At 34.1% G+C, this 71449-nt stretch overlaps 6 protein-coding genes, 1 long non-coding RNA gene, 1 other non-coding gene and 1 pseudogene across 14 annotated transcripts in view; 3 read left to right on the forward strand and 6 right to left on the reverse strand.

Annotated features, from left to right (window-relative positions):
* The first annotated feature begins 7618 nt into the window (after positions 1 to 7618).
* Positions 7619 to 8332, forward strand: LOC132642126 (dirigent protein 25-like). The gene has a single exon (XM_060359394.1). It carries the CDS (start codon positions 7619 to 7621, stop codon positions 8330 to 8332), a length of 714 nt encoding a protein of 237 aa, XP_060215377.1.
* A 2186-nt stretch (positions 8333 to 10518) lies between these two features.
* LOC132642199 (dirigent protein 24-like) lies at positions 10519 to 12077 on the forward strand (annotated as a pseudogene).
* An 803-nt stretch (positions 12078 to 12880) lies between these two features.
* LOC132640163 (uncharacterized) lies at positions 12881 to 18524 on the reverse strand. Of its 2 annotated transcripts, none has more exons than XM_060356634.1 (3): positions 17876 to 18524; positions 13858 to 14983; positions 12881 to 13775 (listed from the first exon to the last, which is right to left on the reverse strand). In XM_060356634.1, exons 2-3 carry the CDS (start codon positions 14981 to 14983, stop codon positions 13141 to 13143), a joined length of 1761 nt encoding a protein of 586 aa, XP_060212617.1. In that variant the 5' UTR covers positions 17876 to 18524; the 3' UTR covers positions 12881 to 13140. The 2 variants fall into 2 exon arrangements, with proteins under 2 accessions (XP_060212617.1, XP_060212616.1); XM_060356633.1 differs by having other exon boundaries at positions 13858 to 15019; positions 17876 to 18521.
* Positions 18525 to 24621: 6097 nt separating this feature from the next.
* On the forward strand, positions 24622 to 29004 carry LOC132640164 (glutathione S-transferase DHAR2-like). Its single transcript, XM_060356635.1, has 6 exons — positions 24622 to 24778; positions 26410 to 26500; positions 26604 to 26747; positions 27687 to 27804; positions 27911 to 28051; positions 28709 to 29004. The coding sequence occupies exons 1-6, from the start codon at positions 24646 to 24648 to the stop codon at positions 28793 to 28795; spliced, it is 714 nt and encodes a 237-aa protein (XP_060212618.1). The 5' UTR covers positions 24622 to 24645; the 3' UTR covers positions 28796 to 29004.
* A 1067-nt stretch (positions 29005 to 30071) lies between these two features.
* LOC132642200 (uncharacterized) lies at positions 30072 to 32385 on the reverse strand. Of its 2 annotated transcripts, none has more exons than XM_060359457.1 (3): positions 32169 to 32385; positions 31444 to 31543; positions 30072 to 30834 (listed from the first exon to the last, which is right to left on the reverse strand). In XM_060359457.1, the coding sequence occupies exons 1-3, from the start codon at positions 32199 to 32201 to the stop codon at positions 30683 to 30685; spliced, it is 285 nt and encodes a 94-aa protein (XP_060215440.1). In that variant the 5' UTR covers positions 32202 to 32385; the 3' UTR covers positions 30072 to 30682. The 2 variants fall into 2 exon arrangements, with proteins under 2 accessions (XP_060215440.1, XP_060215439.1); XM_060359456.1 differs by having other exon boundaries at positions 31444 to 31549; positions 32169 to 32360.
* Positions 32386 to 36782: 4397 nt separating this feature from the next.
* On the reverse strand, positions 36783 to 39286 carry LOC132640165 (uncharacterized). Its single transcript, XR_009582171.1, has 3 exons — positions 38824 to 39286; positions 37940 to 38006; positions 36783 to 37027 (listed from the first exon to the last, which is right to left on the reverse strand). It is a non-coding gene; the product is annotated as an uncharacterized LOC132640165 (long non-coding RNA).
* Positions 39287 to 40761: 1475 nt separating this feature from the next.
* LOC132642946 (U12 minor spliceosomal RNA) lies at positions 40762 to 40920 on the reverse strand. Its single transcript, XR_009583418.1, has one exon. It is a non-coding gene; the product is annotated as a U12 minor spliceosomal RNA (small nuclear RNA).
* Positions 40921 to 41485: 565 nt separating this feature from the next.
* On the reverse strand, positions 41486 to 51859 carry LOC132640166 (probable sulfate transporter 4.2). Of its 2 annotated transcripts, none has more exons than XM_060356636.1 (17): positions 51314 to 51859; positions 49239 to 49287; positions 48625 to 48826; positions 47979 to 48147; positions 47288 to 47353; positions 47088 to 47195; positions 46402 to 46509; positions 46232 to 46297; positions 45765 to 45825; positions 45526 to 45653; positions 44910 to 44951; positions 44040 to 44156; positions 43313 to 43364; positions 42754 to 42892; positions 42507 to 42595; positions 42185 to 42261; positions 41486 to 42069 (listed from the first exon to the last, which is right to left on the reverse strand). In XM_060356636.1, the coding sequence occupies exons 1-17, from the start codon at positions 51665 to 51667 to the stop codon at positions 41752 to 41754; spliced, it is 2145 nt and encodes a 714-aa protein (XP_060212619.1). In that variant the 5' UTR covers positions 51668 to 51859; the 3' UTR covers positions 41486 to 41751. The 2 variants fall into 2 exon arrangements, with proteins under 2 accessions (XP_060212619.1, XP_060212620.1); XM_060356637.1 differs by lacking the exon at positions 51314 to 51859 and adding an exon at positions 50614 to 51177.
* Positions 51860 to 66749: 14890 nt separating this feature from the next.
* LOC132640168 (metal tolerance protein 11) overlaps positions 66750 to 71449 on the reverse strand; it is a 5990-nt gene continuing 1290 nt past the window's right edge. The window contains exons 1-6 of one of the 4 annotated variants that reach the window (XM_060356642.1): positions 71079 to 71097; positions 70556 to 70665; positions 70137 to 70382; positions 67963 to 68043; positions 67601 to 67834; positions 66750 to 67308 (exon numbers count right to left, since the gene is read on the reverse strand). In XM_060356642.1, the coding sequence (XP_060212625.1) occupies positions 66961 to 67308; positions 67601 to 67834; positions 67963 to 68043; positions 70137 to 70382; positions 70556 to 70621 (975 nt within the window). In that variant the 5' untranslated portion in view covers positions 70622 to 70665; positions 71079 to 71097 and the 3' untranslated portion in view covers positions 66750 to 66960. The other 3 variants (XM_060356640.1, XM_060356639.1, XM_060356641.1) reach the window with 3 other exon arrangements.

The following is a 71449-nucleotide window of genomic DNA, read 5'->3' on the forward strand; positions in this document are numbered from 1 at the left end:
CCACTGCCATCTTTAGAGCTATGAGGATTTTTGATACTGATTATCAGTGTCTTCTTCCATTTTTGAAGTTGCACAACAAATGTTGCTAACTTCTTGGAAAGAAGAAAACTTAGTTTAAAAAAAACTTTCTTGAACGAAAAATTACTTTGAACGTAGAATCACAATATGAGAGCTTGTGGTGATTATAAAGGTTTCAAATTTGCGGGCTTTGGTACCTTTTTACCTTTTCCTTATAACTTCTCCTCAAGTGATACCTACTGCTTTCTCTAGCACTCTTTCTAATAATTGTCAGGTCCCAATATGTTTTTTATACATTTAAATTATTTGCTATAAAATATTAATTAAATATTAGTCTTTCCCATTATTTTCCTTTTAATATAATATATCTTTGGATTCAATATCTTCTCATCTAAAAGTTAAATTGCACTTATCTACCTATATGTTCACGATGAACTAAACTTTGAAATTTTTTAATTTTTAATTTTCCCTTTCTTTAAATTAAATAAAATTAATACTCCACTAAATTGAGGTTAATCCTTGCTACATCGCCTGTTATTAAAACTCTTCAATGATTGTCATGTGATTTTTATTTGCGTTGGTGAAATGTTTCTCCGTTTATCCAATTGAAAAGCATATTTGTTCGTTGTTCCAAAATGCGTGCATATAGTATTTATTTGTATTGTGTCCACATGGAAGATATGAGTATAAAGTGAAGTGTATAGTATTGCATGAGTCAGTTCATGAGATCTTTCTTGGAAGTAATCACAGTACACTCGAATATGCAGTTATAATATTTGTATCGAACTTTGGTTAAAATTCTGTACTTGTGTTGCGAAATTTACTTATTATATATATAATTTATCAAAAAATTAGTAAGTTTCCCTTTTAAATCGTAGAACCCATAAAGTCAAAATTTTAAATTTGCCTCGCCCTCTACCTCTATTAGTTGTGTTAACATTTCCATGTGAAATATATATGGAAGTCACACATAACTTATGAAGTCAAACAAATCTCTGCAACAAATGCATGCAGTCAAACAAATCTCTACTCTATAAAGCACCTTACATCACATGTATGAATTATTTTTATGGTAAAAACTTATTCTTATCGGATATTTACTTTAAATCAATAGATGAGGTCATGTGTTTGTATATACATTTGGTACTTAATCATGGTTAACTAACACTCCCTCTGTTCCTATTTACGTTATAGTTTGAATTTCGAAAGTCAAACTTCTTAATTTTGACCTTAAATTCGGACATATTAGAATCTTTAAGCCTTTTTAAATAAAATACACATATTTAAAAACTACGTAAAAGGTATTACAACTCACATTAATTAATGACAATTCAAAATATTTAAAAGGCATGTGAAAAAATATGATAAAAACTCATTTGACACTTGAAATTCAACCATCGCCACATAAATTATATTGGGACGGATTGAAGACAAATTATCACCTCATTAAAATAAAATGAGTACTCCACTAAATTGAGATTAATCCTTGTTACATTGCCTAGCTAGTAATATTTTACAATGATTGTCATGTGATTTTTATTTGTGTCGGTAGAGTGTTTTCTTATTTTTATCCAATGGAAAAGCATATTTTTGTTGGTCCAAAATGCATGCTATTGTTTGTATCACTCGGAAGATATGAGTTTAAAGTTTATCGTATTGCATGAGTCTGTTCATGGATATCTTACTTGGGAATATTAACAGTACGTTTAAATATGCAGTTATATTGTATCTGCAAATGTGCTTAGAATGATCTAGCAGTCAAAACATTTATGTTAGCTTGTCTTTAGTTAGATGAGTTCAACCCAAGTTAAACAATAAAAGTGGCCGGGGTCCGGAGGCTAGGATGTATGTAGATCTTACCCCTATCTATGTGGGGTTGAGAGGTTGTTTCCCATAGATCCTCGGTTCAAAAGAAACGTAATAGATGCAAGATTACAAGGAAAATAAGACAACAAAATATCAAGATACAAAACAGATGAAACAATAGATAGTAATACACACTGAAGAGTTGTTACAGGTTATATCCCATATTTATTGCTCTTCATTGTCCTGGTATCACATATCCAAAATAGGAAACAATTTAAAAGAAGGTTAGGTGGTGCGGGTTTAAGCGGGATGGTGCGAGCTGAAAAGAACAAATTGCATATGCCGGGCTGGGCTGGGCGGGTTGAATTCTTAGCAGGTTTGCCCTGCAACTGCACCGCTTGCCATCCTGATCAGTCAACACTAGTCTTGATAAATCAAGATGGGATTCTAGTGTCTCAGACACTTGTCAGTAACTTGTTATTGCCCGTTGAACTTTAAAGTTAGTCATTACTATTGTACGGGTGGGTTCTTATTACTGATGTCCAGTATTTTAAAATTAGTCACTCCCAATTTCACCACTATCATCATCAGTCATTTCCAACGCCATTCCCAGAAGAGTAAACCACTATCGAGACTGTTCATCTGTTCCTCACGTAGCTCAACCAGTGGTCGAGCCACGACTTTTCTCCAAGAGGTGTTAAAATATAAAAAAGGAAACACACGATGATGTTAGAACAAGGATAATATACTACTAGAAACAAGGACAAAATTCCGTAGCTAAACAATAAAAATTCAATTCTAATTCTATTTAGCTAGATTAGCGATGAATTATAAGAAAATTCAATTAACTAAGAGCTATTTAGCCACAATATTTGAAGGCTATTTTGGTCAACCAACATTTATATTCATGCTTTTATAATAATATAGATAGATAAGTACTTTTAATTTGACGAAGTTTTTTACTATTTCACCCTTAACATTTTTAAATTCTCAAAATACATTTTCATCAAACCCCTAACTTCCTCTTCAGTCCATACCCGTTGTTCCTCCTCATTATTACAAAAATACTTTAAATTTATATTTTTTGTAAAAACTTAAAGGGTGTTTTAGTATGATTAACTAAGCAACAACTTATCAACACTTTTTCACCAAATCAACAATTATTTTATATCAGTTTTAATACTTCTATCCAAACATGTTACTTCTTATTTATAATATCAGTTTCAATCCAAACATGTTACTTCTTATTTATAATATCAGTTTCAACAAATTACGTTTCTCGTCTATTTACGATCAACTAAGCCAAACAGGCTTTAAGTTTGGCTTCATCAGTGAGTAGTTGAAAATTTCACCTTATTTGTAACTAACACCTTTATTGATGATGTGACTATAATATCAACTTGATTTATAAGATAAATGTGCCTCATAAAAATCTTTATTCACATATTTTTCTCCAAACTTGCTCAAATTAGTAAGATTGGGCACTTCAAATTTGAGAATATTCTAATTTTGTAAAAAATGAGTTAATAACCAATCGCTAATTAGAGCCCGTTTGGCTTAGCTTATAAGTTGATGAAAATAGTTTTTTTGAGTATTTGGCTGGTCATTTTTTAACTTATAAGCTGTTTTTTTTAAGTCCATCCAAACAGGCTCTTAATCATAATTACTGAGCAACATTCTGACTACCTTTATCAACCTCATACCATGCGAAACATAACAGAATCCGGAGCCTAAAGGGTATAAAAATACATGATATAAATTAAAAGGGGATAGCCTAAAATTTATATACCAAAACGGGTATAACGTGGGTTGATCCACGATACACCCCAAATTTTTATTTCACTCAGACAACAACAAAAAAAAAATTATTTAAGATATAACGTGGACTCATCCACGTTATACAAATATATTGTGCATGACTGACCCCACCAAAAATTCTAATGCCTTCTCCCAGATTAGTTGGACTAATAATTGCTTTGCAAAGCAACAACTTCAATGACATACAGAGGGCCTAGCTATTCATAGAATTTACAGAAATTGACAGATGAGAAATGAATGGACAATGCTGAGAAAATTATTAAAAACAAACCACAATAATAACTAAACCTCTATCTCAAATAAGTTTTGAGGATCATTTAAATTCATCTTGGTAAAATATTTAAAAAATAAAAAATACGAATTCTTTAATTTCTATATTTCTTATATATTAGCATAAGAAAGGGGAGCCTTGGCGTAACTGGTAAAGTTGCTGCCATGTGACCAGAAGATCACGGGTTCGAGCCGTGGAAACAGCCTCTTGCAGAAATGCAAGGTAAGGCTGCATACAATAGACCCTTGTGGTCCGGCGCTTTCCCGGACCCCGCATATAATAGGAGCTTAGTGCATCGGACTGCCCTTTATTAGCATAAGGATCTCTAATAGGGCTAAGAGACTCTTGGAAAACATACTGCCTAAAATAAACATATTAACATGCTAAAATAAAGTCTCAGCTAATAAATTGATATTATTAATATAAATCTTATACCCTATCTTTCACTAAGTTCACATTGATTTCAAGAGATGGAAGATCTTTAGAGACAATTTCTCTCCGTGTGATCATTTTAAATTTTATTTAGTCTCCTTTTGAAGACTCTTTACTCCTTGTTTCCAAACCTGCATACCTATATATGCACGTAAAAACGATGTTTGCACAGAACATGACTAGATCATCTTAAGGCTCAAGTAACCTTATCTCATTTTATTCTTAAAGTTTGTGAAAACGTGTATATTAAACGGGTAGTATATGTCGTGAACGGCACTGGGAAGGAGAGTCCGGAACCAAAATGACTCAATAAAAAATCAAGTGAATCAAAATACCCCAACAAAAAAAAAAGTTACAAAACTACCTTTAGCACAGTAAAATACTGCGCTAAAGTAGTTCACGGAGACGGAGCCGTTAACTGCTTTAGCGCAGTATTTTACTGCGCTAAAGTTTTTTTTTTTTTTTTTGCATAGCGCAGTAAAATACTGCGCTATAGCGAGCACTAAAAAAAATTGATAATGTAGGCTCAATACATCAAAGATACGTAGACGTTCAAATAAAACTTACTTCGGGCACCTTTTCAACCCCTAAAATGACGATCCGAACGTCTACATATCCTTGATGTATTGAGCCTACATTATTGTAGGCAGCAAAAAAAAAAAACATCAGGTTCTATATAAAATATTGACGTTTCGGAGTCTTGACACACGACTAATCATTGGTCAAAGTATGAAAAAACACACTAAGTGTTGCAAAAAAAAAAAAAAGTTTACCATACCAAAATTTTTTTTAGTGCTCGCTATAGTATTGATTATATAGGTTGACGTTTAAAAATAAATTGTCAAAAATTAATCGAACCGTGCCTATAAGAAAGAGAAACCAAGATAATTGATACGATTTTGAAAAGTTCAATTTTGATAGTATTCATATATTAATCAAAAAAATGGTATGGTATAAGTTTTAAAATAAAACCGACCGAACCATACCATTGTGTTGCTTTATCCTAATTGTGTAGTTCCACCTCTGTCGTGCTTGTGTGAATAAGTAGGCGTTTGGCCATAGAAATCATATATTTTTTTTCACTTTATTTGAAAATTTTGACTCCTTTGCAGTTGAAGATGGAGTTACTTAATTTTGGTTTTAAGCTCAGATTAGGAGATTATAGGCTCGAATCATGAAAACAGCCTCTTGCAGAAATGCAGGTTAAGATTGCGTACGATAGACCTTGTGGTCCGACCCTTTCCCGACCCCGCGCAAAGTGGAATATTAGTGCACCGAACTATTCTTTTTTTTTCTTTCTAGTTTCATATATCAGAATCAATATTAATTAAGTGTATTTAGTATATTTAGCACTAAAATAAGGTAGAAATATGAATAAAATATTGCGGAAAGACATAGAAATCCACCTAACATCAGTACTAAACACTATATTGCTATATGCTAAACGTTTAATATTTTTCCAAATTAAATTTAGAGATTAATGAATAAGTTATGCATTATCTCTACAAAAAACAATCTTGGTAGCCGTGCGCCGTATTGATAATGCATGGATGGATCTGGTTTTCATGGGCTGGGTTAAAATTTTTTGTGGAACAATAAATAAAGATTACGTGTAATAGTTAAAATTTAATTACATATTACTTATATAATTGTAAGGATTTTGTGTTGTTACTAGAGAGACAATTTTAAGCCTGAAAATTAAACTTGATCCAATATGTTGAAAGAGGGATTTTGAACCTGAAAATAACAATATGTTGAAAATTAATAATTACTATATATGTTATTTGACTTTTCACTGTATCACACTAAAACTTTAATCACGATATAGTTTTTCTAATTACATATGATAGTAAACTGGTACTAACTAGATTGGATTGTTTTATTTTTGGTCAAGAGTATTGTTGGAAACATGAAATCTTAATCCAATTCAAAACCAAATATACGTTTTAGACCATCTATAGTATATCTGTGATGAGAACTGAACATGTAATAATAAGTACTACAATAATCGGAAATTATCTGAAGGTTATTTTCTCTTATACCTTAAAGGGTTAAACCACATGTGCGCTTGATGAACTATTACTATTTTTCCTGAATGTATTAATCTCATTGCTAAATCGATCTCCTACGGTTCTCTTGTGAATTATCCAAAAAATTTATCCACCTTATTAAATGGAAAGTCAATGCAATGTGCATAATACAAGAGCTACATGAGATTCACTTTTATTCGTTTTCTTAATACTGATTTTTCTGTTCCTACGTGAGGTAAGTTCTTAAAGTTGTTGGTACAGAAATTAATAAAAACCGGGAGGTGAAAAATAATTTTATTGCCTAACAGTGTTAATTTAAAACGGGTTTTGTGTTGGGTCGAGTTATGGATGGGTGTGATCAAAATTTTATGTGGATCAATAAAATAAGTGTTTAATTAAAATTTAGAAAAATGCCATATAACTGTGTTGTTAATGTAGGGGCAATTTTATGCCTGAAAATAACATTAAGGGCGAATTTGATCTATAGGTGGAAGGAGCGCATAATTTTTTTGAGTCATATCTAGTCATTCTTAATACGTTAGGTGCATTTTTTTATCCTTTTCCATTTCTAAAATAACAAGTATTTTAGACCAATTATTTTAGTAACCATGACAAATAAAATGAACCGGAGGGAGTATAAACTTGTACTAATTTTTCTGTGATAAATTATATCCCCAACAACCCAAACCAAACGACCCCTTTGTGTTCTAGACCAAAAATCCTAAATTCAAAGAGATCAAATAGTTATCTAATTTATATTTCATTTCTTCATACTTTCTTGATAGGAGATGATGGTCCGTAGGACCTTAGGCGTCAAGTAAGATAACTACCTCATCCGTCCAAAAATAAGTGTCATTTTGAGGATTCAAGACAAAAATTGGCGCGTGTTTTCAACCATGTCCTTATCATTAAAGAAATAATTCTTTTAAATATTGCTCAATTCTCAAAAAATATCTAATAAATAAGGATAATTTAGTATATTTCACATTGTATTTATTAATTTCTTAATGAGCGTAATTTTTGCTAAAGCGACACTTATTATTCTGAGACGAAGTGAGTACCACTACGTCCAGAAAGGATGAAACCCCATAAAAAGTTAACTACTCCATTAATATATTAACTACTCCACCTTAAAAAAAAAAAAAAAGCTAATATGGGATGCTTCCCCTTTTAACTTAGTTCTCAAAGAACCTACTGAAAAGAGAGGAAAAAAAAAAAAAAAACTCTTCTACAAACAATCAAGATGCTAAAGTACCCTTCTAAACTAGCCATTTCTTGGTTCCTGTTCTCCTTCTTGACAGTAACCAATCAATCATTTTCAGCCAGAACCCTGCATAATAATCCTGCCCTGGCGAACCATCATCATCGTCTCGCACGCCATGAAGCGTCCTTTTACATGCTAGATGTTCTTAGCCAAAAACACCCTTCATCGAAACCTGCATCAACAAGAGTAAATAGTCATCAACTTCCCTTCTCGAAACCATTAGGCTTTTTCCCTCCCGTGGGAGGAATTCCCTTGACCGATACAAATCCAAACGGATTGCATACTCACACGCTTGATTTGCAAGGAATCAGCATGACGTTCCCAGCTATAGCCACACTTCAAGAATTAGAGCTAGGGACAGTGACAACAATCGATGAGGACATATACGAAGGTTCAATTTACGGTTCATATTTGATGGGAAAATCTCAAGGAATGTATGTGGCTAGTTCAGAAAACGGTAGTAGTCATATGATGGCGATGACTACTAGTTTTCTTGGTAACAAGTACGAGGATAGTTTAAGATTTTTTGGGGTGCATAAGGGCGATGTTTTTGAATCACATATAGCAGTCATTGGAGGTACCGGAAAGTATCGTGATGCAAATGGCTATGCTATAGTCAAGATTGTCAATGAAACCTCTAATAAAAGTGGAGGATCATACAAGATTCTTTCATTCAATGTTTATCTTGGTTAAAGTTAGTGACTTGCTAGAGTAATCATTGAGCTGCAATTTGCAATTTCTTTCTCTATTGTAATTCTTGATTGTTCAAGATTTATTTATATAAGGATGAAGATTTCTCCTATCATTAATCTTGCATATTTTTCGCGGAACTTTTGATTTCTGTCAATAGAAAGAGAGATATTACCTAAACTGCTAGTAGTGCACCATGACGTTTTTAAAGTGTATGCTATCAGAAAGTTACACAGATCTTCAATAGTTTCAAAATTGTATGAAATTCAGAGAACTTTTTAACCATAACATTTTACTTGACAAGCAAATCAAACAAAGTTAGAATCATGCACAATTTACTTCTAATGAAGTCATTCAAGGCAAAACACTCACAAAGAAAGTGCTTTCTCTGCTCAGATTCAAAGGAAATAGTGTTAAGGGGAGGCATAGTATTGTTAAATCGGACAAGGGCCTAAAATACCTTGAACTATTAGAATTGGTGCAAAAATACCCCTGTCATCCACCTTTGAGCCCCCAAATACCCCTGTCATCCACCTTTGAGCCCCCAAATACCCCTGTCATCAACCTATGGGGTCTAATATACCCTTATTTTCTAACAGCCCCACGTTGACACCCAATTTTGTCCATCCTTTCGTCCAATTTACATTGTTAAGCTTCTATTTTATTAGATAATTAATTATATTTTTTTATCACAACTTGTAGTCAAATTTCTTGATGATCTCTATTACTACTATTACTTTTATTATTACTATTATTATTATTATTAATAATAATAATAATAATAATAATAATAATCTTGAAATAATAATCTTGAACTTGGACGGATTTTTCGAATAGATTCGGGTCCAAACTTCTGTCATTTTGTTCTTGGCATATCAGATGAAAAGAGGAAAGTTTCGATTTCGCAATTAAGGAGGATATTAAGATATGATTTTTATGATTACTAGTAAGAAATTAAGGTGAATGAATTAAGGAAAGAAAGTGGAATTGAAAAGAGAAGAGAAGAGAAAATCAAACTAGAATAAATGAAAGAATATAAAAGGCACAAAGAAAGGGATTTTGTAGCTGGGGAATTTCGACGAGAATCGGGGAATGTTTGATTTTAAGGAAATTTAGAGATGACGGGGTCTTAGGAATTTTGAGTAAATAACAATGAGTTATGGATATTTGGTTTTGGGGGTAACCTGATGCCTTTGGGGATTTTTAGTTGGAAAGGGATTATGGGCTGGGTAGAAACTTTAGGAAATGGGTGAAAAAAATTATTTGGTTTATTTGGGGAATATAGTAATTTCAAATAGATTTTCTCAATTTTCATAATGATAATAAAAGTAGAGGGAAGTAATAGTAATAATAATAATAATAATAATAATAATAATAATATTAGTAATAGAGATCATCAAGAAATTTAACTATAGGTTGTGATAAAAAAAATATAATTAATATTAAAATAGAAGCTTAACGATGTAAATTGGACAAAAGGATGGACAAAATTGGGCATCAACATGAGACTGTTAGAAATAAGGGTATATTAGACCCCATAGGTGGATGGATGTCAGGGGTATTTGGGAGCTCAAAGGTGAATGACAGGAGTATTTGGGGGCTCAAAGGTGGATGGAGGATATTTTTGCACTAATTCTAATAGTTGGAGGGTATTTTAGGCCCTTTTCCGTTGTTAAATTGACAGATAATGCCGGGTGATGAATGCATAATAACGATTTGAGGATTCTTGAAGAAGTGCTATTCGAGGTAATGAAGAAATTGAAAGATAGAACAACTAGTACTATGCTTCAGCCCCAAGCTAGTCAGAATCGATTATATGAATCCTCATCCATTTTGTTCCATTTGCCCCGATTCTCCAATCGAATGATACAAAATTTACTTAACCTGAAAATATTGGAAGAGCTAAGTCCTGGAGAAAATGTGAGGCTGACACACAGCAACACAAGTTTTACTTATAAAAAAGCTATTTTTGATAGCAGCATGGTCTTTTTATCCCTCTGCTGCATTCAACAGGATTTAACGCTAAATTTCATTCTTTAAAACTACTGCAGAAGGAAACTTAAATTTCATTCTGTTGCTTGCAATTATATCTCTTTTTTTTTTCTTTTCTAAAGCAAGGAAAATACAGGAAAAACAAGACGAGGCAACTCTGCCTGCAGATGTCTAAAATGGATCAAATAAGCCTCGGTAAAGTCCCAAAGTACATGGAACATCAAGTAATCTATCCTTGATATGTTATTAGATCTTTTCGTTTGATATAAAGTACTTTCATTAGTTTAAGATGTTAATGTACTATAACTCTCTCGAAAAGCAGCAAAAAGCTTTCAGAGTTGGTTCAACCAAACCTGAAGTACATTTTGGATTTGGTGTTCTGCAACCAAAAAGAAAAAAAAAATTATTACCTATAAAGATATCTATCACTCCTTACCAAATCCACCCTATCAGCTCCACTGTTTATTAGGATGTAATAGAACTAACTATATATACCCGTAGAGTGTCCGGTCTTTCCTCATCAATCAAGCATCTACACAACAGTCAACTCTATTTGTTTCTTCTAATCTCTCATCCCAACATCAGTCACAAGAAAAAATGGCAAAACTTTCCCAACTCACCTCGAAAACACTCCGAGTCACGTCCTGCATTTTGCTGCTAGCCCTCACCTTAGGCTGTGCCAGCTCAGCAAGAATCCTTGATGAAGTGAGCCAAGTGGACGATGAGCCTGTTGTGGCTCCTGTGGTTGCCCCAGTTGCCACATTACCAAGTAACCAATTACCAGCTACTGTCACCGCACCTGATTCTGACGTGGCACCAGTAGCTGATCCTTCGATCCCTGCTGACACAGTGACTCCTCCAGCAGATTTACCAGCTGAACCTGAACCAGATTCAGCCCCTGTCGTCGCCCCTGCTGCTTCAGTGGCTCCTCCTGCTGACTTAACGGGTACTGGAGCAGCCCCCGTCACCGATGAAGCATGAGGTGGGGCTGCTGCAGCCCCAGGTGGGGCCGGAGCAGCAGCTACTTCAGGTGCCACAGGCGAAATTCCTGTCCTTGAGCACCCGACATTCTCCTTTTTCATGCATGACATCCTTGGTGGTTCACATCCTTCAGGAAGAGTGGTCACTGGAATTGTAGCCACTTCCAATGCCAACAATCATGCCTTTCTCCAAGCCCAACAATCAAATCTTCCCAATCAATGGAGGAGTTCCTTTGGACACCATTAACAACGTGGTCAACAACAACAATTATCCATTCCTTGCAGGCCTCAACGGTCAGCAGCAAGCTAACACTGTCCTGCAAAACACCGGAAATTTCAACATAGTCAATGGTGATAACAACTAACCTTTCGTAACAGCCGGGCAACTTCCTGCTGGCTTATCGCTTCAGCAGCTCAAGTTTGGCTCTATAACTGTCGTTAACAATGAAATAACCGAGGGGCACGAACTGGGATCAGCTGTTCTCGGCAAGGCACAAGGATTTTATCTGACAAGCTCTTCTGATGGCACCAGCCACACTTTAGCCTTGACAGCACTTTTCCATGGAGAACATGAACATGAAGTGGATGATTCTATTAGTTTCTCTGGAATTCACAGGACAGCTACACCAATTTCTCACATTGCCATCATTGAAGGGACTGGCAAGTATGAGAATGCTAAAGGATTTTCCACCATTGAAACTCTTCCTCCTGTGGACCAACATACAACTGATGGAGTCGAGACAATTACCCACTTTACCGTCTACATCACCCCTTAAACATCATGTCTTCTAGATAAGGGGTTATTTCGATATGTTTTCTGTATATCTGAATCTTTGTATTTCGTTGAATGGTTATATCATATATATATAATGGTGATATTATGATCTATATCAGAGCTCTTCAACTCAGTCCAAAAAGGTGTATCCAATTTGGAGTTTCATTTTGCCATGACACATTATGAAACACTCCGTATTATCAAAGCTGAAAAGCGCAAAAAAGCTCTAAGGTCTATTGGGATCTTAAGCGCAAAGCGAAAAAAATAAAATGTGGGCTTTAATGAAGAAAGGCGCAAACAGAGAAAAAATACAAATATGTATGTGTACTCCAAGACTAATAATTATAATAAGAAAACAAAGTGAATTATCAGTTATTGAATGTCGCCTTTCAGGATTACACTCATTGGCAAGGAAAAGTTATGCCTTATAGCCTTGATGACGACACTGAAGCGCCCATAAGGCATGGCGAAGCGCTCAACATATTTGTGCCTCGCTTCAGGGCTTAAGCGTGCTTTAAGCGCGCCTTTGATAACACTGGAAACACTAATTGCATGTATGAAGAGATATTAATTAAAGGAAAGAACTTCCAAAATCTTATACCTGGAAACTTTTACACTAATACAGCAGCAAAAGGAAAAGTGGTCCACAAGGCAAAATAGCTTGTAGCATTCCTTCTGGATGTTACATGTCCAAAAATAGTAGTAGTATTTAAAAACAACAAATGCACTAATAGTAAACTTGAAGCAAGAATTAATAGCATAAACTCTGCTCACTGATAACTTCTTTTCAACTTCTGGCTCTCGTCCTTCAAAATATACCAATAGTATTAATATTTAGTCGTTTACACCAAATCCTTCTACAGAAAAAAATAATCCTACAAGATTGCACACTGTGTTTGAACAAATATAAGAATAAATAGTGCCACATCTTACAGATTTTCTACATAACATTCTATACTTTCAGATCAAAACTGCTGTTGAAAAAAAATAAATCTATTCCCAGTAACTTGAGGAGGGAAGTAGTAGGAAAACTTATGGGGCCAAAAATCCCATTTTATACTTTCTCAATGCAAAGCTAATTCTGCAGCTAGCTCATCGAACAAATATTCCTCAATTTCTCTGCATATGCTACCAATTTCCTCATCGGCCTGCAACCATTTGGTTTCATTTCCAATTGCCTTTCCAGACAAGTCTTTGTGCACTTCATTTTCCTGACTAACGAGCATCCTCCACAACTCTTCTTCAACATCAATTCTCCTCATTGTAGAACAGCACCTTCTCTTTAAGGATTTCTCCGTTACGTAGATATCCAGAAATGAATGTGAAATCTCACTTAGCACTGCATTTATGTGGTCAAACAGAAGTTTCCTCTCTGATTTTAGCCAAAATGTCTGCTTCCCGTATTTCTTCTCTAACAAGTCGAATACCAAGGGACTCAAAGGATATTCCGAAGAATTCCATGTCTCGAAATACACTCCGAGGTTCATGCCATGCAAACCGGCCTCATCTAAAACATCAACCAGGTAGGAGAAATCCCTGCCTTCTGCAGTTTTGAAGTCTTTCAATATGTTTTCACTATCTTCAAGGACATCGTGGGACCCTCTCTCGGAGTCTCCATCACTTGAGACACCCATTTCAGATCCTTCTGAATATGTTTCCTCAGAGTTGGTCTCGAGAAAATGAAGTTGCACTGCTACACCTTACAAGTTCAGAAGAGCAAATATGAGATTGAATGAAAGCTGTTGAAAAAAATACTTAAACAGATGTTTGTGTTTACTTACTACATAAGTCGCGCAATTCAGAGGTACATGATTTCTCTTCCTGGAAACGTGGCTCCAGAACTGAATTTGGACTATGCTGATCGGTTTCCTTCGAATTCAAGTCTCTATATTCCATATTATCTTTCAGCTTTTGGTTCATAGACTTGGAATGTTTCTCAGTAACAGCTAGTTTTTGCCTCAGATACCAGCCAGTTAGAGAAGCTTTATGGCCGATCGCACCTTCAGGACTTCCAGAGGCTATCCTAGAACCAGCAGAATGGTTTGGAATTGGCGAATTGCACGAGCCTGAGATCTCAGTGTTCACACTGAATGAACTGCAAAAACTATGTTTGTCACGCTCGGAGTCCAAAAATTGAGGCCTTGTTTCTAAGTCATCCGTAGCAAGCATTTCTCCAATACTTTGGCTTCTACGAGCTATTTCAACTTCTTGAAGATCATTCATCAGTTTCGATCTCTCAATGATTTGCTTCTTGGATTCTTTGGAAAAAGATGACCTCTTTGAAAACGACTGATTTCTCGTGTTATGATACTTTCCAGAACTAGGTTTGACCACAATAGTTCTTGTAGACGGATGAGGCATGTAAGCGCATGGATCAAACTGAAAGTTTATTTTCTTCAAGAGATGAGTTGAACATTGTCCAACGTCATCTTTAGTTGTACCAATCTCAAGTGTCTGAAGAGATCTCGAAGTATTTTCTTCAGCGGTAATCCTAGCAGATATCTTGCCTATTGGCTTAGCGACGGCTGAGTGAACCGAGTGGCAATAGGGTTTAGAAGTCTGTAGATCACGGAACTGCTTGGTACCATCGGAGCCCTTAAAATAAGAATGCTTCTCCTTTATTGAAGTAAAACTTGAATCAGTATATTTCTGCATCTTCGACTTGGCTGCATTTTGGCTCATCTTTTCATGGCTATAATTATCTAGCATCTCAACTCCAGGTACATCTTTAACTACTAGATGCTTCTGAAATGAACTCTTTTCTCGCAAACCTATAGAAGCCGTTTTCTGGAGATAGTTCTCTGAGAGTACTTTCCTTTTCTTAACTGAGAGGGGCAGCTGAGGTGGAAGCTCGTCAAGGCCCATTAGTCTTGCTATAACACTTGGTGTTTGCTGCTTTCCTTCCATCTGTTTCAACAACTCTTTATTTGATTAAACCAGGCACTGTGCAGATATGATGAATATTGTGTTAGTTTTCCAGATTAACCCTTTCTACAAGAGCAAAACCGATACTAATCATGATATTATAAGAAACCAATAGTAAAAGAAGAGTTATATCCATGACTTGATGACAATAGAATACAGAAAAAGTTTTCCAACTTTCTCACGCTTGGTCGGTCAAACTTTTGGAAAACATTTCCTCTAGGAAAACAAGTTCCTTAAAAATGAGGAAAATGACTTCCCCAATGGAAATAGGAAAAAACAAGTTTCATTAATGTCATTCCATATTGATTTTCTTTTTACGACCCTCCAATACATCTCACACCTACCCCCACCCTCCCATAGTATTTGCGTAGATTATATACAAATGTTCTACTTACATACCAAACACAATAAAATGAGTAAGAAAACCACTTATTTTCCAGGAAAACATTTTCCATGGAAAATATCTCCCTTACATGCCACACACACGATAAGTCTAATAACAATCTAAAGGGATGACTAAATACTAAAATCAAGCACCAACTCTGAAGACATTGCAAGTTTGCAACAAACTAACATTTCATTCTAACACATCAGAACAGATAAATGGAAAAAACATGAATGACATGCCACTATACCAGAGATGGAATATGTTTGCTGCAATTAAAGAAATATAGAATCGTAATTCCAAACATCCGAGAGCACATGGAATGCCGTCCAGAACCTATCACTTTTCTCTGTTCTAAAATCTAAACTGCAGAAAAATAATGCCTACAATCACTAGCGGGCAATATCCCTTGACAGCATTTAAAACTTAAGCTAGAAAAGCGGAAATTGCAAATTATCATGCACAACAAGCTAAACAGAATCACTAGGTTAAATTAGGGAAAAAAGGAATAATAACAAAAACTTCAAACTTTAAGTACATACCACTGACTCTATCAACTAAAAGACAAAAAACAGCTAAATTCATATCAGTAAAATAGCTCCCAAGAGAAGAATTTTGAAATTGCATTTTTGGTTTAAAGAATTTTGCATCTTTCTGGAAGCCTTGTGAAGTGTACATAGACTTTTTTCTTTTCCTGTTCTTCTGTTGCCAGTGCAATCTTTTGGACTGATGAATACAATGTTACCATTACAAAAAAGGAAGGGGTTCTTAATTCAATCTAAATGACACAGATGAAAAGGCTTTATATGTGGATCTTGATTTACAGAAAATGAGAAATATTTGATGATGTGGAAATACATGTTCTTTACTGCTTTAGCCAAAGAAATGAACATAGTATACCTTCAAGTGTAAATGAAGTATTGACATATAGTCAAATATGTTCTCCAGAGCTAAAAAGCAGCAGACCATAGTTATTAAACATTCATCATTATCTCAATAAAGTATAAATCCCAACACGGAGAAAGTCCAGCCCAGAGCCATAATAAAAGACAGCAAATTACTATCATTAGCCACAACACAAAGTCAACTCAAATCCCAACAGAATCATTAATTCCACATCATCACTCTCACCAAATAGGCCAGAATTGAAAACTAGTTGATATCGGTTATATTAATTTTCTGTATATAAAAAAGACTCAACTACGCTTCAATCTTGTGTACATATATTCAAAGGATTTGTCCAATCGCAACCAGAGGTCGAGCTAGGATGTTGAGTTTATGGGTTCTGAATTCTAGAAAACGCAACTTACTGGGTTCTTGATAAATTATATACATATTAAGTGATTTTTTATACACAAATTTACCGGGTTTGAGCGAAAGCTATTGGGTTATACTGGACTAGTATCCAAAGTTGTAGCTCCGCCCGTGATTGCAACTATCTTCCTTTTTTAAAACAAAAAAAAAATGTTGGGGGTAGGGGAGGTGGGGAATCGAACCCTCATCAAGAAAGTTCAGGTAACCAACAAACTAACTGAGCTACTAAGATTCTCCGCAACTATCTTCCTTTAATTAAACTTAAGACTGATTATGTTTTGCAATTTTCATATTATTATAACTAGTAAAAAACTAAGCTAATTCATTTCACATAATTACTTACTACTACTTACAGACACACAACAGAAAACACAGTCACAAAGCCTAAAACTCCAAGAATATCAAAAACCCAGAAACTAAAGATGCAACCTTTATTTGAACTTAGGATTAATTATGTTTTGAAAAGCTCACATAGCTGGAATTCTCACAATTACTATACAGCACAACAACTATTCCTCAATCCCAAACAAGTTCGTGTCAGCTATATGAATCCCGACTTTTTCATTGAAGCTCATTTCATATCATCATCAATTCTCAAAATTACTATAACTAGCAAAAACCCAAGATAATTCATTTCACACAATTTCTTACTACTACTACTTACAGACCCACAACACAAAACATAGTAACAAAACCCAAAAATCCAAGAATATCAAAAAACTAAAGATGCTACCTTTATTTGAACTTAACACTAACTATGTCTCACACAGCTCACATAACTGGAATTCTCACAATTACTATACAACAACTACAATAACTATGCCTCAGCTACAAACAAGCTGGGGTCAGCTATATGAATCCCGACTTTTACATTTAAGCTCATTTCATATCATCATCAATTCTCACAATTACTATATAACAACAACAACTATGTATCAGTCTCAAACAAGTTGGGGCCAGCTATATGAATACCGACTTTTTCATTGAAGCTCATTTCATATCATCATCAATTCTCACAATTACTATAACTAGCAAAAATCTAATCTAATTCATTTCACACAATTACTTACTACTACTTAAAGACCCACAACAGAAAACATACTGACAAAAAACAAAAAATTCAAGAATCAGCATAACAAAACAAGAATATCAAAAACCAAGAATAAAGATTCTACCTTTATTGAAGATAATCTTCTCCTCCTTGTAATTAATTATGTATACTCAACAAAATTAATATAATAATCAATATAACAGCCATCAAATACTTTTATTCCAAAATGATAACTAAAATCATTATTACTTGAAATTCAAGCAAGAACAAAACAACCCCACTTCCAATAAAACTGGAAAAAAATAAGTGGATCAAATTCCAAGAAAATTGAATGTAAAAAATAAGCTTGTGGGAATTTGTGTGTGAAAATATTACTTAAAAAATAATTGAATGAAAATTACTTATGCACTAAATAAGAAACTGCTATAATTATAGCTACTAATAAATTGATAACTAAAATCGATTTTAAATTGAAATTCAATCAAGAACAGAACAACCCCACTTCCAAAAAAACTGGAAAAAAAAAATATAAGGAGCAAATTTCAAGAAAATTGAATTTAAAAAATGAGCTTGTGGGAATTTGTGTATGAGTATATTAGTTTAAAAAAAAAAAAAACTGGGCTGAAAAATTGAGAGAATAATGGAGTGATGAAGAAGAACAGCTGGAAATTAATTAGGGAAGTGCTATATTTATTATTAATAGCTATTATAAATAATACTATATATATTATGACTTTGGTTAGAGTTTTGATTGCTAAATTGGGTGTCAACGCGCCGCCATTAAGGTTAAAAAGTTTGCGCCAAATTTTGGTCGGTGAAATGTCCAATCATTAGAGATATCTTTTTGTTTTTACTATATAGAGATATTATAGAGTATTAGGAAAGTGGAATTTAACTGGAGCAAAAACTACGTATACGCTCTGCCCCAACAAGATTGTCTACTTTCTGTATTAGTTTATCTCAAAAAGATTGTTATATTTTTATATTTAGAAATAATTTAACTTTATAAAATGATTTACAGCCACACAAATATTTAAGGTTTGTTTTAGACCACACATTTCAAAAGTCTTCCTTTATTTCTTAAATTTTATGTCAAGTCAAACTAAGACAATCTTTTTTGGACGGAGGGAGTATATAGTACTTTCGTAAATTAATAATAGATATCGTGGTAAAAAACACACTTGAATTATGCTCTTTTGTAGGTTTTCTACTTGAACTATTACTAAATATTTATTCAAACACACCTCAACTAGTATATCATGGTGAGTGGTGTACGCTCTCTTAAAAAAATGGTGTCAATTGACACTCCACGCGGATGATTAAAGAAATTAATTGAATTTTTTAAAAAAAAAATTAAGAGATGATGGTCAAAAACACATCTGAAATATCACTTTTTGCTAGTTTCCTACCTACACTATCAGGTGTCTGTGTTTTCTACATGAACTATCATCAACTGTTTATCAAAACACAACTCGAAATTAATGAGTCAACTGGCATGTAGACGAAATTTTTTGGGCAAATTAAGCTTTCACACGCCTTTTGACGATTGTATTCAAATACTTGGTCTAGTCAGCTTCGAGGTGTTTTTTTTATAAATAGTTGGTGATAGTTCAGATAAGAAACCCAAACACCTAATAGTTCAGGTAAAAACTGACAAAAAAATAATATTTCAAGTGCGTTTTCGACCATTATTTCTTAATAATAATAAAAACAAAATTTGATACTAGTATTTTAATGAAATTTTTATTACCATTGTATAAAAGAGGAGTTGATTTTATATCATGGGAGTTAAAAATGTCATGCCTGAATTGACCTATATTCTAAAATAAATTTTGAAGAACCCCAGTCAACTATTCAACATTTCATATATAATAAAAACATATTTTTTTACTTTATTTGTATAGTACAATTTTTAAGAAATTCATTTAAACTCCCTTTCTTCAAGCTAATGTCGCGACTGCTATTATAGATTGAAGATAGCGTTGAGATGGTTGGAAATGGTGTGAAATTAAAGTTAAGATAGTAGTAATGAAAATGACTTATATGTCTAAGTGAGACGAGTTATTTTTCTCTTTTTGATGATTTATAAGCATATATCATGACATGATTTATTTATTAGAAAGTCTTTTTAAAAATAATTTATGTCATGTCGAGATTTAAAGTTTTACCTCACTGGAAACAAAGTACGATACTATTATTAATTTTTTGATAGTTTTGACTGACTTCATATTGAAATATTCGTTTTATATAAGTTTATTACTATTATATAATTTGAGTAAAAAAAATTATGAATGCATTTCAATTACCATTCACTATAGATTTAATGACGTTTGAATGTGAAATTAACAAGTGACGGTAAAATAAGAATCCAAATACTCTAGGTAACAAGAAATCACAGTCTAAATGGTAGAATCACGAATAACAAATTTTGAACACCACTGTTTTCGAAATCAAGCGAATGAATGAAATCTGAACAACATATTGACGAGAAAAATGCTAAAAAGTACAAACGTAATTCAAAATGAGACTCTTGATTGAAAGCTCAAATAACCGACCCATCAGCTGTTGAATTAGTCTCAATGCAGGTATGGACGATAGAGACAACTCAATTCCTAGCAAATAGTAGCAAACGCGGTTGACAACATCTTCTTTTCTATGGGACACAAATCCTCTAGACCACATCATGTGAACCACTTTAGAATTATCAATTTGAAAGGCAACTAGATGTCATCCTTTGTTCAAGGAAATTTCCAAGCCACCTTCTATTAAAATCGAGAAAGATGTTGCCGGTAATCTCCATCAAAATACTCCTTAGAAGAGCCCCATTCATAGTTAAAACCACCCATTTAATATTAGGGGGTGACCTACCTAAGGAGACTATCTGCTTCTTGTTAGGAACTTGTCCAATATTTTTCAAACGAAAGTCAAGAATTAATATAAGCTATGAGTTATGACTATGTTGTAACTTATAACAAGAGTTGTTACTTTTTTACGGGGGCGGATCATAGGGCAATTTATGGTGTCACTCCTCTGAATTAAATATTTTAAGTACATATTTTTTTTTAATTTGTCTAATATTAATTGCTGACCTATTCTCCAAAAAGGCTTAATGGTGCACTTGATTGAACCTTCTAAGTTATTTAGCTAAAGGAGAAGAGATCAATTCCCACTTGATACTTCTTTTTTTCTCGGGATGCACTTAGTCGTGGAGTCAGAATTTTCACTAAGAGGGTTCAAAATATGAAGAAGTGAACACACGAAGAAGTTAAAAGGGGTTCAATATCTACTATATATACATAAAAAGTAATTTTAACCTTGTATAAACAATGTAATTTTTCGCTGAAGGATCGAACCCCCTCGGCATCACTTGATTCCGATCCTGAGTGCACTCATGTTATAGAAATCCTAGATCCGCCTCCGCTTTTTTTAATTATCAACCGAAAATGGCTGAGTTGTTATAGTTAAGCTTTTTCTTCTTCTTTATTTACTTGACATGTGAATATATGGAAAACCTAATGAATATATATGTTTGGATTTATCTATGAATAAAATATTTTTGGAGAACATTTTTGTTATTTTCTTTGTAAATCTATCTTTGGATTGTATTTGATTGCCGAAAAACTTTTGGTTTGATTTTTAGACAAGGAATCTGTCCTTTTATCTAAATTCCATTGCTTTTTGTCTTTTCATTCTTTCAGAAAAAGATTTTGAATAACTTTTCTCACTCGAATGGGTCTTCAGTGCTAGAAGCGTCTAACTACTTCCAGAGTTAGGTATTTGATTCTTCCTATCTCAAAATTGCCTCAAAAATAATGTTTATAGTTATTTAATTAAATATAGAGAGAGAAAGCTCTCCAATATTCCCACTATGGAAAAAAAAATATAACAGAAGATGTAATGGATATTGTCATAGGAAAAAGAAATTCCCACTATGAAAACAATTATAAAACAAAAGTATAAATAGTCGAATCGCTTAAATTAAAAATAGTCGACGAGTACATAATATATGTATAATCTATGTATACCGATTAAGAAAAATAATAATGAATTCATTTGATTATCTGTGTAAATATCCCAAAAGGAAAAGGAAAAAAAAAAAAAACGGAGTAATCATTTTGAGACCTTTTGCTTTACTTTTGCATCAACAAAATATAAGGGAATTTTTCATTCATTTTGAAAAAGGCGAGACTAAATTTCAGATAGTCAGTGTGATCCTTGTGATAGTGGCACTTTTATGTTACGTCAAATCATACTTTAAAAGTAATACCAATAATATCAATTTCATGATAAAGTTGTACCTATGTCCAAGATCAACTTTTTTTTTTTTTTAATCTAAAATAACCTCAGCCACAAATGTGAAAGATTTTGTTTTCATTCTTAAATCTCTGAATGTCTAGAAAATGACTAGTCAATAACAAAAAAAATTGATGGCACTGGTGAAACCGGAAAAAAACGTGATTTTTTTTTACTGAAATTGGTTAGTTGAAGGAAAAATCTATTTGATAACTACTTATTAAAAACTTAAAATAACTGCTCTATAACAAGTTAATAGTTTTTGCTAAGTTACTGAAATCAACTTAGGCCCCGTTTGGACATGATTTCAAATTATGATATAAAATCAGTGATTTGAAATCAGGTTGATTTAAAGTTGAAATTTGGACATGCAATTTAGATTTCTTAAGTTGTATTTTTCCTCATAAACCTGAAAATCCCAAAAGTTGTGTAAACTATCAAAACTTCCTCAACGCTTAAATAATCTTACCAAATGAGCAAATCATTATTCATAACAAGCTTAATATGCTACCAAAAGGTTTTTCTAAAAAATACAATATTTATTGATTGAACTTTAGTTCAATACAAAGGAAAATTGAACAAGATTTGTAGTGTAACTACTCTTTAATATAATTCTCTCACATGATACGAACAATCTCTCACGTCGAGCATGCATTTCCAGCCAGATGATTGAGAAGACGAACCAACATTGTTACTTTGAGTCAAATTTTACATTTAAAAAACATATCTACCAACTTATGAATCTTCTTCTACAAAATATAAACTTATGGGTCAAGTTTTACATTTAAAAATTTCTGAAATCATGATTTGGAATCTCAAATCCTACTTTTTGGAGAATTTGGATTTGAAATCATGATATGAAGCTGAAGTTGAAATTTGTGTAAATTTCATTAACAAACGCTAATTTAAAATCAAACTATGAAATCATGATTCCAAATCGCATGGCTAAACGCCCACCTACTTTGAGAAGTACTTTGAGAGAGTAACAATTTGTGTTTGGTTAAATCGCTTGAGAAGTGCTTTTATTAATAGTTTTTATTTGGTTAATATTTTCAAAAATTGTGGTGGGCCTACTTTATATTATATGGGGCAGAGTATTAGCCAATCAAGAACGCACATATTCAAAAGATGAAGGCGCCGAAGATGAAGATGCTCAGATAAATGTGGGTATACTAGATGGGATAGGATTAGAAATGAGGTTATACATGATACGGTAGAAGTGACCTCTCTGGCGGACAAGATGAGAGAAAACGAGGCTGAGATAGTTCGGGCATATGAAAAGGAGGGGCGCGGATGCACCAGTGGGGTAGTGTGAGGTTGACTATAGCAGGTTTTAGGAGAGGTAGAGGTAGTCAAAGAAGAATCAACAGAGGTGATTAGACAGGAAATGATCCATCTTCAGCTTATTGAGGACATGACCCTATATAGGAAGATATTGAGGTCGATGATTAGGGTAGAAGGGCAGTATGTAGTCGAGTGTTGTCGTATTCTTATATGGAAGAAACAGAGGGCTAGTCTCCTATACCCATCTCATCCTTATATTATAGTATTACTTAATATTCTCGTAGTATCGTATTCGTCATTTCTTACTATCACCGTTGCTTCATTTGCTTGTTTATCTTGCACTTTGTTGTTGTCATTTTTCTTTCAACGCTACTTTGCTTACTTCTTTTAAGCCGAGGGTCTATCGGAAACAGTCTTTCTACCCCATAAAAAAAAAGAGTAAGGTTTGTGTACATTTTACCTTCCCAAGACCCCACTTGTGAAATTACACCTGACATGCTATTGGTGTTGTTTAAAAAAATGCTTTTCAGTGTCAAATTACGACAAAAGTAAGTTATTACTAATTTTAATTTGCGAGATCTGAACTTTTGAAATAAATCTTGTCCTAAAATAATCAACAACATTACTTTTTCCAGTTTTTGCTAAAAACCAAAAACATAACTTCCGCTACTCATCAAAAAATATTATTTCTTCAACAAAAATTTAGTCAAACACCTTCATTTTTAAAATTAAGTATCCTTTTCTTTTTATATAAATAAGCACTTTTGATGTTTCAAAAGCTCGGCCAATTTCACTATAAATTACATTAATATGTAAAATCCATTACACTATACATACGTAAAATTACATCCTAAAAAAGATTACCGATTAATAATTGTACAACTAATTTTTTGTAATTGCCTTTTAATTGATTAGATGGTGCCCCTTTTTGGGAAATTTACGCTCTATGTCTACATGGAGAAAATATTTACACCACGGAGCTCATATATTGAGTTCTTTAACCCGGTTTAGCTCATATTTGTGTATAAACACTTTTTATACATTATTATACCCTTTTTTACAAGATTGATACACTATTTATAATGTTTTCCCTCGAAGTACAGTGTTAAATAATATTGTATAAACTGAAAATATTGACGTAATATTTTATGTTAGGATTGTTTAATAACTTAGTCTTTTGTTTAAAAAAAATCATTTTCGTCCGTGGACACAAATTTGTAACGTAGCGTCAAGCGTGGACTTGGAGAATTAGACACGTGGAAATTGCCTTAAATAGACGCAATTGTTACACACTAGATTTATAGAGAGTGTTATTTTATGAGTTGTTATTATTTTCTTCAGATCACTCTAGTACTTGTTACTATACTAGTACAAAGTTACAACTGTTCATCTATGGCTGTTGAAGTTTGTGTTAAGGCTGCTGTTGGTGCACCTAATGTCCTTGGAGACTGTAATTTCTCTTTCCCTTTTCAAGATTTATCTATACCTTTTTTTTTTTGTGTTGTATTTTGGGTAAATTTTCATGTCTTGGTTTGATTTTTTTAAGGTACATTTGGCCAAAGGGTACTTGCTCTCTAAGATTTATACCATTGTTTACTTTTTTTTTTTTTTTTTGGGACAAATTTTCATGTGTTGGTTTGAATTTTTTAATGTACATTTGGCCAAAGGGTACTTGCTCTCTAAGATTTATACCATTGTTTACTTTTTTTTTTTGGGACAAATTTTCATGTGTTGGTTTGAATTTTTTTTTGATTTATATGAAGTTGTGATGGTTTCTTGATTTTAAGGTCCATTTAGCTAAAGGGTACTTCTAAAGACTGTAATATCTTGCTTTATAAAGATTTATAACCTTGTTTCAGTGTGTTTATGTGTAATTTTTGATGAGTTTGGTTTGAATTTTTCTGAATTTGTGATGGTTTCTTGATTCTAAGGTACATTTAGCTAAAGGGTACTTCTAAAGACTGTAACTTTTTGCTCTTTTGAGATATATATGCATACCCTTTTGTGTGTTTTGTGCAAATTTTGAGCCCGTTTGGATTGGCTTATAAGTTGGCTTATAAGCTGTTTTTAGCTTTTTTGAGTGTTTGGCTGACCAGCTTAAAGTCATTTTGTATTTAAAATAAGCTCAAAAAAATAATTGAGTCAATTTGACTTAACTTATCTAAAACAGCTTATAAGCTGAAAACAACTTATAAGCCAAAAAAAATAAGTTGGGTTACCCCAACTTATTTTTTTTGACTTATAAGCTGTTTTCAGCTTAAAGCCATAAGCCCATCCAAACAGGCTCTTTCATGGGTTTGGTTTGAATTTTTCTTAATTAGAGATGGGTTTGTGATTCTAAGGTACATTTAACGAAAGGGTACTTCTAAAGACTCTAAACTTTTTTATCTTTTGTGATATATTTATAACCTTTTTTTTGTGTGTTTTTGTGTTTTGTCCAAATTTTGATGGGTTTGGTTTTAATTTTTCTGAATTTGTGATTCTAAAGTTCATTTAGCTATAGGGTACTTCTAAAGACTGTAATCATTTGCTCTATAGAATTTAGATATACCATTGTTTTAGTTTTTGTGTATGTGAGAGTTGTTGTTTTGGGGAAAAATTTCATAGGTTTGGTTTGGATTTTTCTGAATTTGTGATTCTAAGGTTCATTTAGCCAAAGGGTATATCTGAGACTATAATATGTTGTTCTCTAAGATTTATACCCTTGATTTAGTGTGTGTGTTCCCTTTTTAGCAAGTTTTTATGGGTTTGTGGTTTTAGTATGTGATGGTTTCTTGATTCTAAGGTCCATTTAGCTAAAGGGTACTTTTAAAGACTGTAACTTTTTGCTCTTTAAGATTTATACCCTTGTTTTAGTGTGTGTGTTTTGTTTTTGGAGCAAATTTTCATTTTGTTTTTAATTTTTCTGAATTTTTGATGGGTTTGTGATTCTAAGGTCTATTTAGCTACAGGGTACTTCTAAAGATTGTACTTTTGCTCTTTATGATCTATATCCTTGTTTTAGTGTGTGTTTCTTTTCTGGCAAATTTTCATGGGTTGGTTTGAATTTTTCTGAATTTGTGATGGTTTTGTGATATTAAGGTCCATTTAGCCAAAGGGTACTTCTGACATTGGAGGAAAAGAAAGTCCCTTACAAGATACACTTGATCAATGTCAGTGACAAGCCCAAATGGTAAATTTGAAGCAAATTTATGTTTTTTGTTTCAAAGTTTACATTTTTTTTTTTTTTTAAACTTTCTGAGACTGAAAATTTTGTTATGGGATTGTGGGTTTAGGTTCTTGGAAGTGAACCCAGAAGGGAAAGTTCCAGTGATCAATTTTGGTGACAAATGGATTCCAGATTCTGATGTTATTGTTGGACTTATTGAAGAGAAATACCCAACTCCCTCTCTCGTTGCTCCCTCTGAATTTGCCTCTGTGTATGTTCTCTTCTTGTTTTTTCCATGTGTTTATATTAGTTTCTAACTGACCATATTTCTCTGCTTGTTTTATTGGATGCATCTCTGAATTTGCTTTGATTTTAGTGTTTTAGGTCTTACTTATAAATTGAAACTTCATGTTATATGTAGCACGGGTTATTTAAATAAAAGAAGACAACAATTTTCTAACGTTTTCTCGAACTCCATGTTGAAATAAAAGGTGGAAACTTTTTTACAGAGTTGCTGTTTCCAATTACTTAACATGACATTTTTCCTTCAGAATTCTGCAGAAAGTTTTCTGCTCTTCACTTACCCACCCTTTTATTCTTTTTGGGGTGAAGTAAGTTGTGATTTGTGAATTCGTCTTAGGTTTCTGCACTTATGTAAGCTACATTTATATGAGCTTTATGATGGTTCTGTTCAATTTTGTGGCTTGTGTTTCTTTAGATCATGCAAAACCCTGTATTTCCTGTGTTCCAAATTGAACCACATGTTTTGTTTTAGTCCATCTCAAATGTCTTAGGTGGAATTTGGCTTAGAATTTTTAGGAGTTTTGCAACCAAAAAGAATATTTTTTTTCTTTCTGGCCATTTGTCGAAAACAGTTGTTACAACAATCTAAAAGTAGTTCTGCAGAAACTCTTCTTCAATCTTTTGAACCGAACTCCACGTGTATTTTAATATCTCGTTACTGAATACATACGACATTTCTCCTGTTTGCAGAAGCAAAAAGGTTACCATTTTGCTTCATATGTTTCACCTTTAGATTAACATTTTAATATGCCAAGTGAAAACGGACATTCAATATGGAACGAAGGAGTAATTATTTTGTTTATCTGCTGAGTGTTTCCTTTTACATGATTGTCTTTCTCTAGACTGATTTTATTTCATTGATGTCGACGGGTGGAATATCATTTTTCTAACTTGTTTGGGATTGCAGGGGCTCGAAAATATTTCCTACCTTTGTCTCATTTCTGAAGAGCAAGGATGCTAGTGATGGTACCGAGCAGGCTTTGCTTGATGAATTAAAAGCTTTGGAAGAGCATCTCAAGGCTCATGTATGTTTTTTTTTTTTTTTAATTGAACTATCTGATTTGTTAACTTAAGTATGCGTCTCTTATATTTACCATGATGTTAACTTCTATTGGTTGTGAATTTCATCAGGGACCATATGTCAATGGGCAGAATATTTGTTCAGTTGATATGAGCTTGGCTCCAAAACTGTACCATCTTGAGGTGGCTCTTGGCCACTTCAAGAAGTGGAGTGTCCCTGAAAGCTTGAGTCACGTGCGTAACTACATTAAGGTATACTCTCTTTTCTCTGTGTGTGTGCGCACTCGGTATCTGCTTTTATGTGGGTATTGAGAACATTTCTTGTGCCGAAGTAGAGATGATTTTGATATTATTAAGCATATTGTTACTGTTACGACAGAAGTAGAGAATTATAATGAGTATGACTGTTTGACTGATACCTGACATTTCTTTGTATGTCTCTGTCCAACAGATGGTATTCGTTTTCCTACAGTAGAGTAGAGTCGCTCTTACTTTTTTATGGTGGTCTTAAAACTCTACTCGCTTGAGAATTTACTTTCAACAACATTCCTAATTCAAAGTAAAGCTTAAATTTTAAGTATGGTACGAAACTTGGCAATTGTTGAATTTCTTGTTTCCTCCTATGTTGAGTGTCTTGATAGTGTGTAATTCTTTTACGAAAACAACAAAAATTTTCATGTTTAGCTGCTGGTAATCTATGTTGCCCGGACTCTTCAACATTAATGTCAGCGCATACATGTCAGATCCTCCAAAGGTAGTGCATTTTTTGAGGATCTGACACAGGTGCGACAGCAATTTTGGAGGGTCCAAGAAACATAGCTGATATTATGATTGCGTATTCTCTATGTCAAAATGCCTTTGCTATAAAGTGGTGCAAGAGTTGACATTTTTTTTGTTCTCCTTCTGCAGTTGCTCTTCGAGCGAGAGTCTTTCAAGAAAACCAAGGCTGAAGAAAAGTATGTCATCGCAGGGTGGGCTCCAAAGGTTAATGCATGAACTGACTCGAAACTATAATGGTGTTTTGCCTCCGGGTATTAAGCAGTTTGAGGGTGCAGCATTATGAATGTAATCTATACTAAGATCTTAGAAATCGTTCAATGTGGTCTGTGGATCGATCATCCTTGTACTACTCCTTTATGTCTACTAATAAATGAGCCATGTTCTAAAATTATGTATTAGTTAATGAAGTATGTTGGTTGTTGATCCCTTTTTTCCCCCTAGTAACTGACACTATGCTAAAGCTTTTTCACTCATAATTTAGTTTAGTTAAAAAGAGGTAATAAGATCATGGAGAAAAGAATAAAGGTCCCATAATATGCATGCTTAATGTAGAGTATCGAAAAGTTTCGAATTAGAGAAGTCTTCCACATGTTCTCAATTTATTGTTCATTTCTGGGAACTTGAAGACCTCGGCCCTGGAGTCGTCAATGTTGCTTAATGTTATAGCTTTTCTTATAAGGTGGTGTATAGTTAGTTTGCGTTCACCTCAAGTAGTCCGTAGAGTCACCCTCCTTATTGATCGGTAGGCCACACTTCATCGATACAACAACATAACCATGAAATCACACAGGTGAGGTCTGGAGAGGGTAATATGTACGCAGATCTTACCTGATATGAGTGAAAAAAGATCCCTACTGCCCATCCTCATTCCCCCACCCCAAACCTCATCCAAAACCCGGATTTGATCCCTCCCCGCTTTAACCTTAGCTGCACAAGCCCTATCCCATGACTAGTCTCATCTAACCATGAGGTAGAAAGAGGTAAAGAATCATCGGTTTTATTAGAAGTTACAAGTACAATTATGCCTCAAACCAATTAAATTAGTTGGAGTGGACAATATGAATCATCACTAATCATATCACTCCATTTAACTTTGTCTGGGTGAGAGCGGTAATAACCTGGAGTTCGGTAGGTTTAGCTTGTCAAGGTGAATGCGTATAATGATATAACTAGTTGTCGAAGTGTAGGATTGAGGTGAGGGCTGTTCTAAGCCTGAAATGGAGGGTATTAGTAGATTGATTGACAACCGGTGTAAAACTTGATCAATGCAGGATAGACTTTTTACCATACAGAGTTGCATCTATTATAAGTTCATACTCCATAAGGCGCACGATTGTAACATGAAAATGAACATGTAGGCCCCACCATGTTACATTTCATTAATTGCTAAATAACAAGAAAATCACATGTCACATGAACAATTTTGTACAACACTACAAGACAGCTAAAGGCCCAAATTCACTAGGCAACACTTCACAGATGAAACAAAAAATTTCCAAAACAGAGCCATGACACATCCTTAAGATTTTGGCTTATTAACACCAACTTGCTAGTTGCTAGTACTATTTTCATAAAATATATATACTCAACTTAGGATTTGGGAGCTGATTCAATAAGCATATAGTATAGTGAACATTTGAATAAGGGACCACAGAGTACTACAACCTACTTGTGTTGCTCGGATTCTCCAAAAATGTTATCCCATGTCTAATCCTCCAAAAATGTACTACTTTTGGAGGGTTCGACATGCACCCAAAGGCATTTTTGAAGAGTTCCTAACACCATAGCTACCTGCATAGTTTTCCCTATGCAGAGACATATTAGTACTTCAATTACCAATTGCCTTTGAGTTTGCCAGCATGTGACGACTATAATGAATACAATAGGATTTATGGCTCATAAGACATCTTTTAGGTCCGGACTTCACCTCGATGCTTAGGCTACCATGCCTTAAAGGTCTATACGTGACAGATAGGCTCCTCAAACCATGACATATTTGCTTGCTTGAATGTAATTTCTTTAATATTGCCAACACCGGCAACAATGCACGCGCCCCAACAGAGAACTCAAAGGGTATATAAACGTCGTTTGTACGATTATATGTTATTCGTTCTTTGAATCTTTAGTATGATATTGATCCAACATCAATTTCTGAATCATTGTACTTGCCTCTGCCTCTGTCGCGTGATCTTTGTTATGTGATTGAGAGTATGCTTCGAAGAACTCCCTGTTCTCTTTCTCTAACTCATTCCACACTGCAAAATAATCAGTATCAAATGACCTATAGCAACCTCATTATGAGCAGTTAATAAGTTAATATTCTTCTACTAAGTTGAAGGGGTTAAGTATTTGAAGCTTAATCATCAAAACTTTTGTAATAGAAGGCTTCAAAAGCTTTCTGCAGAACTTCAGTTAAACACTACTCTTAAAAAGCTTTCCATTCTTATAACTGTAAAAACTACTCTTAGCTTATGGTTTCAAAGTCCCTCATAGTGATAATTTGTGCATGCCTGAATAGGAATAGCAGTAGAACCGGCATGAGCTCACATCAAATGGAAAAAAGGGTTCACTTTAACACACTATATTAGGTTATCTAAAAGGAAACTATAGGTAACTGTCCATCTATGTTGCTCGGTTCCTCCAAAAATACCGCCGCACGTGTGGGATCCTTCAAAAATGCATAGCTTTTGGAGGATCTAATGCACACCTGGCGGTATTTTTGAAGAGCCCGAGCAACATAGCAATACATAATGAGTGGGATTAATTACCTGAAAATTAGGGCAGGTTACCTATTACAACAAGTTAAAATACACTGATAGTTTAATAATATTTAGTTAAATCCAATAAAAAATCACAGCGCTAACCAGTAACAGTGATGATAGGTTTGATATTTGCATGCTTGGAAAGCGCCTCCATGCACTCCTCTTTTGTCATGTGGAAAGTTAGGCACTTCTCTATCAGGTGCTGCACCTAACATCAAGGATAATGAGGTTAGTACACAATAGGAACAAAAACAGCAAAATAATCCCCCCCCCAAAAAAAAAAAGGGTTCCCAAATTTCAAATACAGAATCAAGAAAAAGGACAGCTCACTGCACGAAGTATTCTACGTTCACATAGGATCCGGGAAAGAGCTGCACCCTAGGGGTGTGATGCAGGCAGCCTACCCGGATTCAGCCATTAGTGCCTGATTCTACGGCTCCCATGACATATAGGTTACATAGATGCAACCATCAGTGGCTGATTCTACGCCTCGAACCCGTGACCTATATGTCACACAGACGCAACCATCAAAGAATGATTCTACGGCTCGAACCGACCGACTGATCACACGGAGACAACTTTACTGTTGCTCCAAGGTGGCTCTCCTTGAAATATAGAATAAAGAAGTGAAAAAAAAGACCCTTGTAAGTTCTTTGAGGTATCATGATGAGAAGTTGATGATTACTGGTGAGTGATCAAAAATTTAAAAAAAAATAAAAAGCACGAAGATCAATGCATCTCAATCTAAAATTGCCTTGTACATGAAACCCAAAAAGATAGAAAGACTGCCCGCTCTAAGAAAATTTATGCTATCCTTGTTTAGTTACCATGTATATGTAAGAAGCAGGGGAATCTCCCATGATAGTTTAGTATCTGATCTTCACAAAAGCAAGTTCAAGAAAATATTATGTTAGATTAATTGTAGTTTATGATAAAAGATCATGAGCTGAGTTAATGTAGTGGAATAAAATTATGTAGTGTACAAAAATCGAAGTGTAGTGTAGTTGTAGGGCCAAGAATGAAGAGTCCCACGTGAGAGATGAATGATAATTGGTGGAGAGAGGATTAGAGTAGATTTGTGAATGACCATTTCTTTGTCTTTTAGGATTGTCATAGGCAGCAGCCCCCACTTGATGATTTTGTCAGCTATTGAGAAATAACCTGAAGGTGGACAACAGTTTAAAAATTCAGGAACTGTCCACAAAAAGTGACATTAATAACTGGAAAAAATAAGACTGGCAACCTGCTATAATAGGTTAACATACAGTAATAATGTAAAAATTCTTTACTATCAGTGTATATAAGTTATTCAGTGCTACAATAGGTTAACATACAGTAATAATGTAAAAATTCTTTACTATCAGTGTATATAAGTTATTCAGTGGACGAATCGAGGACACTAGAAAGCATGCCGCTATAGTAGCAAATTATCTACTCAGCTATTGTCGGCTGTAAACATGTGGCTGATTGATCAGTTATGTTACAGGTACATTCATAACTCACTAGTTTTTTGTTTTCTGATGTTGTGTTTAGTTTACAGGTTTAGCATGATGTATCTTCATCGAGCCGACTAGCACTTTGTTATCATTTTCAAAAAAGAATAGGATTAGTTCAATAAGTTATCACGGAAAAAGAACATATAAATTGCAGTACGGTGCACGAAGCATCCCGAGTTCATGCAGGGTTCAGGGAAAAGTCACACCCCAAAGGGATGTAATGTAGACAACCTACCATGATGCCAGCATCAGTGACTGATTCCACAGTTCGAACTCATAACCTATAGGTAACAACTTTAGCGATACTTTAGCATTTCGAGCGCAAATTACTCTATGACCCACATAATTTGTAAGCTTGTGTAAGTCTTCAAGGCTCACCCTATTGTCTTGTCATGCTTTACAAGTTGCTTTCAGTCTCCCCAGCCCCACCCACCCTTTTCACTATAGAAAGGTGATGCAATGGGGAGGTTAGTGTTGCAATTTCTAGCTTTTCCTATTTTGGCTGACTCCTCTCTTTTTCATTCAAGTGAGCCTTCTTAAAGACCTTTGAATGGTAAATTGCTTGCTTGAGAGACCTAAGCATATGGATCAAAGAATGCACTGCCCCTTTATTATCAGCTTCTACTTGAAATGAAAGCCTAAGCACTGCATATCAAGAGCGAGTTGTGTAGGTTCAACATTTCAACTAAATATACTGTTTTATGTCCAAACTATGTATGCATATGCAAGAAATTGTTTAAAATGCACATATAATAAGATCACACTCATTCTGAACACAAATACTCTAGATCTCGAGTATGCCTCCGCCATAGTCCAACCTTGAAATCATAGCTAACGGCAATCACATAAAAATACAGCTTATGAAATGGGCATAGATAGAGGCGAATCCAGGATTTGATGTTTATGGATTCCTTACGGCAAGGTTGAGTTAATATACAATAATAACTGGATTCACAATCAAATATTTATAGATATTTAGTGGATTTGGGCAAAAGCTACTAGATTTCCGTGAATCCATGGGTTACACTTTGGATCTGCCACAGGACATAGAACATGGTTTGATCCCAACTGGAAAGATACAAACTAAGAAACTGATGTGGACTATTTCTATCATTTTTCACATCATTTTGACACAATTGTTCATTTTCCTTCTTGCTGAACCGTCATCCAATGTCTGCTTGACATAATTGAGGCAAATAGTTCACAATAACACATTGTACTAACTAGCAAAGCAACTTCACATTCTATGAAGAAAATATTAATTCTTTACTCTAAGATATTTCATCAAACGTTTTTTTCTATTCATATAGTTAAGATCTGAGTAAACTTACCCTAGGATTGAGGGTTCCCCTTTTCATCATGTAACAAGCACAAGAAGACAAGCCAGTAAGAAGATAGAGGGACTAAGTTGTATTTGGCTCTTGCATGATATGTATGTTTCATCAAATTCAACATTGCAGAATAAGCCTCAAGTCTATACACGGTACATAGTCAAGAAAGGAATAGGCTACCACACAGTCAAGATTTTCACTAAGAGGATCCAAAATGAAAGAAAAAAAAAAAAAAAAAAAAACAGGCCAAGAAGCCAAAGAAATTCAACATCTACCATATATACATAAAACATAATTCAGACATAAACGCCTTGCGTCCCTGGCTCTGCCCTTGCTAGTATACCTCAAGACTGAGGTGCAACAAGTTTGCTGTTTAATATAGTACCAACATGCATTTACTAAGTGGTGAACAATCTCCCAAACTACCTGTTTATTCTAAATTTAGTGTCACGTGCAATAAAGATCTAACAGTAGTTGAGTTGTCAATTGACAACTTCATTGGAAGAGTCCCGCATTTCTAGGAAAACACGTGAGAAATGGTACCTCCGTCCTACTAAAGAAGTAACCAAGCAAGGGACATACTGAACACCTACCTTTCAGACGGGACAGGTGCTCTATTGTCTGCAAGCAGTAGTCAACATGGCCCTAAGGCAGGAAGGGGTGGATCCAGAGGTTAACTTACGGGCTCATAGGAACACAGCAACTTTTGCTCATATCCTGTCTGTGTATTAGAAAAGTCACTAAATTATTAATTGTGAACCTAGTTAATATTCTAAATTAATTTAAGATTACTGTAGGAACTTATAAAATTCAGATCCCATATCCGCCTCTAATGACAACACGATGGGTAATCTCACCTGTGTCCTAGAAAAGTGGGGAGAAGCAGGCACGTAGTTACCTTTAGTGAAAGGGGTTCGAAAATTTAATTTCATTGTGTAAAAAGAGTAAAAATATTTTTTATATATATTGTAAAAACTAGTGAATCCCCTTGATATAGGTGTGATAGTTTTACATTTTTTTGGATCCCCTTACTCAAATTCCTGACTTGGAACTGCGAAGAAGGACCTCTCCAAGATCAAGAACTCTTGCAACTTCTGGTACATAATGTAGAACGTAAGATTTAATTACTTAAACATTTGTAGGCTACTTTACATGATAAACCAGTCAATTATCCCAGATAAACAAACATGGCCAGTTATATCTGGACAAATATAGGCATTAAGGCACCTGCGACACTCATTTTGAGCAATTGCTGAAGTCTTTTAAGTCTTTAACATAGGGCCACCAGATAAATGAGGAAATAGGGGCCTCTCACTGAACATCAAGTGAGACACAAGATAAATGGGGAAACAGAGTCCTCTCATTAAACATCAATTGAAGGCCAGAGCTGGAGCCGGATCCAACATGTAAACTTCTCATTTTATTTCTAATGGGTTGATTTTATGGTCACACAAATGTGGTGACATGTTTAAAACCACAAATTTTATAGTCTCATAAATGTGATATAACATATTTAAAATCACAAGTTTTAAAAGAAGTCGTTTATTTGTTTCTTCTATTGGCTTTGGGATAGCGTTTTAGCTTTGTCCGTGGTCACTAGTCCAACAAAAGCAAAGAGTTGATTTCTGTATGGCCACTCAACTAACAGTTATTATATCATAAAGTGGTTGAAGGAAATTAGAATAAAAAATAAAAGTTATTTTCTGAGATAATAACTTCTAGTCGCTCCGAACAACCTTAGATTTGCTTTTAGCTCACAACAGTTCTCGAATCAAGTAGCAATTTGTTCTCGAATCAAGTACTCCCTCTGTCCCACTTCATGTGATATACTTTTCTTTTTAGTTTGTAAAAAAAAAATGATACATTTATATATTTAAAAATAATTTAACTTAAAACTTTCCTTTTTACCCTTTAATGAAATGATTTACAACCACACAATACTTATCACTTGTTTTAAACCATAAGTTTCAAAAATCTTACTCCTTCCGTATCAATTTAAGTGTCTTAGTTTTGACTAGACACGGACTTTAAGAAATAAATACTTTTGAATCTTGTGATCCTGAATTAAAGATGTGTATAATGTACTAAAATGTCATTTGAATCTTGTGATTATAAACTTGTGATGTAGGACAAAGAAAAGACAATCTTGGACAATCAAAAAAGAAAAGTAAGACACTTAACAACCAAAAAAAAAATAAGACACTTAATTGGAACGCAAGAGCACTTTCTTTGTTAAACCCTGTGCTAAGGAGTACTTTCTTTGTTAAACCCCGTGCTATAAAATTGGTGTCACGACCCAACCCCGTAGGCCGTGACTAGTGCCCGATCTAGGCACCCGAACCCATCTATCAAATATTATCTCAAATTCTATCAACTCATTCTAGTATATGGCGGAAGCCGACAAGGCTTTATTTCAAATTTAGGTAATTTCCAGAAAAATTTCGGCAGAGTTTCCTTTGTTTTACGGACTATCCAATATACCCTGCACGCAGAAAATACCAACAAAAGCCACACAGGGCTAACCAAGCAATATATAAACATATGCGGACCGGCCGCCTCGGCGTATAGGATCGCCCGAACAACATATGCGGACCGGCCGCCTCGGCGTATGGGATCGCCCAAACGACATGTACATACATCCATACAGAAAGACCCTAACCCACAAACATGTCCACAGACCTCTAAACAGACCGACAGAATCGTATGACGGGACAGGGCCCCGCCGTACCCATGAACGAATATATACAAATGCACTAATAAATATATATACCAAAAGTATAAGCTCCGGAAAGAGAGGAGCACTCCGAATAGCAGAAAGGGTGTCCTAAACAGGTGGATCACCAGGCTGTGCGTCTGTACCTGCGGGCATGAAACGCAGCCCCCGGAGAAGGGGGTCAATACGAAATATGTACTGAGTATGCAAAGCAGATGGTACAGAAATAAATCTGAATAATAATCGAATCAGATATATAGAAAATAATACATATCAAAATGTTTATTTCCAAAGTATAAATTTATGCATAGGGCACTGGAAAATGTGGTCGCCCGCCTGTCGATGGCGCCACAACACAGCATAACACCAGAAAGTTTCAAATCTCCGAATCCCCGTCACACATCACAACACAGCATAACGCCAAACATAAGTGGAACCCGGCCCTCGAGCGAGGAGCACGGTGAACCATAATCACAGCATAACACCGGAATGTATCACAAAGCGCACGACAACAGAACCGGCCCGGGAACCGGTGAACGATATCACAGTAGGCACGAGCGGAGTAGTGAGGAATCATATGCATAAAATAATTATTATAAATCTGAAGGATAAGTAAAATAGTCATATTCGAAATCAGAATAAAAATTATCACTTTTTGTTTCAAAGTTGTCGAATTTCAAAAAGGGCGTCGCGGGACCCACGGACGAGTATAGACCCGAACTGAGCCCGCCTATGAAAAACATACTCATTTTATATCATACAAACTCCTACGAAAATTTCAAAGCAATCCGAGCTTTTCTGAGGAAATTATGGGCGTTTGAAGTCTTGGAATCGCTAAAGAATGAACTTTAAAACAAAAATCAGCTTTCATGTAATCTTTACAAATTATGGATTCCAAGAACATAAGGATCAACGTTTTGCCATGACAAGGCAAGGATGCCAAAGAACAAATGCGATTCATAAACATGCTCGGATTGTGAGAATAGAGTTTCCTCGAGGCTTATATCATAGCCTATTTTAACTAAGGCATGCCGAAGAAGGAAGATTACTTTACATACCTCAAACGCTCTCCAATACGATCCAAACTCAAGCTAAATCCAACCTATGATTCGGGCTGCCCAAGGTCTACAAACAAGCCATAAAATGCTAAACATTAGCTAAAGACTTTTTGGGCATTAAATTCCAAATTCGCCCTTAATTCTACAGAAATTTGGGCAGCATTTCCCCTGTAAATAGGCTACCCTGAGAATTTGATTCGGCCATATCAACCAACAACAACAACAACAACCAACCTAACAACATCAACAACCAATCCGAAAGACAAAACAACAATAATAGCTTTCTTTTCCATTATTCAACAACTTACATAAATTCAATTCAACTACTTACGTTCAAGCCAAAATCGACGCTTATATATTCACATACTAACCCGAACCCATACTAACAATGTCCAAGGACATTCCAAACAAGTTACACAATATTTCCAGCAAATTTCAGGGAAATACAACAGCAGCCACACGACACCACATCATCCATTCATATGCAAGTAAATCACATTATTGTCTCTATAATTCTTACATCAACTCACAACAATTTTTTTACTCCAACTTTAACCATTAAATTCCTTCATTCTCATCACATAATCCATGATTACAACAACCAAAATATTAACTCAAATCAGTTCAGCAAATTTCAATTAAAACAGCCCCTACGCCATTCAACAACATTTCAACAACATTCCAACATTCGTACAATTCATGTTACCAAGTTACAACTATGTTTCAACATCAAGCTACATAATTTCGTGGCTTCAACCATGCTTCAATATCAAGATACATAATTTCATGATTTTCATTCATTTATACTCACCATAACACATTCAAACCATCCACAACACAAGCAAATTCGTCCTAAAACATATGGAAAAATAATCAACTCTTACCTTAGCAAGTTGCTCCTTAATTTGCTGAATTTAATGGCTTCAATTAAAGACCATTCTTGCTGCTCTCAAGGACCAATTCATGTTCCCAAAGACCTCCATTTGATTTACAACACCATGGAAAAATTAATTGGACCAAGCTTGGTGAACATGGATTTTTTTCACCATGGCCGTGAGCCCCCCTTCTCTATCTCTAGGTTTTTCTCTTTTCTTGTAATGTTGAAGATGATAAAATGAACACTTAAACATCAGATTTTTCCTTATATAGGCAGCCCCTAAGAGTGACAAGTGTCCCACTCAAGGCTTGAGCCAATTAAATTTGGTCACATGTCTTGGTGGGGCCCACTTAGTGCACTAGTGACTTGTTTAATGACTAATTAAATTTTTAATCCCCACTTAATAATCTAATCATGGTAAATTAATCCCAACTTCCATTAATATTTTTACACCAAGTAAAATTTATAAACAATTCATTTTCCAATAGAGATCGGAAATAAAAGAAAAAATTCTATTTCGAGCCCGAAAATGATCTCATCTTTAACTTGAGTCGATTCTCTTGCGAATAGCTCGACATATAAAAATATGGGATATAACAATTGGGACGGAGGGAGTAACAGTTCTTGTTATTAAATGATACGGGAGACAAATGAGAAAAGGACAAAAATGGTCCCTTAACTATGATAGTAGGTTCAAAATAGTCCCTTAACTATGCACTTAACGGTTTTAGTCCTTTAAGTTTGTTACAAGTTAACAAAAATGATCCCTTAACTATGAGAGTAGGTTCAAAATAGTCCCTTAACTATGCACTTAACGGTTTTGGTCCTTTAAGTTTGTCATAAGTTGACAAAATGGTCCCTTAACTATGAGGGTTGGTTAAAAATAGTCCCTTAAGTATGCACTTAACGGTTTGATAATGTCAAAAAATGGTGTCTCAAAACACAAAGATCGACAGACTCTATCGATTAAAACTGAGGGAATCCATCGACTAAATAAAATACACTAGACTTTAGAAATAAATTAGAAATAGCAGAAACTAAAAAAGTTGTCACTACAAAAAACAAGCGAAAAAAAACGATGGACGGAAACAGATGGATAAAATCGAGGGACACTATTTTTTTTAAAAAAAAAATTATTGTTTTTTACGAAAACCAACGGAAGTCCATCGGTTATTTTTGAGGAAAAATGCGCGGAAACTATTTAAAAAAAAAAAAGAATCAGTACAGTAGAAGTATTTAGTTTTCTCTAATTTTCAGTAAAAACGAATCTAGTGTATTTTACTTAGCGAATGGACTCCCTCGATGTTAATCGACAGAATCCGTCGGTCTTTGTGCTCTGAGACACTATTTTTTGACATTATCAAGTCTGTAGGTTTTTTCTCAATTTTTTCCTATAACCGACTAACGTCCGTCGGTTTTGTCCCGAGTTATTTGACCGATCTAGAGTTCTCACTAAGTTTTCCCTTTTTTTCATAGTTCTCGTCAAATCTAACAAATAGAGTTCGGTGAATATTTCGTCGAGACTAAAACTGTCAACTTATGGCAAACTTAAAGGACCAAAACCGTTAAATGCATAGTTAAGGGACCGTTTTTGTTAACTTGTAACGAACTTAAAGGACTAAAATCGTTAAGTGCATAGTTAAGGAATTATTTTGAACCTACTATCATAGTTAAGGTACCATTTTTGTCCTTTTCTCGGAGACAAATCAAGCCCAGAATCAGAACCTACGGGTTTTCAATACTGTTAAAAAAGTGCCCCACAATTTACTTAAAAACAGATAGAATTTCCCTAAAATTAGTCATCCGACCTACATCACAAATCCAAGGCATAAGTTTGTTCTTCCCTTGACTCAGATGTGGGTTACCTTCGAACACACAACAATAACTCTCAATAGAAATTGCTGAATTAAAGAAAAGATTTAGAACTAAGAATTGGGGGTGGGCTGGGAGGCCCGCACAAGTGAGTTCTGCAAAAGTAGGCAGCGTCAACACTTGGCCAGCCTATTGCCCCTCCATAAATTCTTGCGCCACTTAAGTGTTTCGCTAGCGCTGCGTCCGGTTCTCACCGTACGCTTTGTTTTCCTTACTCATTAGTTTAAGGCAAGTTTCTTTGTTGACACTTACTATCAGTTTATACTAGTCACATATCAGTCATAATATGTAACTCCTCGATGTGGGACTCAGAAATATGTGCTTTGGTTCACCGACTTTCGAGAGTCTTTTATCTTTTTCTTTTTGGTTTTTTAATTAGAAAAAAAAATTACTGTATATATATTGTCTCTGTTCACTTTTACTTATCCACTTTTGATTTTGTATGTCCCTTAAGGATTAATAAATTAAGTATGTATTTTACCATGATACTCATATTAGTTGGTGTATTATATTTGGAAAATGATTTAGAAATGAGTAATTAATGTTAAGGGTAAACAAAAAAAAAATTATCTTTCTATTGATATGCTAAAGTAGACAAGTAAAAGTGAATTTATTTTTAAAATAATAGACAAGTAAAAGGGAACAGACAAGTAGTTATTTAAAAAAATTGACCAACCAAAACATGGGAAATAAATATTTTCCTCCGTGCCAAACATACCCTTGTGTGCTTGAAAGGGCTGCTTTACATGTCTAGGCATTCGATTGTACAATATTAATGTTTGCCATGCAAATTGAAATGATATCAACAAAATGCTTTTCTTGTATTTCCACTATGATGTCCGAATTTGTACTTGCATCTGATTACAAACTTGAGGAATAATGCATATCAGCCAGGAAAAAGATACAAATGACACTTAATTACATATGATGAATAGCTTTCTCTCTGTTCAAATGGGAGGCTAAGCTAATAACAATCAATCAATCAATCAACCCAAAGTAGGGGGAAAAAATGGAATACATGATATGACATACATGTTGATACATCTTGGAAGCAGTGTCCTCATCAAGGCTTTTTTGACAAGAGTGGCTCTAGTTGAGGGTTGGTATCCTTGGAAAGAAGAGATTCGCGGACACCAGATTCGAGTTCAGGTTGAAAAAAATCGTCTTTCCTCTGGTTGACGAGCCTCTGGAACAAGCTTGGTTTGTTTTCTGCCAAAAAGTCTTGTGCCTTTGGAAATTCAGTTAACCTCTGAACATGCTGAAGACAAATTTGAACAGCGTCATGAACTCGGACAAAGTACCACTCCTTGCCAATCAGATCAATCACACCAGCTTTAGCCAGGGTTAGCAGCACTTCACGGTTGGGGTTGGAAATGGCTAGCTGCAATGCAACAACAGATGTTATTGTGAGCTGGAACGTAAGTTAATATTACTCTAGGATATAGAATTTGGGATGCACAATTGTACAGTCTTAGCAAAAGAGAGACATTCTCAACCTGAATGTCTCGTGATTTATATTCCTGATGGAGCTCTTTCAGAGCTTGAACAGCACTGGAGTCTATATACGTAACAGCTGGAATAAACACGTGAGTTGTGATTAGTATGAAGAAACAAATGGTAGACGTAGTATGCTCAATTCTTAAAGCAGTATACTTTTCTTCAGTTTTCACATCAAATACTGGAAATTAAACTGTAAGAGACAGAAGAAGCTTTAGTGCTACTAAAGCATAGAAAAGGAAATAGGCATGGTAAATTCAGCATAATTTTGTCGTTCAGATACTGCCTAACTAGAAAATGTGCAAACTTATGGAGACTTACGGGCCATTTCAAGGATCACAAAATGAATTCTTGAAACTTCTGGTCCCCGACCTGTAGATTCTTCCTTTTCAATTTCATAATCCCGTAACCTGTTAAAGAAATAAAAGAGGTCAAAGTGAAATGTGGGATATGATTTGCTGAAAATAGTAGGGCTTAACAGTTTAGTAATAATGCTTCAGAAATGCCGAATTTAAGGGAAAAACTTGCTGTCCTTTTGGAAAAATAAAGTAAAAAGACGTGTTCTCACCTGTCTTTTATGTAACTTGTGTTGGCAAAGTATATAGGCGCATCAATTCGAACAATCACAATCCCGTTGTATGTATATGCTTCGGGGTATTGTTGAGTATTTCTGTAAATAGTAGTTCCAGGAAGACGCCCCAAGACAGCTGAAAGCAATTCATTTCATCAAAATTACATTAATTACAAGGCATTGACCGGAAGAAACCAAAAAAAAAGAACTTAGCGTCTGCGGTTTAAACATCAAATACTTAATTATCTTGGAAACTAAGGAGTAAACAACTACGGCAAAAGAAATGCTTGTAAGGACTGAAGTGTCACCAAGAAAATGAAATATATGAAAGAGGCGTGATAAAAACAAACAGATAAAAGATCAGCTTGGACCGAGTATTTAGAGGACATGGGGAGGCACCAAAGAATAACACTGGTAATACGAAGTCAATGATTCAATTACAGGATAGTGATATGAAAAGCTTAAGAATTGTGCTGGCAACAAACTATTATTAATTTAATTTAATTTTTTTTATCAATAATTCAATTTCAGGATAGGGGCAATTGCAGTAACTCACCAATATGTGGATTCGCTGATTCATGAATAACAAAAGCAAGTGACACGCCAACCTGTGAACAAATGAGACCAAAAATAATCAGCAAGCTGAGGTTATCCTTGAGATCATAAATATATTTTTCGAATACAAAAGTTATCAGCCAGTATATTGGCCCTCTATTAACATCTTCATTACATATCATCGGGTCCTTTTTCTGGTTATAGAATCATAGCAACAGGCTTTTTTGTCACTTCCATTTTGTGAAATTTCAAAACAAACAAGGCATTGGACTTCAAGCAAATAATGCAAAACATTTCAATGATCAATGAATTTAACTTCAAGCATTTCCTGCTAAATAATTGTACTAAAGAGCACCGTAAAATTATGTAACTAGCATGCAGGCAAAGTTCGTAGCAACAAACAGTTGGCTGAACAGGACAGATAGTTCTCAATTTCTAGTGTATGAAAAAACTTTAGTAATGCACAACATCCAGAAAAAAAAAAAAAAAAAAAAAAAAGGGCAGCCAGTGCACTAATCTCCCGTTATGCGCGGGGTCCGGAGAAGGGCCACACCATAAGGGTCTATTGTACGTAGCCTTACCCTGCATATCTGCAAGAGGCTGTTTCCACAGCTCGAATAGGTCACATGGCAGCAACTTTACCAGTTACGCCAAGGCTCCCCTTCTATGCACAACATCTAGAATGAAATTTAAAATATATTTAGGTCTGATCATAGATAAAAACTAACCCCAACAAGGACACCAATCTCTATGCCTAGAAGCAAGGTTGTCATGCAAGTAATAGTCCATAACAGAAAATCTTTCTTGTCGACACGCCACAAAAATTTAGCCTCATTGTAATCCACCTGAAAGGAGAAAAAATGGGAACATGAATACGATATTTGCTGCAGTGAAAGTTCGTTTATATGTACAAATGCATAATGTGGTCTTAATTGATCATAAAACAGTCAGCACCTAAACCAGAATTTCATCCATGATGCTTCAAGGTGGTGCATATTATACAGGAATGTGGTGTGCTTAGTTAAAATAATTAAGAAATAAGCAAAGAAGTTTGTAGGCAAATAGGCAAATCATAACTAAGAGCTGGTTCAAGATATTATAGATGCAAATCCTCAAATGATCCTTCACAGCTGAAAGAGTATTTCTTTCTCTCCAGCTTCCATGTTTTACTCTATGACTCGATAGTCGATATTACCTGATCATAAAGCAATAATTCCCGGGGAAGATATCAACAGAGTGTCAGGACAATAAAACAATGAACTGGAAAATGCTCCTATAACTTACTATTGCCTTAGTGAAAAAAAAGGTAAAGATGCCAGATGTTCTTCCCTTGCTGGTCAGTGATTTGACACCAACCCTTTTAAGCACATAATATGAAAATCCAAGCAAGCCAACTAGACAAATCAGGGAACTATGCCATGATAAACCCAAATGAAGCGTGATATAGTAGTTGCTGATGTATTTTGTTAAGATTTGTTGATGTTGTTAACTTCAACTAAAAACTATATCCGTCATATGGAGAAGTTCATAAAAAGAATGGTAACCTTCACAATATAAAATGAAACATATCAATTCCAGGTAGACGATGGCATACATACCAGTCCAATTACAGCAGATATCACAATCGCAGCCAAAGCACACTGCCACAGCAATACAAATAAACAAAAACAGTGAGCAATGGAAGACTTTAAAATATCATAACTAAGACATAAATTGTCAAATGCAGTGAGCAATGGAAGACTTTAAAATATCATAACTAAGACAGTAAATTGTCAAATGTTGAACACAGATTGCAAGCATGCAATAATAAAAGACCTAGGAGCATGCAATAGTGAAAAGATCTACAGTATCCAACTTCCTAGATCATTAATACAGAAATGCACTTGAAAAATATGAGTATTATAAACAGATCAAAAGATGACTATTCTCTTCTTTTTTTGCCTGGACATGATAAACTCCACCCTCAAAACCCCACCCCCCACACAGGAGCCCGAAAGTGGCCCTGTCCCCATTTTGCTCCATTGGGACTCAAAACCCCCAATAGGTTATCCTCCCTCGTCATAACAATGATTATATCCCATAGCATACATTACAAATTGGGCCAAGATAGAGACTAAAAGACTGAAAACACAGCTCTAAATGTGTGATAGTTGAAAGCAATCAAGTTACCGACAGTCATGTGATAACTTTACACCTTCAAACTAATTCCTTTACCTGAGGTATGTATTCAAATACAGGAGTCATGAATAATAGAGCACATGCCATTATAATCCCCATAACAAGCCCTGATAAGCCAGTTTTTGCTCCACTTTCATGATTTACTGCTGATCTAGAAAAAGACCCTGACAGCACACATTAGGTAAAGAGGAACTTTGTCAGAAACCAGCTGGGAGAAATTTTGAAAAGATACAAATATGAAATTGATCAAGCCACACATAATATTCCAAACTCACCTGTCGTAGGGTAAATTGAAAAGAATGAGCCACAAATGTTGGCCACACCAAGACCAAATAACTGTTACAATAACAGAACCACAAAAGTTTAGTACGAAATGTTCTGATTAAGAGCATGAGCCTTATTGTGGTTGATATACAGCAACAGATAGAAGGAGGAGAAGAACGAAATATGAGTAACCGGATAATGTTTATTTTAATTTGAGTGGAAATAGGTCAAGAACTAGCTCGTAATCAGAAGCTTTAGAAAAACATTTGGCTAAATAATGGAATTAAGGGAGAAAAGAAAAAGGTAATATATCCTAAATATGAATATCTAAATGGTAAACTATCCAAATTACAAATATATGGTTCAGAACATATCACTTCACTTAACTCTTATACATTAAACAATAAATCTTGTTCAATCTCACAAAAGACCATAGATATGAATAGCAGTTCTTGCGAGATCATCAAAAGTCACACACCTCTTGATTTGAATCCAACTCATATCCATTCTTTGCTGCCAGTGCCTTAGCTATCCCCACTGATTCCTATAGTGTTGGAAACTGGTATCACCTATCACAAACGGATAGTCTAGCCAAAAGAAGAAATAGAAAAGGACAAAGTTACAGTGAGTGATTAAATTCTTACTTACCAGGATAGCCACACCAGTAATAAGAACTGTAGTAGGTATCAAAGACTTTACATGGCCGAATTGCTTTGGTACAGAAAACTTCGGTAGCCCCTGAGGTATATCTCCCACCTAAACCATCGTATAAACATCTTTACTATCGTGATAACAAGTCTGTTGACTCCATTATGTAGAGTAATAAATCAGTAGAATGTTTTGAACAAGAACTACAGTGCAACAATCTTTTCTGTGATGTAGGTTCAGTATTTCCACCAAAATCCTATGAACACAGAGCAAGCACCGATCCTAATATTCAGTCATATCTACGGCTCTAACGAAGATAATACCGTATTAAGACAACGTGTTAGCTGACTAGAGCATTCACAATAGTGCATGTGAAGTCGAGAACATTGTTATTAAAGTGAAACTGACAAAAGTATGTAAACAGGCATATTGACATGTGTAGATCTAAGGTAATGCTCCAATGGAATAAGCCAAAGTGGTTAACATCGCCATTTTGATCTTGCTGACCCTGTAGGTAATTAGAACTAACTTTATCTTCCCAGTCCCATGCAAGGAAAAAAGTGACAAATATAACTGAAGTTCAACATTACGGTGTTCTTGGACTAGGTCACCATGTAATGTTTTTTAGGCTAATCTTAAATTCAATCCCTGAAGTTCAGCTTGAGCTTAATTTATGTCGTTCTTACCAACGAAATTGAAGGTGGATGATAGATTTTCACAAAAGTTGTACCCAGAACAACAGCTGTGAGGGGACCAGCTGCACGCAGAAACCTCAAGTACTTCCTTGTTTTTCCCTAAAGAGAAAAAATTCAAAGCACATAAAACCTTCATATTACCGACAAAAAAGTATATAATAATACACATGAAAATGCTGGTAAGCTTCTACCAAGTGCTTCATGGTCAGAAGAATAGCTAGCGTCAGCGAGCCCATAACAAAAGGAGGCCACGAGAACTACAAAAGAAAGTAGAATTAGCCTTTGAAACAACAAAAATATCTTCTAGCAATTAAACAAAGAATTAACTGAATGACTTACAACAACGCACCGAAATTTTCTTGCCTTTTCAAAATCTACTATGGAAAGGCAATAAGGAAATTTTGTTTACTTGGAACTGCCTGTTTTAAAGCAGCAGCTTCCAAGTCTCCAATAAGAAGATTCAAAATCCTCTTTGACGACATTCAGCACTTACCCCTGACTAACTTATATTACCTTCATGTACCAGTTCTTTCAATGAATGTCCTTTATCTCTACATGATTGAGAAATATGGCTCTTCAAGACAGTATTGTAGAATATTCCCCATTTATATAATATGATAACCTTTGACTAAAACCAAAAATCCACCCCAACATTAAGGTTTTGCAAAACAATCATAAAAGCTAAGTAGACAGGTACATCTGATATTGCAGAGAAAATTAGTCTCATGCAAGTTCAAGCCGTCAGTGAATAGTATGTCCAACACCCAAAAGAAAGAAATCAAATTTCCAGTCTGCAAACTTCGCCCTAAATTACTTACATTTAAGTTTCTCTTAGCACACATAAAGAGGGAGTAACCTGCAAATGTTAATTCTGGAAAGTACCTTATCTGCTCCAGAAATTATACTTTTGATTAGAGGTAGTATTTTGCTACTCCGTTCTATTTCATAGCCCAAGAAATACTTTGCTTGGGACAAGGCAATGACAAAAGCAGAGGCAGTTGTAAAACCAGAAATGACAGAGTGGCTGATGAACCGTATGAGCCATCCAAGCCTAGAGAGGAATTGAAACTGGGAATGAGACTTTTAACAAATTCAGTCAGAAACAAAACCAAGATGCAGAATCTTCACCCGGTTCGAAAGAGAACCAATCAAGGAATAATACGAAGCTCATCAGAGCCCAAGGAAACATTAAAAGGCACATTATTAGCAATCATTATCAACTCTTTAAATGCTAAGCAACAAGTTTCCAAGTCTTCCACGGACGGTAATATTTGCATCATACACCTCTTAGGAAGTAGTAGGTCGAGCTCAGTCTTAAGCATGGTCTATCTTATAATCCCCTTTGTTATGAATGGTTTCAATCAGTTGAGCTGGGGCATGGTGAATAAATTCTCCTAAAAGCTATCATTTTTTGTGTGTATATAAGAGATGATAGACATGGAACCTCACCGTGACCACAAGAGAGTATGACAATCTAGATAATTCAAAGTTTATCATAAGAAAGAACCAAAGCTTAAAGAAAAAATACCGTAATAGCCCCATTGTGCATTCCAAGATGCCAACCATAAGTGCTAACAGTATAGCGAGCTCCGTGTATAACTCGTCTGATGGTTCAACTATGCTGCTCAAGACATTTGAGACTAGAAGGGACGTCAATGCAACTGGACCAATTGCAAGCTGACGAGATGACCCAAATATGGTGTAGACAAATATAGGGATGAAACCAGAATCTGTTTAGCAAAGTTCAGATTTAGAAAAGCTAATTAAGAATCAAATGACACAGCTAGGAATCAAAGGTTCATAAACAACTAGACATTCAAAAGAACTCTGGAAAGGTCATGGCAATTAGTTAATCCACATAGATTTTTCTTTCAGATATGGATGCTAAATTAAGAAGCAAAGAAAACAGTCCTTCATACAGGAGAAAATTTTTGCCTTCTTATTTCAGAACAAGGAAAATAATCTTAGCACCTAATCCAGAGCTCCATATTTGAATAGAGATTTATTTCAATTTCAGCATCAGTATTCAAAGGTCCCTTTACTAAATTAGAGAAACATATAGAGAATAGTATCTGCTTCACTCTATTAAAATGAAGAAAAAGAAACCTAAATAAGTAATTTAAGCTCCAATAGTGTACTTACAAAGTCCATATATGGGTTGAAGCCCGGCCAGCTTTGCGTAGGACATCGACTGTTCACATAACGTAATCAGTTAAAACTGAAAATGCATATAATTCATTCATTCATATTGAAAGACCAAAAGTGCCTCCAAAAAAGACACACTTGACAAGCAGTCTAGCATAAGATGATTGCTCATATAATGCTAAAGACTAACAGTGAGGACATTTTATCCAATCATCAAATTGATATGAGTAATTAATCTAAAAGGTTCTAGTATCAACAAGCTCATTCTCAACAAAAAAACAACTATAGAGGATAAGTGGGGCCCGGCAGGGGCTTCAGTCTCTACTCTCTAGTTCTATCACATCATCAATTATGCTGTTAAAATCATAAAAGTTAAAACAGGAACCAGACCTCCATTCAATCATAAATTGTGACGTTCGTTTACAAAATTATTGAGAAAAAGAACATATAAGAAAAGTGGAGACAGAAAGGTATGAACTGACTACTGATTGAAAGACAACCTATTACTCCTATTACAAAGACTAGGGATACATTTACTGTTTCATCCACTTAGCTCAGCAATGGATAAGGTAACAGAGATGACCATTCTGTACAATTCAATTCATAATTTGACAAATAACCGTGGTGTCCAAGCCAGCTTGTGCGCACGTCGACTAATTCCACGAGATACATGCCACCTCCCACCAGCAACATGTACCAGGAAACGTCATCAAGACTAAAATGTCCATTGAATCTTGTGGTTATAAACTTGCAATGAATTTTTTTTTATGATAAGAGAACCCGTAACCGCTACCCTTTGGGTGCGCACAGGGTAAACCCCGATCTTGTACTAAATTTAGAAAGAAGCACTCTTTTTGGGATATACCAAAAAAGAAAAGTAAGACACTTAAATTGGGATGACATAAGCATATTTTAATTTTTTTAATTTTTGGTATGAGGTAACTCTGTTCACCAAGACTAAATTCTAATATTTCTTTTTATTTTGATAACCGTGGTGTTTGCCGTTCGAGACAGCTTGCGCAACAGGTACCTGCTAACTCTGTCCAACAAAGACTAAATTCTACTATAATTCAATTGATAATTTGACAAACTAATGAAAAAAAAAAAATTACTCCCTCTGGATCAAAAAAAGAGTTCGTCTAGCCATTTGCACGCCCCTAAACTACTCACTCCAAAAAAAAAAAAGTAAATTGACTAAACTACCTCTAATTAAATAGGCATTGAGATTTGATCACATAACACTTAATAGGGGCAAATCTGAAAACATATGCTAATTGTTTGTTGATTTAATAAGTGGACACTTTTTTTAACCGAAGAAAACAAAAGGTTAAAGCCGGCATTTTTTTTTTTACAGGGAGGGAGTATAATATACCTGAGGAACAAGCATGATGCCAACTGTAATACCAGCCATAAGATCAGGTTGCAAGTACTCATTCACTTTATACGTTCTCATCCAACGATAACAAGGAAAAAACAACTCAATCCAATCCTTCCACGTCATCCTTTTAATCCTCGCCTTCCATTTCGCTACAGCGGACGGCGACGATGGCGATGATGACGTGGCGGAAGGATGTTCTAACGGAATGATTTTCACTGACCGGCTATTACCGGTAGAGATTGAAATTGGAGATGAAGATGAAGAAGAAGCGAAATCTGGTGATTTAGTTGTCATAGTTGTAAGGTTTTGGCAACTCGGAGATGCGTAAGTTTTGTCCATATTGTGCAAAGTGGCTAATTATGAAAGCATTTGAAAGATCGGAGCACGGTGTCAAAGAAAAGAAATAGTGATTGATGGAAAATGTATCAAAACTTGTATAAAGTCAATAAAAAGGTGTGTAACAAATTCAAAGTATAGGTTACGTGACGTAAATATTTTTAAAAATAGACAGAGACATCAATTTTTTCTCTTTTCTCCATTAGCAACAACAAAAAAGACACCTGATAACTCTATCCACAGAGATTAAATTTTCTTTTATTAGTTCAGATCGACTTGCGCGCAACTCAACTAGCAGGTAACTCTGTCCATCGAAACTAAATTCAATGGATAATTTGATGATAAGGTATATATGTACCTGAGGAACGAGCATGATGCCAACTGTAATACCAGCCATAAGATCAGGTTGCAAGTACTCATTCACTTTATACGTTCTCATCCAACGATAGCAAGGAAAAAACAACTCAATCCAATCCTTCCACGTCATCCTTTTCATCCTCGCCATCCATTTCGCCACAACCGACGGCGACGATGAAGAAGACGATGATGATGACGTGGCGGAAGGATGTTCTAACGGAATGATTTTCACAGAGCGGCTATTACCGGTTGAGATTGAAGTTGGAGATGACGAAGAAGAAGCAGCGAAATTTGGTGAGTTTGTTGTTATTGCTGTAAGGTTTTGGTAACTCGGAGATGCGTAAGTTTTGTCCATATTGTGCAAAAGTGGCTAATTATGAAAGCATTTGAAAAATCGGAGCACGGCGGCTTACGGCGGAGCACGGAGGTGGGGACAACCGGGGTAGCAATGGTGATTGGCGGAAAACTATAACTGAATTTGGCGCATGAGAACTGTGGAGAGGCAGACTTTTTAAAGATATTCTAAATCTGATTTAAGGAATGAGATTCCCTGTTTTAGTCTTATTTTTTCCTGTTTTGTTTTTGTTTTATTATTATTTTATCTTTCTTCCTTTCTTGTTTTTACTTTACTTTACTTTACTACTATTAAGAAGCATGGGTTTGCACTTTCATAAAAAAAAAAGGTGTGGGCCCAACTAAACATTAGCTAACATTTAAAAAAAAAAAGTGTGATCCCATATTAAACACCAACCAACCAATATAAAAAAAAATAAAAAAATAAAAAAAGTGAAACTCACCGTCTTCAAATTCACGGGAAAAAAAAAGTGGATCTCATATTAACAAAATCAAGCAATATAAAAAAAAAGTAAATTCCATATTAAAAAAATAAACAATGTCAAAAAAAATGTGCAGACTTTGTATTCGTAGTAAACATTAATATAATAAAGTTTTAAATACGGAGCACAAACTACAATGTTATATTAATCGTGTTTTGAACATAGTATCTCATATTGACAAAATCAAGCAATATAAAAAAAAAAGTGAATCTCATATTAAAAAAACAAACAATGTCAAAAAAAAAGTGGAGACTTTGTATTCGTAGCAAACACTAATATAATAAAATTTTAGATACGGAACACAAATTACAATGTTATATTAATCGTGTTTTGGACATAATATATATATATATATATAGATATATATATATTATATGCATAAAAATAGTGCAAACTAATAATGTCCAAAAGGGTGAGCCCATACTAAACAATACCAAGCACTATAAAAAAAAAAGTGTGGTCCCCGTATTAAACACCAACCAACCAATATTAAAAAAAAAAAGTAAAAAAAGTGGAACCCACCATCGCCAAACTCACTGGGAAAAAAAAAAGTGAACCCCATATTAACAAAATCATTATATAGAAGAGTGAGTTTTGGACAATGGATCGTCGTCCGTTAAGCATTAAAAAAAAGTGTGTTTCCCATATTAAATACCAACAAACTAATATTAAAAAAAAAATAGAAAAAGTGAAACCCACCATCTCCAAACTCACGAGGAAAAAAAATTGACCTCATATTAATAAAATCAAGCAATATAAAAAAAAGTGAATCCCATATTAAAAAAAACAAACAATGTCAAAAAAAAAAAAAAAAGTGAAGACTTTGTATTCGTAGCAAACACTAATATAATAAAATTTTAGATATGGAGCACAAACTACAATATTATATTAATCGTGTTTTGAACATAGTATCCCACATTGACAAAATCAAGCAATATAAAAAAAAAGTGAATCCCATATTAAAAAAACAAACAATGTCAAAAAAAAAAAAAAAGTGAAGACTTTGTATTCGTAGCAAACACTAATATAATAAAGTTTTAGATACGGAGCACAAACTACAATGTTATATTAATCGTGTTTTGAACATAATATATATATATATATATATATATATATATTATGCATAAAAATAGCGCAAACTAATAATGTCCAAAAGGGTGGGCCCCATACTAAACAACACTAAGCAATATAGAAAAAAAAAGTGTGGTCCCCATATTAAACACCAACCAACCAATATTAAAAAAAAAAAGTAAAAAAAGTGGAACCCACCATCTCCAAACTCACGGGGAAAAAAAAAGTGAACCCCATATTAACAAAATCAACCAATATAAAAAAAAGTGAATCTCATATTAAAAAACAAACAATGTCAAAAAAAAACATGCAATGAATTAACAAAATCAAGCAATATCAAAAAAAAAAAAAGTGAACCCCATATTAAAAAAAATATATAATGTTAAAAACAAAAGTGGAGACTTTGTATTCGTAGCAAACACTAATATAATAAAGTTTTAGATACGGAGCACAAACTACAATGTTATATTAATCGTGTTTTAAACATTGTATATGTATATATATTATATGCATAAAAATAGTGCAAACTAATAATGTCCAAAAAAAAAACTGCACCCCATACTAAACAACATCAAGCAATATTAAAAAAAAACAAAGGGGGAACCCACCATCTCCAAACTCACGATAAAAAAAAATGGACCCCATATTAACAAAATCAAGCAATATCAAAAAAAAAAAAAAAAATGAACCCCATATTAAAAAAAAATAATGTCAAAAAAAATTGCAGACTTTGTATTCGTAGTAAACACTAATATAATAAAGTTTTAGATACGGAGTACAAACTACAATGTTATATTAATCGTGTTTTGAACATAGTGTGTGTATATATATATATACATAAAAATAGTGCAAATTATTAGTGTCCAAAAAAAAAGTGCACCCATATTAAAAAATCAAACAATATTTATGTAATTTCCAAAGTATCTCATTAAATCAATAATGATGGATTCATTGTCACGTGCGTATCAATCCATTAGTAGGAGCAAATGAAATTGCTTTTCTTCAAAAGGTTAAGTAGTCAAACCATACAATTTTCTTTCTTTTTTTATATTAGCCTGAGATCTAATCTAGATATTAAACTGTTGTATTTGTTATTCCGCCATGTAATTTATTTGTTATGTTTACTAAAATAAATATACTTAAAATATTTATATTTTAAAATAAGATAGAATTTAATTACTTTTTTATTTTTATTCTTACTCTAATAAATGTGAAAAGAAATTAATGTCGTAAAAAAAATATCAAATGGAGATCAAATAATGAATAAGGTAAATTAGTCAAATTATAATTTTAATTGACGTTTTCTTAAAAAACCATGCAAAAGACAACATGACAAGTAAAATGAGCTAAACCGAGAATATTTACCAAAAATTAAAAAATAGTATTTCTTCATTTAAATAGAAAATCAATTTCTACTTTGTTTCGTTTTAAACATGTAAAATTAATTTAATAATTTGAATTAGAATTATCCAAATCAAAATTTGATAAAAAATAATAAGTATTTTACACCTTTAAATTAATCGAATTAAAATTGAAAGTATCAATTGATGCTTAAATATTACTATTGTTTTATCTCAAAGAGAGGAAAATACAAGTCTTCTCTTTAAAAAATATTAATAAATTTGTTGATTTTGTATTCGTAGCAAGCATTAATATAATGAAGTTTTAGATACGGAGCACAAACTACAATGTTATATTAATCGTGTTTTGAACATAATGTGTATATATATATATATATATATATAAAATCACTATTCAAAAATAACTATATACACATAAATGCACTATAATCTAAAGTGTTGGGCCCGTGCGCAGCACGGGCATAGGCCGTCTAGTTCATTTAGGAAAGTCACCTGGTAATTGTAATTGGTGTAATTAATTACTAGCATACTAATTACATAACCTACTAACAACACAATTTATTTATTCTGTAAAGACGCCATTTGACTAGATACGAAATTAAAAAAAAAAAAAAACTTTTAAAATTTATGGTCCGAAACAAGTCTTAGAAGGGTTATGAAAACATTTGAAATCGGATCACGGCGGCGAACGGCGAGTGTCAAAGAAAAGAAATAGTGATTGATGGAAAATGTATCAAAACTTGTATAAAGTCAATAAAAAGGTGTGTAACAAATTCAAAGGTTACGTGACGTAAATATTTTTAAAAATAGACAGAGACATCAAATTTTTTCTCTTTTCTACACTAGCAATAACAAAATAAGCACATGATAACTCTATCCACATAGATCAAATTTTCTTTTATTAGTTTAGATTGACTTGCGCGCAACTCAACTAGCAGGTAGCAGGTAATTCTGTGCACTAAAACTAAATTCTAGTATAATTCAATGGATAATTTGATGAAAAGGTATATATGTACCTGAGGAACGAGCATGATGCCAACTGTAATACCAGCCATAAGATCAGGTTGCAAGTACTCATTCACTTTATACGTTCTCATCCAACGATAGCAAGGAAAAAACAACTCAATCCAATCCTTCCACGTCATCCTTTTCATCCTCGCCATCCATTTCGCCACAACCGACGGCGATGACGAAGAAGACGATGATGATGACGTGGCGGAAGGATGTTCCAACGGAATGATTTTCACTGACCGGCTATTACCGGTTGAGATTGAAGTTGGAGATGAAGAAGAAGAAGCAGCGAAATTTGGTGAGTTTGTTGTTATTGCTGTAAGGTTTTGATAACTCGGAGATGCGTAAGTTTTGTCCATATTGTGCAAAAGTGGCTAATTATGAAAGCATTTGAAAAATCGGAGCACGGCGGCGTATAGGAATGGTGATTGGCGGAAAACTATAACTGAATTTGGCACATGAGGACTGTGGAGAGGCAGACTTTTTAAAGATATTCTAAATCTGATTAAGGAATGAGATTCCCTGTTTTAGTCTTGTTTTTCATTTAGGAAAGTCACCTGGTAATTGTAATTGGTGTAATTAATTACTGGGATAGTAATTACATAACCTAGTAACAACACAATTTATTTAGTCTGTATTAATTTACGTGACGCCATTTGATTAGATACGGAATTAAAAAAAATATATAGACTTTTAAAATTTATGATCTGAAACAAGTCTTAGATAAACGTGTAGCTGTAAATCATGTCACAAAGTTAAATTATTGCCTTAGATAAACGTGTGACTGTTAAATTGTTTCTACATATGGAAATGTTACCTTTTTTGGGACAAAATAAAAAGAAGGGCAAAGGGGCAGATATACCCCTCAACTATAGGATATGGAGCAAATATACCCTCCGTTAAAAAAAAGGAGGATTTATGCCCTCGCCGTTAATGAAAAGGGGCATATATACCCCCTCAACTATAGGATATGGAGCAAATATATCTGTCGTTTTAAAATGGTGCAAATATACCCCTGTCGTTTTAAAATGGTGCAAATATACCTTTTTCACCGACGATTTTTTTTTTTTAAATTTAGGTTATTTTTTAATTAAAAAATATCACGTGACTTTAAAAAAAAATTTACCCATTTTTTTGTGTAGACATATTTTTCTAAGGTCACATAGTAATTTTTTCTTTTGATAGGTGGGTCTGTTCGTTTAAAAAAATATCTCCGTGACTTTAAAAAAAATAAGTCTACTCATTTTTTTAAAAGAACCAGACCTTACCCATAAAAAATAATTACTATATGGCCTTAGAAAAGTATGTCTACGCAAAAAAATGGGTAGATTTTTTTTAAAGTCAGGTGATATTTTTTAATTAAAAAATAACCTAAATATTTTTTTTTTAAATCCGTCAGTGAAAAGGGTTAATTTATTTTTTTAAAAGTCACGGAGATATTTTTTTTAAATGAACAGACCCCACCTATAAAAAAAAATTACTATGTGGTCTTAGAAAAGTATGTCTACGCAAAAAAACGGGTAGACTTTTTTTTAAAGTCACGTGATATTTTTAATTAAAAAATAACCTAAATATTTTTTTTTTAAAATCCGTCAGTGAAAAGGATAGACTTATTTTTTTTTTTAAAATGGGTAGACTTATTTTTTTTAAAGTCACGGAGATATTTTTTTTAAACGAACAGACCCCACCTATAAAAAAAATTACTATGTGGCCTTAGAAAAGTATGTCTACACAAACAAATGGGTAGACTTTTTTTTAAAGTCACGTGATATTTTTTAATTAAAAAATAACCTAAATATTTTTTTTTAAAATCCGTCAGTGAAAAGGGTAGACTTATTTTTTTTAAAAAAATGGGTAGACTTATTTTTTTAAAGTCACGGAGATATTTTTTTTAAACGAACAGACCCCACCTATCAAAAAAAAATTACTATGTGGCCTTAGAAAAGTATGTCTACACAAAAAAATGGGTAGACTTTTTTTAAAGTCACGTGATATTTTTTAATTAAAAAATAACCTAAATATTTTTTTTTTTAAAATCCGTCAGTGAAAAGGGTATATTTGCACCATTTTAAAACGACAGGGGTATATTTGCACTATTTTATAACGGCAGGGGTATATATACACCAATTTTGTAACGAGGGGTATATTTGCTCCATATCATATAGTTGAGGGGTATATATGCCCCTTTTCATTAACGGCGAGGGCATAAATCCTCCTTTTTTTTAACGGAGGGTATATTTGCTCCATATCCTATAGTTGAGGGGTATATTTGCCCCTTTTCCCTAAAAAGAAAAGTGTGTTACTTAAATTGGGACACAGAGAGTAGTAATTAGGAAGACATGTTTGTTTGTGATAACGTTATTACATTATAATTATAAGCGTTTTGTTTGGTTACACAAGTGTAATTACACAGTTAGATTAAATCATAAAATAAAAATTAACTAAGCTGGTGAATTAGTTGTTATGGCCGTAGGTTTTGGGAGCTAGGTGAGGCGGAGGTTGTTCTGTCCATGGCGGAGCACAGCGGCGAACGGAGGAGCACGGTGGTGGTAGGTGGGGCCCACTGGGGTAGTGTGGATTGAAGATAGGTCACCACTTGCAAATAGACTTTTTAAAAGATATATTAAATATGATTTAGGAATCTCATTCCTATTTTATTCTTGTTTTTGCCCCTTCTTTTTAATTACATGTTATCTTTTTTTTTTTTTTATATATTGTTTGGTGTTCCTACCCGCTTTAGAATTGGATTAATCAATTTACGGAAATTGAGATAAAAATCTCATTTACTGCGGTAAATACTTTCTACCAAAAATGATTCTATTTCCGGCAATTTTAGAATTCAACTAATTTGAATTCGCATTGAAAAATCTTATTTTTTGAATAAAATACTTCCTATAAAAAATAATTTTATTCGGTGAAACTCGAAAACCTCGGATGAAGCATAACCCTACTTAACACCCCACCACCTCTTTCGTGTTGGAATGCCCAATTTGGCGGTAGTAGGTGGCGCCCACCGAGGAGTGTCAGAGAAGAAAAAAATGGTGATTGGCGGAAATTATAATCACTTTTGTTGTATATTGACTTTTAAAAAACGATTTTCCAAATCTGATTAAGGAAATCTAATTTAATATTTTATTCTTGTTTTTTTGCCTCTTTTTTCTTTTTCCTTTTTGTTTAATTATGTTATATGCTTTTTTCTTTTCCTTTTTTGGTTTTATCTCGGTGTTCGTACTTAGTTCGACTAATTTGAATTTGTGTCAAAGAATTATTTATCAAATTAAAAATAACTTTATACTCAAGATTGAAACTCGAGACCTTTGTTTAAGAATAAGGGATACCTATCACTCCATCATATTTTCGTAGAGTTGGAAAATCCCATTTTGAGGGGGAAGGACGACTCGATTTCATAATTTGAATTCGAGATTTTTGATTAAAAATGGAGGAAGACTTCTACTTAAGGATGGAGAATGCATGTCACTCCACTACAATCTTTGATGTTGTCGGAAAGTCCCCTACGAAACACGATTCAATTTCACGGCTTAAACTCGAAACTTCTGATAAAGAATAGAAAAATACTTAACGTGTAAATTTACTCGTTGTCGGTATTTATATTCAATCATATTAATTTATCATGAATAAGTTATCAAGCAAGAAGAAAATATGTGTCCATAAACTATGATTTAGCAAAAACAATAGTATATTTAAAGATATGTACATGACTTCATAATCTGATGTAATATAAATATCGCATAGATTTTTAAGTATTTATCACTTTATCACTATCTTTAATATGTGTTATTTATTTATCTATTCTGAAGATCTATTCGAATTGGGTGAATCTTATCACTTTGATAATCTAGAACAGTTGTCCAAAAGTAGATGCATCAAATTAGTACACTGCAAGATTTACGAATTGTACACAGAGCAAATAATACGTAATAAGTATTTTTGCACTGTTACAGTATTTATTATTAATTTGTAGCAAACTACGAATGTTATTTTATGATATAATTTTCTTATTAAATTGAAAAATCAAATACATAGAGACAATATGTTTGAGTAAGGCCAATCCGTTGTTTCTTTGATTATATCTTTTAACTTTTTCTAATAGTTTTGAATTATAGTAAACTAATTTATAGTGCCTTTATTTAATTTTTATTTTTTAAATACGTAAATTTTATTTTGAAATTTTTGAGAAACCAATTTCTAAATTGACACAAAGCTAAGCAATTTCTATATTTGTAGTTTGTAAATTGTAAGTACTCTGAACTTGCCGATCTTTTGAAAGAGGTCGTGACATATCCCAAAGTCAGGCCATGAAAATCCACAAACGTCGTTATCAATACTTATCATTTAGTTAGTTTATTGAAAAGGGGAAATATAAAGTAGATTTTTTATTAGTGTGTTTAGACATACACCATTAGTCCATATAATTAGAAGTGATAAATTGATGCCAAAATACATAGTATTAAACTATTAATTAAGTATAATCAAGTGACATAAGTGTGAAAATATACAAGCATGTTATGTATTTATGGTATAATAATTATGGTATAAATATCTAATGCTGAATAATTAACCTGCCGGACTAGTACCTCTAAAGGTTGTGGTGGAGTGGTACATTATTTCATTCTTAACTAGCTATCTCAGATAAAAGTATAGTCAGGATTTCAACTTTATAGATTTTAAATTTTAGAACGATGACCGCAAATACTAATAATTCTGTTTTAATTTTTATATGTGTACGTATTTATGAGTTTTCTTAATACAAACATATTGGTTGAACAAAAGCTATGAAGGTCAGTCGAACCCATATATGAACTTCTCCTTCCACTTCTAGTCTCAAGCTCAAGCGTTGGATTCAAAATCAACTTTGATATAGACGTTTAATTTACCTCCTAAAGAGAGATTTTTCGATACGAGTCCAACTCCAAAGTGAATATCAAATATCGGATGCAAATAAAAAAATCAAGCTTGTCGGAGTATTGCATAATTGATCAAGAGTGCATGTGGACGCATAGTTCGGTTGGTTCATTCCCACTTGTATTTACTCACAAAAAGTGACACAATTCATTTGGAGGAGACGTGCGCAAAATCATTTGCACGTTTAGCCGAATTATTACATACAAAACCTAATATAATGTGCTAAGCCCGGCTCCAAAATCACAATAAAAAATAGAAATTTTATTAAATAAATATAATGTGTCACGTTTTTATGCCGCATAATTAATTTAATGTATTTGCAGGTTAATGATATCTTATTGATAAGACACATTTAAATGATTTTTAACAAAATAAATTATTTATGAGGAAGAAAAATAAGTAGAAAAATTAGCAAATCTCAAATGGACAAAAGGGATTCAATATCCTATACTAACATGATAAAGTATGATAATTACAACTTGCAAAGAGCATAAATCAAAAAATATTTTCGCATTTTTCAGAATTTGTGAGCGTATGATTTTATTTATAGATAAAATCGATTTGTTTTGATATTTATTAAATTTTCACTCATTATTTCATTCAAGTCGTTTATGCTAGTTAAATGTGATTTTTAACCTTAACTTTAGACGAAATTTAAGAAATAACCTACATTTATTAAAATGAACCTCAAGAATCAATAAAATTTAATTCTTTATTTATACTTTGTACTTAAAAATATTAATTTTTATTTAACAAACATGAGACTTTAAAGATAACTCAATATTGATTGCTAACACTCTTTTCAATTTCAACACTATATGACATCATTTAATAAAATTTACTTTCTGTATTTATAATATATCATAGATATTTCAAATGAATTTTAACTACAAGGATAATTTAACTAAATTATCTTATACTATATATAGTAATTTTTCTTTCACCGCATTAATCTCTTTCCATATTTTATCAGAGTAAGGCTACAGGTGGATACAATAACTAATTCTATCTTGATTTTCTAAAATAACAAACATTTTAGATAAAATAGACCGGAAGACTAAATAATTTTTAAAACTATACCTGAACATTATTTTAGTACCAATCATTTTAAACACGTAATAAAGTATAAATAAAGTAAAGAAATGCCTACATGTAAGTTTAAAAAAAAAATCAGAAAATTCTCAAATTCTATAATGCAAATATAAAGTAAAAGAAATGCCTACATATAAGAATCTATAACAAACGAACCAACAACCCGAGGAAAGAAATCAGAGAATAATACCCAATAAATGAAAAAGGAGAAAACGAGAAAGCAACAACAAGCAAGAATCTCTGGCAAAAAAAATGATTGTTTTTTATTATAATAGATAAGATCAATGGAAAATAAGGTAGGAGGTTCAACAGCTTTTTAAAAGTAGACCATAAGAACAAAGTAAATTTAATTTAAAAAAAAAAAATCAAGACACAGACGTAATTAATTGAAAACTTTGACATTAATATGATAATTTGACAATTACGGACCCATTAAGAAAGCATTTATAAGTGTAGCATTTTGACTATTTTACCCTCTTAACATATTTCATCATGTTCTCTCTTCAACTCCATGAATGATGAAACCTCTTAAATGTTGGTATGTAAACTCATAAAATAAGCCCATTAATGTAATTAATACAAGGGTAGAATGATAAAAAACTACTTAATTTTATCTTGGATAAATAAAACAATAAATATTTTTAGATAAATATTTTTAGTAAGGACGATAAATATTTTGAGACAAAGGGAATAGAAAGTAATACATATTTCTACCTTAATTTTCAATTTAACTATGATTTGTTTACTGTAAATATGTTGTGCGAGTAAATTCTAATAGCAGAATAAAAGTTAAAACGTAAATCGACACGAGAAAAGGAATTGAATTGAATCGACCAATCTTGTGGAGCACAATTGAGGCAAAATGGGAACCATTAAAAGTGGATCACTTTGTCATTTTTTGGACGCCATTTGGACCCATTGTGTCATCATGATGCCCCCCACTTTGAGAACAATACTTGAAGAAGACTTGCTTTCTTTTTCCCAAGAAAGTGAACCAGTGCCAAAAAGAACATAGCGGTGGGTGTGTCTTAAAAATTCCTGTAGTGTACCATTCTATGCATTCGGTTTTCAAAATTTATTGATCCAATTATTAAATTTGAAGGATATAAAAAAGGCTATATAGAAGAGAAAGCAGGTTGGAGGATTTGATCATTCATCAATAATCTCTTTAATCTCTACACATCTCAATTCACCAATGATCCGATTAATTGTTCGTTCGTATCAAACAGGTTTAGTGACGGAGCCAAAAATTCTACAAATGAGACTCAAATATAAAGAAAAAACACAAAGAAATCAAGGGGATTGAAAATTTGCTATATATACATTAAAAAAAAAATTAACCTTATATATACTTGGATTTCGATGAACTTTCTTGCCCCTAGAGGTGGTAAATGGGTGGGTTTGCTAAATTTGAACGGGTCAAAATTGGTTGAATCAATAAATGGATCATTGTCTAACCTTGCCCAAAATTTCCATGGACAAAGATGGGTGAGATCAACACATTTTTTTTGTGCGGAGTGCCCTTCAAATTGGTGGTCTTTAATTTTTGTCCCTTTCGCCTAATACCATGAGGTTTGGGGTTCGAACCCCGGCTAAAAAAAAAAGACAATTTCGCAAGGTAGAGTTTTGTAGCAAAGTTAGGCCTGTACGGGCCAAAGTTAGGCCATCAGGCAGAGTTTTGCCTTCAGGTATGAGGCAAAACTCTGCCTTAAGGTACAAAGTTTTGGCATGCCTGAAGGCCAAACTCTCCCTTATCAGGCAGAGTTTGACTGGAACCCTACCTGATCAGGTAGGGTTTGACTGCAAACTCTGCCTGAAGGTAGAGTTTCAAACTCTGCCTGAAGGTAGCAAAATTCTGCCTGAGGCAAAGTTTGGCAGGCAAATCTCTGCCTTGCGAATCCAAACTCTACCTTGCAATTTTTTTTAATTTTTGACTGAGCGGGGATTCTAACCCGAAACTAAGAGGTTCTAACCAGTGTTTTAAAAGGCAGTTCTGGGACTAGTCCAGGGCTCTCCCTGGGGCGGGGCTCTGCCAAAACGCCTTGGGGCTTAAGTGTTGGGCTTAGTTCTGTGAAGCTTATGGCCTAAGCGCCCGACTGTACGCCCTAAACACGCCTAACGCCCAACGCTTGGGGCCCGCCTAAGAATTCTTACATAAATTATGTGTCAAATTCCTCAATTAACATTATTGACCCTCATAATTCTATTCTTTATTAAATGAATGATGCTTATTAGTGTTCTTCATCTATGGAAATAAGACGATTGAGATAAACTCAAATAACAAACCATAATATTGCATATTTACTATTTGAGAACATTGTGAGGGTGGATATCATTTAACATTTAAAAAAAAAAAACATAGCCTAATTTTACATCTTTACTTGACATTGGTCTTCACGTTTTTGTCCTATGTCTCAAAACTATCATAGTTTATTATTTTGCTAATTGAAAGTAATTTTATTTATATTCATGAAGGAGTGATGTTTTAATTATAATGTGATAAAGTTTATTGATTATTTTCTTTTGGGGAGGTAAATTGCATAGTATGATAGTAGGATGCTTTAAGAAATTGTGATTCTTTTACTGTTTCAAAATTAATATGTTAGCATTGGTTTGGATCTCATAATAACTTTTAAATCATTGCATTAATTATACTTGTAAAATCATGTTAGAAGTTTTGTTTTCTATGAGTTTTTTAAATCATGTTTTTAATTTTTTTAAATTATTAATATTTTTTTTATAATTTGTGTGTTGTTATACTATTTTACTAAATTAAAAATTAAAAATTTAAAGATTTATGGGGCTACGCCCTGTGCCTCGGAGCTTATGCCTCGCCCCATACTAAGTAAAACGCCCCACCTTACGTCCCCGCCTTTTAAAACACTGGTTCTAACGAAAAGCAAAAATTAAATACCACTAATTTAATGGACAAAAATTAAAGACCACCCCAAAATAAGGGCATTCCTGTGAATTGCTCGATCAACATGGGTTAAAATCAAGGGAAAAAATTCATAAATGACTAACTTTTAAGGGTTATTTTTGCTGCGTAGCTACATTTTACCTATTTACATCTCGTAGCAATAATATAGCTTGTTTCAGCGCTGGTTACTTATTGTATTCAATATGGTGCGTCGTTGTATTCATGAATACATTCAGTAAAAATTGCTGAAAATTTATATTCAATTCAAATGTACGCAACTCAACTGCATTCATTGTAGCTACTTTTACACTGTATTCATTTTATTATATTTAAAATCGATTGTATACAAAAAAATATCCTTCAAAATACACCCCAAAACACTAAAATTTGCACTAAAAAAAATTAACGAATACACGCAAAAACTGAATACAAGAAAGAAAATTCACTCTATTCATTTGTATACATTTCAAATTCAATGTATTCATTTGTATACAAAAAGATCTTCTTCGAAATATAAGCGAAAAACTCTGTATACATACAACAAATAAGTGTATTTTGTATTTTCTGATGAAATTCCGATCAGATCTGATTGTTTCCGGCCAGATCTGACTATTTCTGTCTAGATTTGACTGCCGTCACCGTCATCTTCATCAACATCACAGTTCTCTTTCTTCTCAACATCACCGTTCTCTTTTCTTCTCAACATCACAGCAGTCATTGTCATCAACTCACAGTTCTTTTCTTCTCAACATCACTGTATTCATTGTAGCTAACAAAATCTCTTCCTTCTTCCATTTTTCTTTCTCAATAGCAAAGTATAATCCAAAAATCAAAAAATACTTAAAAGAAAAAGAAAAAAAAATAACAGAGAAGTACGGAGAAGACGGTAGTTCGCTGGAGAAGACGGCTGCTCCGGTTCACCGGAGCTAGAGCTCCTCGCCAGGGCAGTTGGGGGAGAGGGGAGAGAGAGGGGGAAGGGTTGGGTTGGAAGAGAATAATAATGTGATGATAGGTATTCTACTTTAAATATATATATATATATATATATATATATATATATATATATATATATATATATATATATATATATATAGCTATTAATTGTATTTAGCATATTACTTTTAGCTATAGGATATAATTAATCTAAACTATAGCTACTAAATCTAAATATGTGCTAGAGTTAGTTATGCCATATAGTTATTCCTTAAATGAACCTGTTGACCCATCCTTTTTTCAATTCTAACCTTACATTTCATGAATCCACTTACATCATAGAATTATTATAAGTAGAGTGGTGATTCGAATGCATTACTCCATTTGTTAAACATCAAGGCCAAATGCGCAGACAATATCAAAAGTACATTTTCATGGGTTAAGATTGAGCATTTTCATGAGTCTAAAGTTAGACCACCATGGGTCAATTTGGGCTGCTAATTTTTTATGGGTTAACTCGGACTAATTCAATTCAGTCCATAGTTAAAATCACTCTAGCCAAATCCATTAAAACTTGAATAGATTGGACTGGCTATATGGGTTTGAGTCAATTTTGTCGGGCAATTTGCACGATTGTCCTTGTTCAGGGGTGGTCTTTAATTTTTGGCCCTCAAATTGATAGTCTTTAATTTTTAGCCTTCGTCTAAAAACTCATGAGTTTTGGGTTCAAACCCTCCTCAGTTAAAAATTATAAAAAAAAAAACGCAAGACAGAATTTGCCTGCAAAACTCTACTTAAGGCAGGCTAAACTCTACCTTAAAGCAGAGTTTGCTACCTTATAACGGAGAGCTTGCCTTAAGGCAGAGTCTTGCATGCAAACTCGGTAAGCCAAAACTCTACCTTGCAATTTGCTTTTAAAATTTTTGACTAAACGATAGCTCGAACCCAGAATCCATGAATTTTTAGGTGAAGGCCAAAAACTAAAGACCCCCAATTTGAGGGCCAAAAATTAAAGACCAGTGCCTTTGACGAGCAATCCGTGCAAAAAAAATGAACTTTGTCACCCCTAACAGTCCCTAGCTCCTATCTTGAGCAGGCTCACTGTAGAAATAAAGCGTTTAAGGTTCTTCATTCATAAATGCCATAGATAGCATGGAACCTATACGAACCTATACAATTAACGACAAAAATAATAAAAACTTTTACTAGAGCTTGAATAGAAATTTGTTCGGCTTGGCTAAAGACCCAAATTTCTCGAATAAAAATTGCAATATATCAAGAGCTAGCAAATTGAGGAATCATGATATATATTACTCCTATATGAATAGCAAGGTAAATTAACAAAAATATAATTAATAATCCCTGTTCTACCAGATAATAGCAACTTCTCTTTTAAATAGTAGTCAGCAGATTGACCGATTTCGAGCAGCATTACACAGTTCACTTATGCAGAGGTAATTAGGTACAGTGGTTAGAGAAGATGTCATCAATATCCGTGTGATTATAGGTATGCCTGTGCATGTTCAGGTTTGTGGCTGTATTCATAGTCGAGATGAACAAAGGCACGCTCGATCTCGGGCAATACTTCAAGCTTCTCCTGCAATGACTCGCCGATATCATGTGCCTCTTGCAAGGGCATGTCTGCAGGTAGGACGATATCAACTTCGACAAAGTAGTGAGAACCAAATGTATAGGCCCTCACTGTATCTATATGCTTTATGGCCTTATGATGGTTCCAGCAGAGGTAAGTCAGCTTCTGTAGATATTCTGGTGCAGCTGCCTTACCAACGAGGGAGTTCACGTTCTCTAACACAGTCATTGACCATGTTCGAATGGTATACAACGCAAGCTGCAGCAGAGGGAGAATTGCTTAAAGCCACTAACAGTGTTTGAAGCGAGAGCTTTTTGGGCAATATTAGCTTGAAAAGTTAAAAAGAGTATTTGTGAGTGAAAACAAGTACTTTACTTGAAAATTGAAATACTCCTCAAACAAGCTGTTCATCAATATTTCACCATTATTTTGAATACTGAAGTTCAGGATTTGCAAATACCGATGGCGAAAACATTATTTGTTAATACTGAACTTCAGTATTTGCAAAAATTCAAATGTTGTGTATGGCCAAATGGAGATAGAAACTTACAATCATAGCTCCGACAGGGTCTATCCAGTCACTGAAGTAGTTGGCAAGCAATGCCGCGACTAGTCCAATGATGTTTGTGATAACATCGAAGAAATGATCCTGGGCATATGCTTTCACAATCTCATTAGTAAAAGACCGGCAATACAACACCAAAACTAGTTTCACCAGAGTCACAAAGACCATAATCCCAACAACCCATCTCTCTTGCTCCTTGCTAAGGCTGAAATCAGATTCCTGTGAGAAGGTTAATATTTAATATGTCTATCAGTCTACAGGGTCAAGGAATAAGATTATAAGAATCCATGTAATTTTCGACCAGAAAATAAAACATAAATTCGGAAATATTAGGAGCCACAACTTACATCTGATATTAGTGTACGCATAGACTCTAGAATTATCTGCAGTCCCAAAGTCGCCATGACAGAAGCAAAAACAAGGATTCCCTGTGTATCATTTTTCAAAGTTGAATTGGACCAGCTCCCAAAGAAGAACAGGAAAAATCATACAATAAGTCTATTCATGCTTGTACGTTGTTATCACCAGATATGTAATAAGTCGAACAGAAAGTTAAAACATAATTCATCTTGAACCCATTGGGAATTACACGACATGCATTTGAAGATAACCATAGACATGCACTTTGCTCTAGCTCCAGAAAAAACAAAACAACATGGAAAATCATTCAACTGCATAGGATCAGCCAGCGAGCAGGGTAAAACTTGTTTGCAGACTAGATCTTTTTCAACAACATTCAGCAACAGTGTGGAAGTTACAAGAGTCTGGATCGAAATCAAATCTTCCTTATTTTTATTCACTAGCAATACATGATGGAAGAACAAAATCATATCATTGAAATCATTTAATGGGAGAATGACAATCTTCTACAAATAGTTCTCTAAAAAAAAAAAAAAAAGGAAAAATCTCCTGCCAAAGTCTGGGCAATCTAGTGGATGTCTAATGGTCTATAAACAGCTCAAATATCAAAATAAACTCATCATATATACAGTGAGATCATTCCATGGTTCTAAGGAATTCTGAACTGATTAAACCAGAAGGTCAAATTTATCTGAATAGATTACATAGATTGAATGAACTAGTATCTCCACGATGGCAATATACTAAGCACTAAAGTAAAACTTCACCGAGGTTTAAATATCAGGCAAAATTATCTTCAAACCACCACGCTAGAAAGCGAAATTCCTCCTCAAGATGTGCATCATAAGCTTCCTAACTAAAATGCAACTGTTATGATAGTACTACACCAAATTCATGTAACAGATTAGTTACAGTAACTGAACAACAAAAGGCCAAGTGCTTAATTTCAATTTTGATAATCCAAATGAGTCGATAGAACTACATAAACTGCAACGAAAACTGTGTAAGAATCCAAGTGTAGCTCAAGTCTAGGGTCCCTCCTTAGTTCTGTTCAGACATTGGTATAGAACATCAGGAGATGATAGTTCTTTTTTTATAGGTAACATCAGAAGATGCTAATGCAGTGTGTATATGTATATCCACCAAAATACGATTAACTAAATGAATTTAAGGATCACTACTTAAAGCCAACACAATGGCTATCAACACTAACATGATGTGGGAGAAAATGGTGCATACGGGAGGCAAGAAGCTAAGTATCCACTAACAGACCATAAACAGGGAATAGACCGTATTCATCCTCCCCACAGGACAAACAAAGGATTTAAATATTGTCAGTTCACTAAGAGACACTTCATAATCTTCCCCCAAGCCCACCCTCTCTTATTCTTCTTACTGTCAGCCACAACAGCCTGTGTTTCTTAATCTCTCTCAATTCACTCTGCCAAATCAGCTGCAATCTCTCTCTCTCTCTCTATCCCCCGCTTTCCTCCAGCTTCACCTTTCCTTCTTTCTCAAAAACATACTCAGTGTGGTTCTCCGCTGAGGGTACACTTAGAAGACAACGATTGGAGAAAGAGATGCTTAAGATTTGAATCTCTGTAGGTTCTATTACAGTCATGTAAGCTATCTGCTAGAGGTCATTATTAAAATTTTGCACATCTTTTCTTTTATTTCTACCTTTTGTAGTTGGTTACTATCAGATAAATTGTTGTTTTCATTCATTTAATTTGTCTTAGATGCATTAACTTTGCATTTCTCGTGGTTCTGTATTTTAGGTGGAAATTATCCCTTTGTTTTTTGGACTATATGATCTCATGATTAGAGATTGATCTCAAGCAGAAGGCTAAGTTTCCTCCGCAACAACAAACAAAATGAATATTAAGGTTTACCATGACCGCCAACCAACCATGACCGCCAAATAAAAGTATAAGAGATATTGTTTAAGGTCCCTTTAGAATCAAATACCACAAGAAAGCATAGTACAATTACTTTTTAGACAACTTTTAAACGCATGACCAAACAAGGCAATTGTTATTATATGCAGTCATGAACATAAGCTAATAGCAAGTGACAAGAGCAGAATGCAAATTGCCCCAATTAAAGGCAAAGGAAATGCAAAGGTTTAAAAGCCTTGGAGAATAGAAGCAGTGGCACTAACCAAAGGCTGCATACGTTTCTTTCCAATAGGATATTGATACGGATTTGGTGTCTGCATGGAGAAAGCTGTAAACCATAATATGAAACCAGAGAGAAGATCAAGCAGTGAATCCAATGTGGATGCTATGATGGCCAAAGAACCACTCTTGACAGATGCATATACTTTAGCGGCAAAAAGAACCATGTTTGCGATATTTGATATCCTAATGGCAAATGTTTCACTTCTAGCCAGGTTTTCCCTCTCTTCCTGCAACCAAATTAATTGTCCGTGTTCAGTCCAAGCTTCGAATCACATTCTCTTTTATTAAAAGAACAGGTCATCAAGTTATATGACAAGCAAAGAACTACAGCATCCAGAGAAGACACAAATGGTTGGTCTTTTACATATATACAGAAGAAGTAGATAAAAACTATCAAAACCTTTGACATCCCAGGTATGAAACCACGATCGGCCAAGGCATCCATTTCATTGAAGCCCTCGAGCATTTCCACCTGTTGCTGGTAGTACACGGCAATGTTGTCTTCCTGACCTGTAAGCACCAAATATCAAAGTGTGACAAGCCATCCCTTCAAGGACACCCTATATCTTACAGTAATAGCATTCAGTAAATCCCTTCTACATGCATCTCTATACAGCACTATAGCCTCCTCGAAGTACTAAACCAAAGAGTGGATGAGACCATCCATATTCACTGATCAAAACTGATCATAAATCTTAAAAGTACCAATATCAATTCGAAAGTTACAGTTTCATGGGACTATTTAAAAATTCAACTACATGTGAAAGTAGCCTCTCGAAACAATATATTGACTGGCTCGCGCGACAGGCAAATAAACACACACACACACACCAACTACACCTGTTCTATTACACTGACCGCAAAACTGCAGAGATGTGGAGAAAACTAAGGGATTCCCTGAACTCATGACTTTGTGGACTTACCTGCTGAGTGCACTCAGCTAAAGTTCCCTTTTATTTCAGTGGTTGAAGTGCTGAAAGCATTAAATTTGACCTCTAAAGCACATATTATTATAACATAAATCAGCTATCTAAAAATTATCCAAAAAGAATCATCCCTTTACATACATATATGCCAATTTGCTCCAAACCAATGAACTGCGCATCAAGCATGTTCAATAGTCCAGAGAACAATAAAAAAAAAAAAAGTGAATATTGTTTGGCATCAGCAAATTTAAGCCATCCATACAAGAATCATATTGTTCTTCAGAAAATTGGACCCACATGAAAAGAAATTGATGTTATGTAAACTACTTTCTGACACTGGAAAACTATTAAAAAGAGTCCCCAAAAAT

The sequence above is a fragment of the Lycium barbarum genome, chromosome 5, assembly GCF_019175385.1.
Source record: "Lycium barbarum isolate Lr01 chromosome 5, ASM1917538v2, whole genome shotgun sequence".
Classification (NCBI taxonomy): domain Eukaryota; kingdom Viridiplantae; phylum Streptophyta; class Magnoliopsida; order Solanales; family Solanaceae; genus Lycium; species Lycium barbarum.

What these genes read in the sequence shown, in the direction of transcription:
- LOC132642126 (XM_060359394.1), top strand. Translation starts at nt 7,619, where the DNA reads ATGCTAAAGTACCCTTCTAAACTAGCCATTTCTTGGTTCCTGTTCTCC.
- LOC132640163 (XM_060356634.1), bottom strand. Translation starts at nt 14,983, where the DNA reads ATGGAAGGAAAGCAGCAAACACCAAGTGTTATAGCAAGACTAATGGGC. An exon ending in TGAATTGCGCGACTTATGTA is followed by an intron (nt 13,776 to 13,857) that starts GTAAGTAAACAC and finishes TGAACTTGTAAG; the next exon opens with GTGTAGCAGTGCAACTTCAT.
- LOC132640164 (XM_060356635.1), top strand. Translation starts at nt 24,646, where the DNA reads ATGAGTTGTTATTATTTTCTTCAGATCACTCTAGTACTTGTTACTATA. An exon ending in GTCAGTGACAAGCCCAAATG is followed by an intron (nt 26,501 to 26,603) that starts GTAAATTTGAAG and finishes TTGTGGGTTTAG; the next exon opens with GTTCTTGGAAGTGAACCCAG. An exon ending in ACGTGCGTAACTACATTAAG is followed by an intron (nt 28,052 to 28,708) that starts GTATACTCTCTT and finishes CTCCTTCTGCAG; the next exon opens with TTGCTCTTCGAGCGAGAGTC.
- LOC132642200 (XM_060359456.1), bottom strand. Translation starts at nt 32,201, where the DNA reads ATGGGAGATTCCCCTGCTTCTTACATATACATG. An exon ending in CTGCTTCTTACATATACATG is followed by an intron (nt 31,550 to 32,168) that starts GTAACTAAACAA and finishes CCTTGATGTTAG; the next exon opens with GTGCAGCACCTGATAGAGAA. An exon ending in ACCTATCATCACTGTTACTG is followed by an intron (nt 30,835 to 31,443) that starts GTTAGCGCTGTG and finishes ATTATTTTGCAG; the next exon opens with TGTGGAATGAGTTAGAGAAA.
- LOC132640166 (XM_060356636.1), bottom strand. Translation starts at nt 51,667, where the DNA reads ATGGACAAAACTTACGCATCTCCGAGTTACCAAAACCTTACAGCAATA. An exon ending in TGCACAATGGGGCTATTACG is followed by an intron (nt 48,148 to 48,624) that starts GTATTTTTTCTT and finishes ATTCCTCTCTAG; the next exon opens with GCTTGGATGGCTCATACGGT. An exon ending in AGTTGGATTCAAATCAAGAG is followed by an intron (nt 45,826 to 46,231) that starts GTGTGTGACTTT and finishes TTATTGTAACAG; the next exon opens with TTATTTGGTCTTGGTGTGGC.